Source organism: Protopterus annectens, chromosome 1.part0 (assembly GCF_019279795.1).
Source record: "Protopterus annectens isolate FY-2018-M chromosome 1.part0, PAN1.0, whole genome shotgun sequence".
In the NCBI taxonomy this organism is placed as follows: Eukaryota; Metazoa; Chordata; order Ceratodontiformes; family Protopteridae; genus Protopterus; species Protopterus annectens.
This window is the reverse complement of record NC_056725.1, coordinates 1015412470-1015484558: the sequence shown is the minus strand read 5'-3', so window position 1 is coordinate 1015484558 and position 72089 is coordinate 1015412470.

The window sequence follows — 72089 nt, the reverse complement described above, 5'->3', positions numbered from 1 at the left end:
CTATGGCTGCAGTGTCCAGACATACATGCCATAGACACCACACTGTCCTGTCCTATGCCATCACCCGCCAGCTGTCCCTCATCTATGGCCACTGGTGATGGGGTATGTATAGGCTATGTGACTGTGTGCGGGGATGGGGTGGATAACAGTGGGATGTCAAATGATGGCACAGCTTAAGCCCCTGACAACCCTGTCTGTGCCTCAACACACCTATCATCATTCTCAATGTCTGTATGGACACTAACATCAGTTTGCCTGCAGGAAGGACCCTGACCTACCTCGCCACCTATGAGGGGAAAACAAGAAACACACTTTAAGACCTGTACGTCATTGCTTAACTGTACAATCTCACACACACACACACACACACACACACACACACACACACACACACACACACACACACACACACACACACTTACAGGTGAGGTTGCACAAAGATATTACACACAGACCTCTCATTACCCATCTGTCAACATGCATGACATATGGCACTCAACAGCATGCAGTGCAGTTGCAGTCAATCCCAGTTACCAACATTATACATCTCTGTGATGCATGGGTTGTGTTAGTAGGTGATGCCCCTTCCCCTGGAACACAGTGCATGCATATACACAGTATTGCTGTGCACCTGTTCAGCACCCTGGCATGTACTGTGCACCATACCTCACAGGTGTACACACCATTGCTGAATATGTATATGTGTGTCAGTTATGTTTGCACTGCTGTTCACAGCCCCTATGTGTTTGTCCAACACATACCTGGGATGATATGTGGAATATGTCATTAATGAATGCCTGATGGTAATATGGAACGTTGTTGCTGGGCAGAACAGGGGCTGTTGGAGACAGAGTATTTAAGGCACTTTAAAGCAGTTGTAAGTGGGTTTGCACTGAGTTAAGCGATGCTTATGTGAGCTTAGCTTCATGTACACCTGCTTACGGCTGCTTAGATCCGTGCTAATTTCAAATAAAGAAAAGAAAAAAAGGGAGATAGGAAAGTGGTGAAATTGGGACAAACAAGAGGAGAAACAAGTACAGATGTGCAGGACGAGTATAGGAAAGGACTATAGCTCTGCATTTCTTTGGCAGCAACAGGTGCTTTCAGTGTGGCCAATTTAGAGTTTGGAGCCTCACACCCTACAGGGAGGTGTGTGGGCATCATACAATACAGATGATTGGTAGGGTTACATTGTGTGATGAGTACATGTCTCGGGGCAAAATGCAGAGCTCTGTATGGAACATGATTTTTTTGTGGGACAGATGCCTTTTTTTTTAAGTTGAGGATGGGATGTTAAGGAAGGATTATTGGTAAGTGTGGTGAGGGAGGTTTGGTAGCAGAGGTTGCATTTACAGACAAACAAGACAGACAAGACAGCAGACAGTGGCAGTATATGACACATGAGGGTAAACACCTTGACAGGGAGGGTGGTTGGGGATCTGAGGATCATGAGCCCCTCAGATGGTAGTAGTGGTACTGATGTCCCCACCCGATGGCAGTCACCACTACTCCTTCACAGCCCCGAAGGTGGCTGTGCTGGGGGCTGGGCTGGAGGGGCCACCTGCTCCTCTAGCTGTGACAGCCTGCCCTTCACAGGGGGCAGGCAGCCATCCAGCTCCATCTGGAGGACACTGAGCACCATGCCACAGACCTCATCCCGGTTGACAACATCCTCACCGTGCCCACTTGCTGGGAGGGACGAGCCCCATCCCCTGCAGTGGTTCCACCCAAGGGTGGTGCAGGACCAGCAGATGAAGGAGGTCTGGGTTGGGTCCCAGATGTGCTGGGACCTGATGCCTCAGTCAGGTGATATGGGAGAGGCGGATCCGCTGGGATCTGCCTTCCCATATATTCAATGGTATGGAAATTAACAATGAATATTGGTTAGTCATGCACAACACATTACAGCATTAGTCAAAATAGCATGCATGGATATTCCTATTTACCCAAAACAGTGCAATTATAACAGTGCCATAGCAAACAGAACCCATGCATATATGGAATGGCATTCAAGGTTGCAACAGCATGCCAGTTAGTGGTATGTCAGACAGAGAATAAGATGATTATTCAACAGGGAATATTAGTATGCACACAGCTTAAACAATTATAAACCAAATAGAACAATGGTCCCAACAGTAGAGGTTTGTTTAGAAACATACCCATATTGGTTTCAGTGTAATGGTTGGATCAGTTGAGTGGTGGGGAAAGGGAACAAATTCAATTTACAACTGCTATCAAGTATATTTGTCAGTATACTACTATTCACTACTCTACATTCTGACCACACTTGCACTCTACCTGGGCCATAGGGCTGCTACAGCACACCAACAGCTGTAGATATCAACAGAGCAATTGTACCCTTATTTTAGTTGTACACATCAGACCTGTTTCTATACCAATTTTTTTTACCTGTGGGCATGTGCAGATGAACTGTGTGCACATTACATTGCTGTTTCTACACATATTTCAGATTCACATATTAGTTGCAGGCATTGGAGTGTGTGCTGTGTCTTTCACATACATCTACTGTGACATTCTTTGTGTGCAGGTTTCTTGGCAACTGGGAAAACTATCCATGACAATGTGACACTTGAGGGGCTTGTCTGGGCCAGATTGCAGAGTGTGGATGTCTAGCTTGCATTTATTTGTAGGACTGGGGCTGATCAACACAGCAATTGTACACCTTTCATAGTTATGCACATCATAGTAGTATTTCTATTCAGATTTCTTTACCTGTGTGCCCTGTATGGAAAATGCATGTGTTGCAGTACATTATTTTTTCTATTCAGATTGCAGTTTAAAACTGTAGAACCAGACTGATATGTTAGTGGTGGTCCCTGGATTCGAACCATGCTGTGTGTGCAAAACTGAACTACAGGCCTAGTCTTTTTCAGACTGAGCTATGGGGGGAAGTGTTGTGTGCTGCTTGTGATATTTCTATCTAGTACATATTTTTGTGCACAGTACTTTTATTATGACAGGTTGCATTATTTGTTTCCCATTTTCAGTACAAATTATGCATACACAACAGACATTGGTGTCATTGTTTGTGAAACATGTGCACATTAGCTGGATTGCACATTTGACTGTTTTGCAACCACATACTGTAATTTAGATTCCTGAGTACACAGTGTAGGTTTTAGGTTTGCACATGTTAGCCTTATACATTTCTCAGTACATTCACAGCTACATACGTCTGAAATTGAAAGGTTAACACAGGACAATGCTGGCAGACAAACAAGTAAAACACATTCTGATGGGAATATATACTGTTGCTTTTTTCCAGTTATTTAACATGCCCATTCTAAAGTATGCAGACGAGCAGTGCTAAATCAGTTCACCTCAGTTAATGCATTCTGCAGGGCATACACATTTCTATTTATCAGGTACAAGTGAGATGATACACACTAGTGTTTGGGATCACCTTTATTAATTTTGACATACATATCTGTGTACATCTCAGAACTCCACAATTACTATTCCTGCATGATCTGCGCAGGGGAATGCTTTTCATTTCTAACTGTTACAGTAGCCCTGACATGGCACTTTCTTGGCAGGTTCACTCAGACACACTCATACACATTCTAATATTCCTCTCCTGCATATTGCACGTTGTTTACTACTGATATCTGTATTACACAGCAGTTGGGAATACTCCATTGTAACACTGGCAACCTGACACAGGCATTTATTCCTGACTTTTACAGCACAATTATATATACAGGCAGTGCTACCATTACTATAATTTTGATTTCTTACTGCTAATAGAAGGGGGTATTCTGTACTCACCATACTGCTGATGCAGCCAGGTCAGTTGCTGGGCATTAGCCTGCACATTCTGGGACCTCTCCACAGCAGCTGTATGGGGAGACATCACACATTAATCACACCTGCACAGTCACAAGTTGAACTTTTTCCATACTTAGTTAGAGATACATAAGACTGCATACTTACAGACAGATGGGACATCCTGTGCTGGGGCTTCTTGGATTCACTGGTCCAAGAGTGCACCCCTCCTCCACTTCAGGTCATTATGGTGATGATGTACCTGCTCACCAGTCTGGGATATGCCAGTGGCACTGGTGAGATCATGTGCAAGCTGGTCCCAGGCCTCTTCTTTGTACTGTGAGCCCTGGTGCCGGCCCTGCAGCAGCCTGCCATCATGTTTTTTTAACTAGGAGCCCAACCATGACCCTGGACTCCTGGATGCCCCAACATTGCACTCGGAAGCCCATACCTTCTCCATTGCCAGCCATTGTGGTCCTGCTGTGTGCAATCCCAAATAGTTATGGCCATATTCCCGCATGTGTGTTTTAAATAGGGCAATTTTTCTTGATTGGCCAGTTTTAATATGCTGCACTATGCTTAGCTCTGTGCAAATCCGCAGAGCAATGCTTACACCAGCTAAGCAGAGCTGAATGCACATAAGCAATACTTACAGTACAAAGCATTGCTTAAATCTAATTTTATCATTAAATTTATAAATTGTGTTTTAAATTTATATTTTACATATTCCCACCCCTACTGTGCTATATGTGAGCCATATGATGGAGATCTATCATTCACATTCCTTAAAAGTTTATTAAATAATTTGCCAGAGGGGGGATTCAAACTGAGCATGTTCTACATGCTATACTATGGCAGCACCACTATGCTGCAGCAGTTTGATGGACATTTTCTATCACAGTAGCACTTGTTTATCATTTTCAAGATTTCAGCCAGGCTATGCTTAGCAGCGCACCGCACAAACAAGCTGCACACCGCTTAAACTTCAGATTTATTTCATGAAAAACTTATTACTTTTTATCCCTTTCCTCTTACCCTACTGCTTCCATGCATGTAGGGCAAGAGTGCATACATTTGGGGGTGTGCACATGAAGGCTGCTGCCTTCTAGGTGTTTGTGGTATTTATTTATTTTTTCAGTGTCAGTGGACACTGAATTGTTAGCTATTTATATATCAGTGTCTGCGGACACTCGTTTACTAAATAATATTAGAGCCAGGCTCTAATATTATATAGTTTGACACTCATCTGTGTCAGAAAGTGCTGTATGGCACTTTCAGAGTGAAAGGGGTGTGTTTCAGGTGCTGGCACTACTGACACATGCCCCCTGTGCTCGTTCCTGGTTCGTGTCCGTTTAGTTTAGATAGCAGTGCACCTTCATGCATATGCAAGGCACGTTGCTATCCTACACGGACATGAACCACTCCGTGCAAGAATAGCCTTATTCTTGCAATGAGCTTCATGAATCCAGGGTCTGTGTTTATTACCAGAAGAACAAGAAGCAGAATTTCCTTTTGTTTCACAGCTTACTTTTTGTTGGACAGACATTCATATTTCCACCTTACTTCATCAAAAAATGATTTTGTCACTCCAGGGAGGAATACCTTGAAGATTGCTGGGTACAGCAGTTTGAATCTCACACCTGCATACTGACATTCCCTGAATAGTGGAATACATTTGCTCCTGTTCTGTCTGGTGTACAATGAGTAATTATTCTCCACAAACACTTTGCTGTCTCCCACTTTTAGTACTTTGTCCTTCTGCAACAGATTTGTCAGAATCAACTCCTTTGGTTGGTAGGATTGCATCTTTACTATTAAAAGTCTAGGTTGCTTTCTTATAGCCAGATTTGGAGCATATACATGATATGCCCCTTCAACTAACAACTCTTGCTGTGGAATACCAGCCCAGTTATATGTGCATTTATAAAATTTAATGCAGTCTGTTCCTTCCAGATTCTCTGGTATAGCTGAAAATCTCAGGTTTTCCCTTTCTGCTCTGTCCTCTAATTCTATTCTTTTTTAAACATCTCATCCTGAACAGTCTCATATTCAGATAGCCTTTTTCTTCATTTCAACCTCTGAGTTTTGCAGCTTTATCATCTCTTCCAAATATCTGTTTAAAGCTTCTTCTATTTTTTCCAGCCTTTTGTTGTTTGTGTCGATATACTCCATCAGTGTTTTGTTTATTTTAACCAGGTCTGTATGCAGTTCTCTTATATCTTCCTGTAGGTTATTAGAACCCATGTCTAAAGGTTGCATTGATTTTTTGATGAACAGCTGCAGAACTTTCCCCAGTTAATGTTTTTTCCTCACTTTTTGTAGCTGATTTTTCCCAGGTCTTCTGTATTTCTTTATTCCTGGCATCCAGGCAGTGAACTTACTAGCCAGTTACTGAAATCTATCCATAAACGCAAGTCCACTGGCCTTCTCTGCTGAGTTTCTGCTTTCACACTGGGAGAGCTAGAAATAAGCTGTTTTTTGCAGCCATCTCATCTTGAAAGTTCTTTTCTTTTTCGTTATTCTTATTTTAATTTTTGCAATTCATCCATAAATATCCAATTTTGTTACATTTATAACATTTCAATTCATATTTGCTTTGCATCATATCCCACTTCCGTACAAATGTAACATTTTCTTTTATCACAGTTACTTATCAAATGTCCTTCTTTTCCACAAAAAAATGTTTTGGTCTGTCCCCAGTATTTTATGACACCCCTGTTCCCCTGCACATTTATCAGACTTAGCATATGTATAATTTTTCTCTTGCTGTTTGTACACAATATTAAAATACCATCCACCAGTCCATAAACTCCTTTTATCATAAACCTTTGCAATGTCCAATACTTCTTTATATAACATTTTCAAATGTCCTTTCAAAGTCTGTTGTTCCACCTCTGTTCAAAATTGTAAATTAATTTTCTTTTTGTTTCATTGTTAAATGCTGTTATCATATAGTCTTCTTTATTTCATACTCTCCAAGAATATTTTCAATTGAAAAAACAACCTCAGCTATAATGTCACAAAATGTCTCTTTGTTAATAAGAATAAATGCCCTTACCTCATGTGCCTTTACAACCAAAGGAGCTATTAAATTGTCCCACACTTCATACCTGTCCATTTCTTTGACATCTTTACTTTGTTTGAATCCTTACCACATAATTCCTTTTTTTCATTTTCTTCTGCCTTTTTCACTTCTGCTACTCTCATTTTGCCTTCATTTTCTTACTCTGCACATGATTTCCTTTCTATATCACCACTATTCTTCACGATTGTCTCTGCATCTTCCTTTTGTATTTTCTCCATAATGTCCCCCAAGGATTCTGGCTCCCTCTGCCTCACCATTTCTTTAAACAAATCATCCCACAACCCTCCCAACTGGAAGGCTGTAATTATACATCCTTCTTTTGCCAATGCATCTCCCTTAAATAGATTTCTTTGAAACATCTTCTCAGCATACTGCATGCATTCTTCAGTCTTGATATTGGCTTTTCTTCTCCAGTTCACACCACTCCATTATTTTCTACTATTTCCAACTGCCTCCCTATTTCTCCAGGCTGCTTCTGCACCTGGAATGGAAAAGGAAGTGCTCATGCAAAATGGGCCCCACTCACAACAATGAAGAATAGGGGAAGTTCCCCTATGCCTTGGCCAGATTTTCCCTTTAGTATAAATTCCACCTCAGGTCTACCCTGAAAAGAGGCCACTAGCCTCTTCTACTGGAATTAACCTGGTCATCTAAGAATAAAATTAAAAAATATAGCAATCATCTCTTAAGTCTGTCTTTTGCTGATATAATTAAAACACCAAAGATGGAAACAAATGTCTTCTACTTTAAAAAAGTTTATCAGCTGCATTATTCAAACTTCCATCTGAAGTGTGTAAAAGAATTTTTTCCTTAAACCTTTGCATGTTTTTTTACCTAACTATAATATTCACAATGTTCATGTTTGAATATTCCTTTAAAAGAAACACTTCTGTTCTTATTTTCCCTTTCAACCACTATATCTGCTGTATTCCTATTTCTTTTATAGCAGTCATAAAGTCAGGTATCAGTTTTGTTTACTAAAATACAATATTTTAAGAAAATCTGACAATATTTGTTAGGAATGTCATAAAGCATATTTGTGTTAGGCATGTATTATTTTATCTAGTTATAAAGTTACAACAGAAGAGGTAGGTTATGGGAGGATTAAGACTGAACTCTTGACCATTATTTATCTGACATTCAATGATATGGTTCATAGGTTCATAGTTTGGTACTAGGCTATTGGCCCTAGGGCCTATACAAGAATAGCCATAACAATTCCCTGGTTATTTCTTCCCACACTATTTACTTCCTGGACCCCTGTCTAGCAGGGTGACTGACGTGATCCCCGGGGTGAATTTCCTTTTTCCCATCCTATCGTCAAGGTTCCTTTTGAAGAGGGCCAAAGAGGCACTCTACTTGACATGTATGAGCAGTCTATTCCAGTGTCTGGGGAGTCTCTGGGTCAGGAACCTGTCCCTCCAGCATGTTTTGTTTATTGTGATGACAAGGTTTAGATCCATGGAGCATGTGGCTCTGAGGGATTGAGATTTCTTTAAGTGTAGCATATCCAACAGCTCTGGGTTTGTCATGGCCTTGTATGTTAAGCAGAGATCGCCTCTGAGTAGACGATATGCAACAGAGTATAGCTGGAGATTTTTAAGGTGGTCAGCATAAGGCATCTGCTTTAGGCCTGTGATTCTTTTAGTGAGATATTTCTGCGGCCTTTCCAGTTGTTGAAGATGTCTTGAGAGGTACATACCAAATGGGGCATTGTATTCTATAATGGGTCTAATGAGGGATGAGGGATGAGTACAGTGGGATAATGACCTCCTTTTTTCTGGATGAAAAGCCCTTAGTGATGAGGTGTGCCACATAGAAGGATTTCCTGACTGTTGTGGTGATGTGGTTATCGAAGGTGAGACCACTGTCCACCTGTGTCCCTAAGTCTCTTATCACACTTTCAGTGTTTAGTATACTGCCACCTATGTGGTAATTCAAGGGTACATTTTTTTCCCAAAGGGAATAACTATACATTTCTTGACATTGAGCTTGAGTCCATGGTTCTGGCACCAAGCATCTGTTTCTGTAAGGCCCTTTTGTAGAGTATCCGCATCATTTGGAGATTCAATAATGGCTCCCAGTTTGCAGTCATCTGTGAACTTTGTTAGCCAGAGTACCTTAGTATTGGCCTGTACTTCAGAGAAGTAGATGTCAAACAAGAGTGGTCCCAAGACTAATCCCTGAGGTACTCCACTTGTCACTTGTCTGGAGCTGGATTTGGAGTCAGCAACTTTTACATTGTGGGTTCTGTCAGTAAGCCAGTTGGCAACCCATCGAGTGATGTAGGGATTAATGCCCAGCTTAGTAAGTTTATCTATGATTCCAGAGTGGGGGATGGTGTCAAAGGCCTTGGCGAGGTCCAGATAGGCTGTGTGGACCAGCTTACTGTCATCCACGGCTCTGGAGACTGATTCAAAGAAGTCAATCAGGTTCAGGAGACAAGAATGGCCCTTCACAAACCCAAACTGAGTGGGGTCCACTGTTTGAAGGTTGCCAATGTCTTTGTTTATAAGTTCCATGATAATACGTTCCATGGCCTTGAAGATCAGGCTTGTCAGACTGATGGGGTGGTAGTTCCCAGGATTCAAGGTGGATCCCCCCTTGTGGAGTGGGATAACTGTAGCTGTGCGCCACTCAGTGGGCATGAAGCCTGAGGTGAGGCTATGATTAAACATGACACTTAGGTGAGGTGCCAGTTCATTTTGTAGTTCATGTAGTACACAGCTCGGGATGTCATCTGGTCCCATGGATGCTGTATTCTTAGCTTTGGAGAGTGCATGTTTTACCTGTGAGGCTGTTATTACCGGAATTTGGCAATCTCCCGGTATTGAGATGGGCCATTTAGGGGGTGAGATGGGGGGTGAAGTAGGCACTGAATCGATCTGCCAGGATATTGGCAATATCCTTGGTATCAGTATGTTTAATGCCATTCTGTTGTAGCTCAGAGCAGATCTGAGCATTACCATTTAGATTCTTGACATAGTTATAGAATGCCTTGTGGTTGTCTTTGGAATCTTTGGCAATTTTATTTTCATAACTAGCTTTGGAGGATTTTATGAGGGATCTCAGCTTCTTACTGAGGCTGGTAAGGGAGTTTTTTGCATCCTGGGAATTTCCTCTTTTCTGCAATAGTTTCTTCCTTTTGTTGTAAAGTTTGTTTATGGCAGGGGACCACCAGATTGGCTTCGTTTTTTTTGGAGGGGAGCATCTTGGTTCTATTTGGGATGGCACAATTCATGCATGAGTGTATGTGCTCGTACAGTGCCTTAGTGTAGAGCTCAGCAGTTGAACTTTCAGTTCCCGTCTGCATGGGTGTCATGAAGTTTGTCACTTCTGACTTGAGTAGCATGAAGTTGGCTTTGGAGAAGTTTTTTATGGAGGTTTCCTTACTGGGTGGTGGGGCTGGGATGTGGATGTTAAAGGTGATTAGCTTATGGTCTGACCTGACCAACGAGGAGGTGACCATAGGTGTGGAGCATTGATTTCCCATGTTGGTAATGACCAGGTCTAGGATATTGGAGCCCCTGGTGGGACAATGGATTAGTTGATCCAGGGTGTTGGAATTCATGAATTCCAAGAACCGTTGGGCAAAGGTGTTGGTGCATGAGTAGCTTTCCCAGTTAATGGCAGTGTAGTTGAAGTCACCCAGTATTAGGGTGTTTGATTGCATCTTAATATTTTCCAGTATATTTAGAAAGGTGTAGTGAGAATCTTGGGACATGGTGGGGGATTTGTAGCAAGCTACAATTTGGATTGCAGTCTTACCTAGTGTTAGTTGCACATGGAGAATTTCAGACACATTGTGTTGGGCAACTAGCCTAGTGGTGTGAATATCCTTGGTGAATATGGACACTCCTCCACCTTTAGTGTTTCGATCCTAGTTTGGTGGCCGAAAAGTGTGGTAAGAGTTGTAGCCTGGTATTGCAGGTGTACTCTCTGGAGCCTTGAACCAGGTCTCAGTTAGTGCACAAATATCAATGTTATCCATGTTTAGGAGTGCCCCGAGAGAGTGCATTTTGAGGTTTAGACTTCTAGTCATACAGGAGGCTAGAGTTACAGATTATAATGGACCAGTTAGTCTTTGTTGGGTCCTTATTTAATACCTGTAGTTTACTTTTTTTTTTTTTTTTGAATAAAAGGATGGGGTGGGAGGCATTTTTTAGGTTGAGGAAGTTGATTATCAAGTGATGAGGTGTATTAGGAAATTATTTCCTGTGCAAAGGTTTGGTCTTGTTGGCTCATTTATTAGTTTGCTGAGTGAATGGGTTGTAAGGAGGTCCAAGGTCAGTGATTTTATGGGGTCTAGCAGATTGATATCAAAGTCTCTAGGATGATTATATGACCTATAGCACTGATTTTGGTTTTTAGCTCATCTACAAGGAATTTAAGATTGTCCCCAGGATTCAGCAAGCTCTGCACGGCGTGCAGGAATAGTGCAAGAGCTGCTGGAGGCAATATGGCTGCTGAGAGATCCAGGAACAAGCTCCCGTGACGTGCACAAGTGCTCCTGCACTATTCCTGCATGGATACAGCTCCTGTATGCTAATTACCCTATTTGCAGGTGAAAACCATGCAAATGAGGTGAATTAGTGATCCAGGAAGCTGGCAGCTGTCTGTGCAGGATTAGTGTAACCTGCAGAAATGTACTCGGTTAGTAACCGAGTACATTTCTGCAAACTACAAAACGGAGCCATGACAGCTCCAAATAAAGGGTGTATATAATGTGGAAGGCATGCCAATGGCCAAATATATGGCCATTGGCATAGAAAACAGTTTCAAAATAACAAAAAATAATTTTTTTTTTTTTTGGCCGATTTCGGCGGTTTAAGCATAGGGCAGTGGCGTGCAAATGGGATCAACCCAAAAATAAAACTAAAACCTTGAAAAAACATTTTTATGCAAAATAACAATTTTGCCATTTTAGTCAATGGCAGGCAGAAGACAACAAGGCCAGTGAATAGTGGTTGCTAAGGGGGAAGGCTCAGTGTCAGTCTTGTAACTAGGCATTAGCAGGCAATTCTATGCAAATGAGGAGAATGATACTGAATCACAGATTTCCCCTCATGGCTAGTCTGCACCCAACCGTGTAGGTGCAGGGAAACCATAGTGCAAGCCTAAGAGTTAGCTGACATCACAGAGGGGTGTGTCAGGCATACTGTAAGCTTATTGGAGCTCTGTGGCTTGGGTTTGCCCTTAGCTTAGCAGAGCTAAGGAAGGGGGTGTGTCTGAAGCTGCCAAGCATTCTTTACATTGCCTAAACAGGTGTGCATGCTGCGCACCAGGTTTTAAACAACAACAAAAAAAAAAGCACTAAACCAGGAAATAGCAGCTCCATTCACATCTGAGTACTGGGTTTGTGTGGGGCACCTAGGGTCTTAAACAAGAAGTCAATGGGAAGGGAAAACAAAGGAGAACTAGCATAGCTGGCAAGTGAAATGTATCAGAATCAGCCAATTACACAGGCAGCAGCCCAGCCCAGCACACTACTATAAACTATGCAAACACATTTCCCTCTGGTTTTTCCCACAAACTCTACACCACTGGTGTACACAAATGGGGAAATTTTACCTAACAAAAGCAACAAAATGATAGCGGCTGCATTCACTCTCATAAATCAACATGTGGAAGAGGCTGAGGGTGATGAGGATGAGAATGCTGATGACCAACCCACAGTGAGGAGAAAGAGAAGAGTGTACAGACCCAGGGTAACCTTCCAGGGGCTACATGAGCTGGAGATAGTGGAGTGCTATAGGGTGGACAGGGACCTCCTACAGCAAATTATTAAGCTGTGCTGGCCACGCCTCACACACAGAACCAACAGAGAGGAACCCATCCCAGTGGATACCAAGGTATGTGTAGGCTTAGGAATACTAGCTACAGGTACCTTCCAAAGGCAAACTGGGGATATCATGGGGATCTCACAGGCATCAGCATCCAGGGTACTCCACCAGTTCCTGGATGTCATGTCAGAACATGATGGTGAGCACATATATTTCCTCAACACCTGTGAGGAGTTGACCAGCAGTATGCGTCTCTTCCACCAAATAGCAGAATAGCCTGAGGTAGTGGGTGCTATAAACTGCATGCACATACACATCAAAGCACCACCCAGTGAGTGGGGTAGGGTCTACTTAAACCACAAGGGCTTCCCCTCCATCAACTGCCAGGTCATGTGCGATGCTTAGGGCATTATAATGAATGTGTGTGCTGGCAGCCCTGGAAGCTATCATGACTCCCACATCTGGCATATGACACAGCTGTACCAGAGATTTGCCAATGGGGACATCCCATATGGCCACCTAGTGGGGGATGCTGATTATGAACTGGAGCCATGGCTGATGACACCCATCAGAAATGCACACCCGGACAAGAACTCCATAATGAGGCACACACACAGACCAGAATCATAATAGAGCATGTGTTTGGGATACTCAAGTCATGGTTCCAGTGCCTGGACATCTCAGGTGGAGCCTTGCAGTACTCACCAGCTACATGTACCCAAATTGTCATTGTATGTGTCATGCTACACAATATGATCCTTTGGAAACAGCTGCAGCAGGAACAGCATGGGGCAAGGCCACACAGCCCCCCACCATTGCCAAGGCCTGCACAGGCACAGAGTGACTCGGAGGAGGAACAACCTGAACCTGCCCCAGTAGGCAGAAGGAGGCATGCCCAGGTCTTGGCAAAGAGGCAACGCATAGCACATACACTGACATGGTAGGAGCCCAGTGAATGACACCTCACTCTGACTTGGACATACAGTAAAAGGGATGCCAAACATGACACAATCTGTGCTTTACCATGTATAGGGAGTGTACTATGTGCATCTGACATAGTCAGCCCTCCAGCACCATCCTCAATACTGGCACAGCCACAAGGTAAGTCACACTCACTATCAACTGCTGAATGTAGTAGTATGTTCTGCTACCTGTATCTATGGTATAGATGTAAACATGTTAGGGAATCGGGTGGCTGAATGGGATGCCAGCAGATATTAGACACCTATATTGGAAGCATGAAATCCTTAACAAATACTGGTGTCAACATAGTAGGCAGTACTAGACAAGGTGACAAAACTCACTGCAGGACATGTGGTGGGCCAAATGTTTGTCCATAGGAAACACGCATGCATGTCAGTGAAGCTCACAGACCCAACAACAGTCTCAGCCAGCAGGACAGGTGTAGACAAACACAAAGAAAGGCTGTGCTAAGGCCTCTGATTGATGGCTATGGAGAACAGCCCCTCCAGACCTACACAGACAGACTACAACAGTTCAGGCAGTGGGATGTTAGTTCTGAAGGGTAAGAAGTCTGAAACTGAAATGTAGGTCAATAAAACCTAAGAACTCTAGTACACTGATATGCCTCTAGTCTGCATGATAGGTCAGAATACAGAATGAAATGGAGTACCTGGAATACCAGTACAGTCATAGCAAATGTGTACAGTTGTCAGGTGTGCTCCCACCCCACAATCCTATGTAGCAATGTAGTAACATATATGTGTAGGTAGGTATAATAACAGTGGAGCACAGATTACCTGAGCTGGCCATAGTAGCAGGATAGATTGTAGCACGTGTACAATATGCAGGGCTCTGTGTGTTAAGTTGTTCTGTGTTGCAGATTGTGTGAAAGTGGTCAGCATGTAGGTATGGAGGGTTGTGTCCCGGTGGCCAATGGCCAGTACTGTTGACAGGGCAAAGTTCTCACAACTGCAGTGCCAAACACAATGCATCCCAGCAAGACACAATCCAGCAGTAATCCATATTAATTGTTCGGATGTAATATATGTCACCATCTGAAAGATGGACATGTCATGAATGTGGGCCCAGACATACAAACAGTACACAGGTGGAAGTACCCTAGACAGAGAGTGTATAAAATGTTACTGTCAGATGGACACACCTTTGGAATTGTACATGCAGGTTAGCAGCACATTAGTTGGCTGTGTAGTATGAAATACTGATGTAGTCTGGCCAAACACTGGCAGACCACAAAAGGCACAGGTATGAAGTACTGAGAAACTGCTGATGTCCCTGTACAAGCCAATATTAGTGGAATGCCTCATGTATATCTGTGATTCAGCTGCAAGTAGCTTCCATAGCACACGTGCATCCAGCTCACCCCACCATCAGCCACAGGTACCTCACAGGTCTTATCCCTGCTGTTGGAAATGAGTACCATAAGACCCCCACCTCTGTATGGGAATAGCCACAGAATACAGCATGCTGAAGAGGTGTCCCATGCAGGTGTGTCCCTAGTTGTAAGCAGCACCCTGCCAGCATCCACACCAATGGATCAATAAGGACAGAACCTATTGACATTAACACCTTGCACACCCACCCTGTCACCACAGGGGAATATAGTGGCTTACAGCCTAGGACTGTAGGAGTGACACAATGCACTGGCCTGCTACAGATGGCCTGCATCACTACCAAATGCCCTACAGTCCTCTGTCAAGTCTAACCCGTTAACCCGTACTGCCAATGTATGTTATCTCATGGACTCCCAAATAACAACATAACACAGTCCACAGAACACAAATGTAAGGCCATGTTGACAAATCCCACTAGCATGTCCACCATGTCCTACTGCATGAACTGTGGACCAACCCCTAAATACTATTGGGATGAAGTGATAACTATAGGGATACTTATCAGATAACATTTGCATAATATTTGGAAGAGGATATAATAACGGAGGTAGAGCATGGGGCGCCATGGAGTGTGTGAAGTCTGAAGATGTGTGCGCATACTATCCCTGCCTGAAAATACAGGAAAGGGTGGCTACAAACCTGCTTGTAAACCACAATGTGAGGGGGTAATGACCAGAAATATGAGCCCTGCCTCTGGGTAACCTGTGTGAATCTGTACAGCTGTGAGTTATGGCCACAGCAGGATATGGCCATACTGTCACGTCAATGGATGTACAAGCATGGGATCCTCAGCCACCACAGTACCAAAATGCTGAACCATTTACACAGACCCATCAGCAAGTGTCTGCAGCTTCTCCTCCAGAATGGCATGATTATGCAAGAATATGTAGGCTGCAGACCACAATCCTGGACACAGCTTCATTCATCTTGAATTCCCAAGGAAATTACTGCAAGCAAATACATACACATGTCAGTAGTTGATGACATAATACATCACAGTGTAAAACAGTACATATGTCTGAATATCTTTGCTAACACCAAAACCATGTACCAGAAGCAGCACAGACACAATTAATTACAGTATCCCACTATCCTTTGCCCACTGTGACCCCATATTGTTAACTGATCTACAAATAGCCTGCAGAAACAGGTTGCTAGCTGTAGATGTAGAACGCAGAAACTTGCACTGGAGTACAACCTACCTGGAACCTACCTGGAATAGATTCACACATTTAATACAGAAGGTCATACTGGGCATGCTCCCATACTTAGAGAGACAAAGCCCATGTCTGACAACAAAATACTGCTAGGTCATACTGGACATGCTCCCACACTTACAGAAATGAAGCCCATGTCTGGTAACAACAGTGGACTATACATATCTGTCAGTCTCAGATGTTTGTGCACACACTCCACATTGCACACCAGTCATGCTTTGCACACACATCAGATAGGAATACACACATATATCCAAGGACAGCACACTATAATAGGCCAAACTTACACATACATAGATGTGTGGAAGAGAGTGACAGACAGTGACAGCTTCCCATCATGAGGCCTGTCCGACCTAGCACACATCCAATTGGCCAATACCACATGATGTGCAAATGTCAGTCACTGTAGACATTTGCATCTGGTATCCCTCAGCACTATAGTGTCTGTGGTGCTTGTGGTAACATGACTGTACAAGTCATTATTCATCTAGCAGTTGTATACACGTTCCTGTTAAATGTAAACCTGTGTGTGACTGAGTGTTGTGTGTGTGCTTCCAGATGAATGGTTTATGGCCCATTCACACACACTGCACTCCCCATTGCCCTACTTTGGCAAGCCTGCTGATACACCTTTGGGGAAAGAGTAACCCTGGCGTGTGCTAACATTGCATAATGCTAGTGTGATGTACTAATTAGGTAGTAGTTCAAATCTCAGACATGGCAACTGTGAGACATTGTGTGTGTGTCAGTGTGTGTGTGTGTGTGTGTGTGTAGGGCTCAATGCTTTTGAGGCCATTCACATTCACTACACTTTCCATTACCCTACTTTGGCAAGTCTGCTGATGTCATTCACCTTGAAATACACCTTTGAGGAAGAAGTAGCTCTATAAGCTCTGTGGCATGTGCTATAACTATGTGACACTATCGTGTGATGTACTAGCTACGTAGGAGTTCTAATCCCAAACATGGCAACTGTGATATTCTGTGTGTGCTTGTTTGTCTGTGTAGGGATCAATTCTCTTGAGGCCATTCACAGTCATTACACTTTCCATTGCCCTACTTTGGCAAGCCTGCTGAAGTCATTCACCTTGAAATACACCTTTGGGGAAGGAGTAGCCCTATAAGCTCCGTGGCGCATACTATAACTGCGTTATGCTGTAGTGTGATGTACTAGTTAGGTAGGAGTTCTAATCCTAGACATGGCAACTGCAAAACTCTGTGTGTTTGTTTGTCTGTGTAGGGATCAATGCTTTTGAGGCTGTTCACAGTCACTACACTTTCCTTTGCACTACTTTGGCAAGCCTGCTGATGTCATACTCCATGGCTCATGCGATAAATGCAGTACACTGTAGTAGCAATACATAGCTAGGTAGGGGTTTGAATCTCAACACTGTCAAGTGTGTGTGTGTGTGTGTGTGTGTGTGTGTGTGTGTGTGTGTGTGTGTGTGTGTTTTGGTCATCAGTATCCTGTGTGGAGTTAGCTGTGATTGTGTAATAACAGGACTCATTGTGGGGTGGGTTTTGCAAATTTCTTATATGGAGGACCTATTATATGCCACAATGTCCACCTTACAAGAACAACAGACGTCAAACAGCAGAGATGCTGGTGTAGACAATCCATACCCCTACATGTGACATTATGGATTGGGGAACAATATAGGCAACCCTTGTATTATCCAGAGAACACTCTCCACCCATGTCTCATACACAAACACACTTGGCTAGACAACAACCACTATGTTGGTAGTTCCCTGCATATTGCCCACAGATAGTAACCATGGTGTGATTGCAGTGGACTACAGGGGACATGGCATCCTGTTCCATCCCTACAATAGACAAATAATTGCTTACAGTGGTTTTTTGCTATGTTCCCCACTGGATGCCTGCAACAACTGCAGAGTCAGCAAATGTAATCCACAAAGGAAATACCATGTCTTATACACATGCCCTGTATGGACAGATGCCACTAACACCAGTGAATACCTGTATCATGCTGTCAATGTAGGTGCAGGATCAACCTCAGTTCCATAGCTAGTTCTCAATACATGAGGTCAGGGATACCACATCAGATGATAACAATCTATCCACACAACATGCCCCAGACACCCCAGGTACACTTCCACATGTCACAGAACATGCATGTGGGACATGTGCACATCCCAGGTACCATCCATGTTATGGAATATAGAACACATACATGGGAAGCATTGCACAGCACTGGCCACCCACAATAGTAACCCAGATGAGTGGATGGTGAATACTATACCCACCTGTGTGGGCCAATCCAGGGACTACACCCCTGAGCCACACTGCAGACCATTGTCATGTGGCCTGATGCCAAGGTATACCCTTTGCCTAAGCCTTGTACAGCCTTCTGGCACTATCAAACACTACACAGCTGTGAAGCAATGAACCCGTGCATGTCAGTACTGGAAAATCTGTGTCTGTGTGTGTGTGGAGATTAATGATTTGGAAGCCATTCACACTCACTGCACCTCTGTTAGAAAAATATGTATTTAAATATATGTGAAATGCTAGTTTAAAAGCAAGGTAGTTTATAATGCATTTTATTCTATTAATCATATAACAGAAGGGATAAAATTCATGTGTAAATGCAAGTAGCTTCTGAAACTGCAGTGTGCTTTGACCCCTGACCCTGGCAGCTGCCAGCTCAGCAAGCTTAATGTTATGCTTTTCATAAGTGATTATCTGCTGGGTCAGGAAATTAAAATGTGTAAATCTTCCGCTCCTTCCTGATAAGATAACGTGTCCTTGTAAATAATTAAATCTTCCTTTCCTGATGTAGTAACTTGTCCCTGAAAGATAAAAACACAGCTGGTGGGAAAGTGAAACAGTGCAGAAAGAGGTGAATTTAAAGTCTGAATCTGCTATTGTATTCGAACTGATATGAGACCTTTAAGAAGTAACTTTACAGAAAGACATTATGACTGGACAGCTGGATAGCAAGGCCATGTATCTAAAGGAAAAGTTTTTTAAATGTACTGCATCAGCATTATTAGATTAATAGAATACTGTTAGTAAAAGTGATGTAGATGCCTTGTGACTAACCACGTCAGTAAGGTGGGCATAACTTGAATGTAAACACTATAAAATATTCTGTACTTCCTGCATCATGTCAGACAAAATTCTGTACTTGTATGTTTTTTTGCCTCCTGGTGTACACTAGTAAACTTTTGAATCTGAACCTCCTGTGTATTGAATTCTGATTTTTTATTTAACAACCTCCCATTGCCCTACTGCAGCATGCCTTCTGATGTCAGTCACCTTGACATACCCTTTGCCCATGTATCAGCCTGATAACCTCTGTGGTGCATGTGATACCTGCATAATACTGTAGTGTAGCAAACTAGTTAGTTAGGAATTCTAATGCTGACCCTGCCAACTGTGATAATGTGTGTGAGTCCCTGAGAAAGTGTGGTTGTGTCGTCCTTGACACCTGTTTTTGTGGACAGGCACATGTACTACACCTACCTTATCCCTTTTATATCACAGTTGCTGATGTCACTCACCTTCAAATACACATTTGGACAGCTCTACAACATGTAAGCTCTGTGGCGTAGGCAATAACTGCATAAAAATGTAATAACAATGCATAGTCAGGCAAAGGTTTGAAACCCTGTACTGGTAAGTGTGTGATACAAACATGCTTAGCTCTTACTCTGCTACTCCCTTCCTTTCTTACTTTGTCTCTGTCTGTCTCTCTCACTCCCTCTCTGGTGGATGTGGAGAAGTACACCTGTTTTGCTTAGGCTGCAGCTTGTGTTTTGTAAGTGATGCTAATGATCAGCTGATGGCCTGTGCACAAATTGCAGTCCCCCACTAGCTGATTACATGTGGAACAGCTGGGGTAACATTCCCATAGACAATTGCATGGAAACACACTCCTGTAACTAGGAGCATCATGTGGTCGCTGGCCCTTTTCATTCACTGTGAGCAGGACTTCATGTCGGTGTTTGGCAAACATCATCACAGAGGGTGGTGAGATATACCTCTTACAACATACACTGTGGAGACAGGCCAACAAACAGGAGGGGGATTTTCCTAACATGAGCACAGAATGTAAGTCTTGCTCTTCTACATTTGAAGTAATTTTGGTTTAACAGGGTTTGTGTGGATATGGCTGGTCTACATGATTTAATACCTGTCACGACAGTGTTATGTGGTTGAGGAAACTCTGACCTGTAGGGCTATCTGCAGACTGGCCAGTGTTTGGAGTCTTACATGTGTAGTGTTACTCACAGATGACCTACTTTTAGAAATGCAGTAGCATAGTCTGAGTATTTCAATCAGTACATGATGACAGCCATGACAGGTACTGACATCATATCCCTCAGAAGACATATGTCACAACAAACCCTGTTACACTGGTAAATATATGACTTTATCACAGCAACATGTCAATATTGGCCCTGTGTTTGTGCCTCCAGTCACAACTCTTTCAACCTTTGTACATATGTCATTCAGTAAGAGGTGCATATGTTTAGTACACCATTATTTATTGACATCATACCTGATAACAAGCCAGTGAAATATCAGACTGCTAGACATGTTATGTATAGTAGGGCTTATATTTGCGGACAAAACCTGGACAGTCTGTTATAGTGTGTACAGTAGTGAGGCCTGTGTACTTATGGTGATTGTCAACAGAGTGTGCATTGTAAATATGTATCTTGGCCTGTGTACAGACTGTGGTAGATGTCATTGTTCTTGGTCTTGTTCTATGTGATGTTGCATGCTGCTGCAGTTTATGGTACCCTATCAGCGTACATGTTTGTGGGGCCAGACTGACACATGCCCCATACCACAGTCAGGCATCGGAATACACTGTGTGTTGGCCCAGTATATGTAGGGTTAGTGTGTGAGTGGCACATATGAGGATGGTGTTGATCAGACAGTCCATATACTGTAATATTAAGCATGCTTACCATATGTGGCTGTGGCTGTGTTCAGATTGGTTGTGGGTATGCGCTTTCACATAGGTGTCTGTTACTCCATGCTGTTACATGCCTGTAGAGCCTGCTATATTTGCAGGTACATGTGTATTCCCCCATAAGAAATGTAAGCCAGTGTTGTGGCAGTCTGCCTGTAGTTTGCACAGTGCTTTGTGACATGCCTAGCAGCTCAGTGTACTTACCCAGTGTGATGTTATGTCCAGATATTTGTCAGATGTACTGCTGCCGGGCCACCATAACTGTTGTGTATTTTCTGACAAAGCAGTGGGATGCAGTACAGATGTATGTCACTAACTAGTATGTGGGTTGTGACCTCTGCTCCTCTGGTTATTATGTGTCAGGGCAGACAGGAGTGTGTGAATGCATAAACTGTATGAGCATATCTATTCCAGTATTTACGTGATATCCCCATTTACATGGCTATTAACATCCACTTTGTCAGGCTTGGTCCACATGTCTTGCACTAAGGGGTTCTATGTATACCTCTGGACTGACCAGAATGCGTCAGACTGTCCACATTTATTGGTCATATTCCTGCTGTATTCTACAGGACCATTACTGTGATATCTGTGGTACTGTACTATGATGATCTTAGGATGTCTGTCAGTAACTGATGGTGTACATGTCAATATCAGATGCGACTCCCACACACAACATTTGTGTTAAGACAACCCCTGTTACAGTAGCAACAGTCTACATGTATACCTGCAATACTTACATGACATCCCCTTGCACTAAGAGGTTGCGACTATTGGTGCTGAGATATGACTCCACTACATGTTCTGGGCATATGTTAAACAAACACACACACACACACACACACACACACACACACACACACACACACACACACACACACACACACACACACACACACACACACACACACTCACACACACACACACACACACACACACACACACACATATATATATATATATATATATATATATATATATATATATATATATATATATATATGTATGTATATATGGGTCTACCTTAGAAGATCGACAGACCATTTCATCGACATTCATTTGGTCGACAGCTCATTTGGTCAACAACCAGTATTCATGGCAAAAACCTGGGGATTTGCCCCCCTCCCCAATGTCGTGTGACCCTGGAGTTGATATATCGTTAGGGGGTGTGGGGGGCACAGCCCCCCACCTATTTTTGTTTAAAACATGACAAATTCAACAAAAACTACACATTTTAAATGGAAATAGGTGGGGGGCTTCGCCCCACATTGTGGGGGCCTGTCCCTGTGTCTGTCTGTCCTCTGAACAGATATAGAGATGTCAGGTATCCATCCTGGCTACTTACAGGCAATCTATGCTTGACTGACACTGACATGTCTGCCCAGCTATGTTATGAATGCCACAGCTAGGAATCCACACCCTGTACGCAACACATGCCATGGATACCTCAACTACACTACCACAGTCAACAGAACATGCTTGGGTACAGGTCTCCAAGACAGATGCTGACCATGTTATGTAATACATGTTGCATATATGTCAACTGGAGCACCTCACTGGCCCTCTGCAAGAGGCAACCAGATGATTGGCTGTTGCCATGTAACTCTCACCCTGAGGATCACCCATGTGGTATCTGTTGATAGATGACCTGCTGGCACATGGCAGGTGGCATGATACCACTGTACACACATCCCCTACACTTCCCATCTCTCCATGGACAATAGCCTGGTACACACCTATGAACACCTGCACCGATGGACCCCAGTACTGGGAAATGTGTATGTGTGCATTATTGACAATAACAGTGTCTGTGTTTTTGTAGACCTGTAGTTGAGAATACCCTGCATCCCTTCACACCCACCGCACCCCCCATTGCCATAGTTAGATGTGGCTGCTGCTGTACCGGACATTACATGTACCTTGTTACACTCTTATCCCTAAGGGGTTCCTGGGGTTTGCAGTACCAGCACAACACTGTTGTACAAATGGGTAAATAGGTATGGGATACCCTCTGAGTTCTGGCAAGTGTGCGTATGTGTGCATGTGTGCATATTTGTAGGATACAGTATTCTGAGGCCACATTCTCCATGTATACTCTGCAAATAGTAGTAGATTCCTTCACATACACACACACACTCTTACTTGGCAACACTGAGACTAGAACCCCTACCTAGGTATGTAGTGCTACTGATGTGTGTGGCCTTATTTGCACACACCACACAGCTTTTAGGATGAAGTGTGTTCTGGGTTAAAAATAGTGGTAGATGTGTAAATGCCCTCTTCCCCACTGTATAGGTGTACAGTGATACTGGGGTTGGTATATAAAGCCGGGCATGGCTCTTGTGGACAGAGCCACCATCATTGCAGTTACTGTTGAGTGTATCCCTCTGCTTAGCTGGCCGTAATACTGTACAATTCATGTTAACAGGTTAAGTAGTTGTCTATCACACTATCCGTGGTTCTACAGCATCTCTCTCCCTCCAAAGGGTAGGGCTGTGCCACCCAAACCAGCACACCTATGTTTACTGAGTTGAGGATTGCACTACATTGGGGAAGGGGACATATACCCTGCCAGTACCATCATCGATGACATTAAACTAGCAGACTGCTTATTTCCCAATGTGTTGTTGTGCCTATTCTGTCTTGGTGGAATTGCATAGGCTAAAATGGGTTCCTTGCACATGTACATACATCCATGTGTGCAGTAGTAGTTGTGTATTGCATCAACACCAAAGACTCTGTGTGTGTTATACAAAAACATGTTGTGTGTGCCACCCAGTAAACTTACCATTGTCCACTGTAGAAGGGCTGATGACATCAGCCACCATGCACTCACCTGTATACACCACCTCCAGACCTATTGGCCATGTGGCACACGCAGTAACTGTTATACAGACCTGTGACATATGTTCACCTGTACCCAGGATATGACACAGCCAAGGTGTCACCACAGTGCCATACCCCTTGTAGGATACAGCAGCAGACCATCATCCTGCTGACACATGGATACCTACAACACAAACAGAATACATTATGGAGACCACAATCACTCAGTGTTAATAAAAGCTGCAATGCTTCATGGCTGGACAGCTACACTTCAAGAAATGTAAGCATTAAACTTTACTGCTGACAACATGTTACACAGCATTACATTGGTACACCATAGTACAGTCACCTTGTGCATCAGAACCATATTAGCCTGTCCCTGCATCGATGTTATGGATGATAGGGATGTGGTACAGGGATCATCATATGCATAGGGTATGTGCTTAGTTTGCCAGAGACCTGGGTTGAGCCATACCTTTGACACCATGTGTCTGAGTGAGGAGGTTTAATTATTAATTTGGCTGTGGTGATGTGGTGTGTGTGTAGGTATGGGGTTGCCCTAGCTTTGTTGGTATTGTGTGTGTGTATGCATGCACACAGTTCTGCCATATGGCTGCCCTATACAGGGGTTTGTTGGACAGCTGCAGATCATACCTGGCAGGGTGTGCAGTTCACCCTCTCTGGCCATGGACATGAGAACTGTGCCTGACAGGGGTTTGATGGGCACCACCAGGTACAAGCCACAATATGGTACTCTCCCCTGATTATGACATATGTCTGCTGGATCCGGGTCCTTCTTGGGACTGGCCAGGGCCATCTGCATGTGGCCTGCTGTGCTGTGGTGTGGACAGCGCCCCCCCTGCAGTGCTGGGGCTGGTACTGCCACTACAGGGGTGGCTCTGTGTTCTGGCATGTCCATGTTGACCTCCAGCTGTTGGTGTTGCTGGCCTACATCAACCTGACCGTCGCACCACTACCACCATATGCTCGAGCATGGATATTCCATGGTCGAGGATTCCCACCATCTCACTCAACCATCTATCCATGACCTCTGACAAATAACAGAGGGCACCTGCAAGATCATGGATGCTGTCAGTAATAGCTGAATGAGTAGCCCTCTGCAGCCTCAAAGCCTGTCTGGTGTACCATTCCATATGTGCCTGTGCCTCCATGGCAGCCTGAAACATGCGTCTGGTGGTACCAGATGTGGCACTTCTGCCAGGGGCACGATGACCAGCAGCCCTCCAATGAGCACCCTGTGCATCTGCCTATGTGGCACCCTGCCAGACATCCAGCTATGGCTGCTGTGTCGAAACACATGTGCTATAGATACCACACTGTCCTGTCCCATGCCACCAACTGCCAACAATCAATCAGCTATGGCCCTGGTGATGAGGTATGTATAGACATTGTGACTGTGTGTGGAGATGGGGTGGATAACAGTGGGATGTCAACGATGGCATGGCTTCAGCCCCTGACAACCTCACCTGTGCCGCAACACATCTATCATCATTTTCAGTGTCTGTATAGACACCAGCATCAGATTGCCTGCAGGAGGGACAATGACCCACCTCACCACCTGTGAGGGGAAAACAAGAAATGCACTTTAAGACCTGCACATCATTGCTTAACAGTACACACACACACACACACACACACACACACACACACACACACACACACACACACACACACACACACACACACACACACACACACACACACACACACACACACACACACACACACACACACATCCTGACATTCCACCATACTGCTTACCTGTCCCTGAGTTTACAGAATGTCCCTAGTTTTTTCTCTTAATTTCCCCATCCTGCATCACTCTTGAATAATTACAGTCAATAATACCAATCATTAATGCATCATTCTTTTAATTGCTCAGAAAAGTGATCACAAAACACGACCTTTTACTCCATTAGCTCTTTAACTTGATTGGAGTTATTTTTTCAAAGACTCCCTGATGTCATCCAGTGTTCACCCTGGTTTTGTCCAGACGTCTTGAGCATGGCCCCCATGTTATGGGCTACTACAGTGACTTAATAATGTCTCACACTGGAGTGTCATACTTAACTATTGTCCAGTAGATGCAAGAGTTGTTGCTCTATTAACTTTCTATGTGAACTACAGTAATATTTGGAAACACTCTCCGGTGTTGTCTAGTAATTCCCCAATGCATCTTTAGTGCTGCACACTTGGGTATTCTTTCACCTTTTTGCTGACTGCAATTAAAACAGTATCCCTGGTGTATAGTTTTCCCTCCCAATGCATCTTTCATGCTGCAAACTTTATTATACCATCAGCTGTCCTGAGATTACATGCCAGAAGAGTATTCCTTGTGACTAATGTGTCTACCCATGTCCATGTACTGCACAATTTCTAAGGGAAGTTGAGAGGTATGAACAACCCCACTCTCACACATGTGCATACATGGACACACAAACACACACACACATGCACACACACATTCTACATACATCAACCTCCCTCCACTTCACCAGATAGCACTTACAAACAAATTACCCCCCACACACACACACACTTACAGGTGAGGTTGCACAAAGATATTACACACAGACATCTCATTACCCATCTGTCAATATGCATGACATATGGCACTCAACAGCATGCAGTGCAGCTATAGTCAATCCCTGCTAGCAACATTATACATGTCTGGGATGCATGGGTTGTGTTAGTAGGTGATGCCCCTTTCCCTGGAACACACTGCACCCATGTACACAGTATTACTGTGCACCTGCTCGGCACCCTGGCATGTAATGTGCACCATACCTCACAGGTGTACACACCATTGCTGAATGTGTGTATGTGTGTCAGTTATGTTTGCTCTGCAGCTCACAACTCCTATGTGTTTGTCCGACACATACCTGAGTGATATGTGGACAGATGTCAGTTGTGAATGCCTGATGTCTGATTTACAGATCTCATCATCAGCGGTGCATGTATGGCCAATAAAATACAATTACACTGACAACCTTCAAACCTTACCATGGCTATGAGGAGTGTATACACCCTTATTGATATGGCGCCCTCTTCCCTGATATGCCATGGGGCCACATTACTGCATATGTTAACATTACACTAACCTGATATGTGATATATGACCTGTGCAATCAAATGCAGTATCAAACAAATGTGTTAATTGTGCAGATGCTGATTGAAATGCATACAATTTGTGAGTTCATATGTGTGCACACCCTTATCATGATGGTTTGTTGCACCTACTGTTATGTGTATTACAGCAGTCACTATTCCGGGAAGGGGTATACTAGCATGGGCTATCTGCATTTGCCAGTATTTGGTCATTCTGCCCTACAAATGTCCCCCAACTCTGCATGATTGCAAGGTCAACTCATGTGCACAGCCATTGGAGATCACACAATGCCATCACTATTGCTGTGGAGTCAGGGTTATGTCTGCCACAATTCATGACCTTGACTGTGTGCAGATACAGCCATTCTTAGTGAGCTTTGGATCTCTGCTTCAGTGCACTGTTGTGCTTCAGGATGACACCCCTCCCAACCCTCAGCCTTTCTGCAGATGCTTGACAACTATGGCCTACACATGTGTGTGATTTTGCAGTCTCCCAAACTCTGAACACCATGTGTACTGGCCTAGTCCTTGCTAATGAATGGAAAACATACAGGTGTACACTAGCACCAGCAAGGTATAGATGGGGATGGTGGGCCTGAGGTGGGGTGAGGTGTTGGTTGTACAGATACTGTCTGTAGGTTTCCAATGTGGTCTTGGTACACCGGTACACATTGCAATGCATACCTTTGGGGGACTTTTGCTGTTATGCATGTGCTACCTGTAAAGAGGCCAGGCTGATGTTTCCTGTGGAACAACTGTCCCATCTGATTATCCTAACCCATGGGCCACACTTATGCAGAGTCCAGGCAATTGCCGAAACAGGTACTGCACAGCCAGTACTTGCTAGACATTCCTGCAACTCCCTCAGTGTTGTGGCATGTTACTAGGAAGCCTGCATGATTATTTTGCAACATGTGTCATCATTTGTCTTGGATGGCCATCTGTTTATTTTCTACATCAATCCTGTCCCATACATCCTCACCACATACATGACTGTCTGCACTGTTTGCCATGGTATATGCAATGGGGAGGTAAGGCTACATGTCCAACTCCTGGGTGCTACCTGTTGGGTATGAGATCCATTCCATGGCTGGTAAGATGTGTGCAAGCCACAGCTTCCTCTGTTGCAGGTATGTGGGCACATTTTATGGCCAAATGTCTTGGACAGCAGACCATTTATTGGTGTGATATTGAGGACCTGTACTTGCTAGAAGGTCCATACTCATAAAGAATGCATGCTGTCAGTACCTCAAAAGCTGCTTCCACAGTATGTTATCTGGAGTGTATGCACACATATGATTCCAGTATTTGTGAAGGTATGTATTCCCCATATTTGCTGTCCTAACATAGGATTCCATATTGCACATTCATTGCTCATGTTAGGACCACATTACAGGTTGTAAGGGTTGTGGAATGCAGTATTGTGATATGATGTAGTGTAGATCTGTAACAGTTGCCATTGTAATAGTGGTATATACACTGTTGTAGCACTGTATAAGGGTGATGTTTCAGACATGTCCCTACTGTAGGCCATTTGTCCCACCATTATGTTCATCTCTGTGCACATATCTTGCAATGATAGGTTGTTAGTTATATTGCAGGACTCTTACATACCTTTCAGATATGCCACCATGGTGACCACTGTGATGCAGTGCAGTTAACAGCAACAATACATGAACAGGTACAGCATGCATTATGGGCAGGTGTGTTAAATGTGTGCATGGACTATACCATGACCATAACATGACCGGTGTACTGGCAAACCTGAACAAACACCATACTCACCAGCTACAGGCTGCTGCCCTCGAGGTATACCAGAGGGACCTACATAATTGTGTGAGAGATGTGATGTCAGTAGCCACACCTGTTGCATTGGTACAGGGTGGGAGCAGCATTACAGTACATCAACAGCACAAACCCACAATACTACAGATTATGCACATCTGTTTATTACTACAATGCAGCAACAAACTATATATATTTCATATCACATATGCATGATTAAACTCTACATATGCATATGGATACACAAGAGTGGTCTACTGATGTGCCCTGTGGCCTTACCTGCATGCTCCTCAGCCATTGTGTGGGTAGTACCCACCTGCACTATGCTCTCCACTGGGTCTTGTGTTTGTAGGCAGGCAGGTTCCCCGAGGCTGGCGAGGCAATCCTCAACATGTGTCAGGGGGGCTGGATAGCATGACCCCCCTGTTGCAAGCTGGTCCCCCATAACTGCAGCAGTATGTCGACGGGCATGGCGGAGTAGATCAGTACATCAATGTCGGTCCTGCTCATAACTGCTGTTATGCAGGCCAACATCGTTTACCCTGTGGAAACGATTGTTCCACAGGGCGGTCCACTCCTGCAGATTATGGGCTATAAGCCTGAACAGAGTGTGGTAGTGCTGCACCAGGTATGTGATGATGGCATCATTCTCCTGCGCTGTGTACATTGGAAGTCTCTCCCTGGGTATTTTGCCTGAAAGACATAAACAGGGAAACAGGTCTGAGGACATCATACTGCATGAATATCATAGTTGTTAATACACATCTCTGTCTCCCCCCACCATATCTGCAACAGCAATCTGATCACACAACTCAACAGGTATGTCTACAGAAGACCTACCATTGGGGCATATATCATATTATACAACAATTTGCACAATGTGTTTGTAGTCATGTTCCATGTTCAAACACTATCATTGGTGGCCTGTTACGAACAATGTCACCTGCATGCCATTGTAAGGGCCACTATGGTTCCATATATGCATGTGTTCTGTTTGCTATGTGACTGCTGCACATCTGTTGTTTTGTGTTAATGGGGAGATCTATGCATGCTGTTAGACATAATCCGGAAATGTGTGGACTATTACTACCCACATATGTTCTATAACAGTGACACAATAGCATGTTTGGGAAGACAGTTGCCAGCAGAACCACCTCTCCAACCTCATCTGGCCATGTTACCAGGCCACATCACATCTGGGACCCACCCTGGGACCTCATCATCTACTGGTCCTGCACTACCTTCAGGTGAAACCACCTCAGGGGATGGTGTTCGCCCCCCCCCCGGGAACACCCACAGACAGGATCCTGTCACCCGAAGTCAAGTCTAGGATCTGGTGCATAGGGAGCTCCACAGAGACTAGGGGGATGTACTACAGCACCTTGAGGCCATCAGTACACAATCACAGGGTCCACATGCTCCTCCTGCTCAGCCCACAGCCCAGGCACCTTCAGGGCCGTGAAGATGCTGTTGTGACTGGCCATGGGTGGGGACCTTGGTCCCATTGTTTCCATATGGGGGCTCATGGGCTTCCACATTCCAGACAACACTCCCCATCTAAGGTGTTTACCCACCACATGAGTCATATACCGCCAGTGTATGCTGTCATTTCTGTCTTCCAACCCAACCTACCTCCACAAATATACCTACTATCCTTCCCCAAAATTCCAGTCTCACCTTCCCAAACAAGGGCAATGTGTTCCCAACATGGAGTTCACACCAGACATAACTGTTCATTTTGCACCCACTTACTGCTGTATATATATATATGTGTGTGTATTGATATGTGTGATGTTCTCTCACACATATCGTGCGGTACTGTCATTTAACAGTAGGGGACATGTATTTATATAAATATGTGTGTGTTTGTATATATGTATTCACACACACACACACACACACACATATATATATATATATATATATATATATATATATATATATAAATAAATAAAACAGAATAACATTTTTAGACACCATGGTTGCAATTTGACAATTAAAGAAAGGGCTGCTTTAAAAGGCTTAATGGAAAACAAAGATTTAGTTATACTTAAGGCCGATAAGGGTGGATCATTGGTAATGTGTGACATCATTGGTTATACCAATGAGGTTAAAAAACAATTGGGAGATAGCAGATTTTATTTGAAACTGCTTTTAGATCCCACTGTTGACCTTAAATATAATATTGATAAGACCCTAAAAGATTACAAATCTAAGGGTTTTATTAATGATAACTTATTAAAGGAATTAATGGTTTATAACCCGGAATCCCAATTATTTTACATCCTGCCAAAAATGCATAAAAATGTTTTTCCTCCCCCAGGTAGGTCTATAGTGTCAGGGATTCTGTCCCTAACTGAGCCTATTTCAGCATATTTAGAAATACAGTTGATACCATTATTATCCCTTATTAGATCTAGGATTAAAGATACAAATGAGTTTTTGCAACTGATGGATGATATAATGTTACCTGATGATTGTTATATCTGTACACTTAATGTACAATCATTGTACACTAGTATTCCTCATCATGGGGGAATAGAAGCTGTCAAATATTGGTTGTCACAATTTGGACAATATTCTGTTGAACATTGTTTTTTCTTGATAAATTTGATAAAAATTGTGCTGGAGAATAATGTGTTCTTTTTTGGGAATGAATGTTATTTGCAGTTAAATGGAACTGCAATGGGTACTAAATTCGCACCAATATATGCAGATCTTTTCATGAGGTACCTGGAGTGTAGCTTGATTTATGAAGATAGTGTTCCATTTAAATCTAAATTAATAATGTGGCGTTGCTATCTTGATGATTGCTGGGCCATTTGGTCCGGCTCTTTGAATGAATGGAACACATTTGTAGACCATCTAAATTTCAATGTGTTTGATATAGTCTTTGTAGATAAGAAAGAAAAAATGGCTATTGATTTTTTGGATGTGCATGTAGTTAAAAACAGTAATGGTACTTTAAGTACAAGTTTGTTTAGAAAGCCATTCATGAAGAATTCATTATTGAGGGCGGATAGTTGCCATTCAAAACATGTTATATGAAATATACCTAAAAATCAGTTGCAAAGACTTAGATGTATATGTAGTAATGATGTGGAATTCCAGGAAGAAGTTAGACACATGGGAATAGATTTATACAAAGAGGTTATAACAAAAGAGTTATAGATCAGGAAATACTTAAGATATCCAACATGGAAAGAAGTTTAATTTCTGTATCTGAGCAACATGGTGAGAATATTGAGGGAGTAATTCCTTTAAGGTTTATTACTACATTTGGCACTAACACCTATAAATTTTGTTGTATAGTTAATAATTTTTGGCACATTTTGAAGCGGGATCAATTTTTTGATAGGTACCTTATGGAATATTGTAAATTTGGATACAGGAGAGGTAGAAATATAGGGGAATCACTCTCATGGTATAAGAAAATGGAGCATAAAAAAAAATCAAAATTGAGTACCGCAAGAGGGTGCAATCCTTGTGGTAGATGTACATATTGTAAAATTATTCCTAAAACAAAATCTTTTACATCTATTAATACATCTAGGGTTTATGATATCCAACAGTTAATAACCTGTAGGACAGAATGGATAATATGTATGGCAGTATTTCAGTGCGGGGCCTTTTATATAGGCCAAACATCAAGATCTTTTAAAAGTAGAGTGGCATTACATGTAAGTGACATTAAATGCCAGCGGGTATGAAGTGCCCTATGAAATGCAAAATTGATCATGTCACAGCACACTTTATATTTATAGGGATCGATACAATATGTAGTTTCAACATGAGGGAGACCAAAAAACATTTATTGTTGGACAAAAAGGACAGAATGTGGATTTTGAATTTGGGAGCCTTATATAAACCTGGTCTAAATGAGTTTCTTTAAAAAGTTAGCTACTGGTTTTTGGGGGTGAATAAAATATGAATTTTACAAGTTACTAAAAATTAATATATATATATATATATATATATATATGTGTGTGTGTGTGTGTGTGTGTGTGTGTGTGTGTGTGTGTGTGTGTGTGTGTGTGTATTTCTGATATGTTTATTTAGATTAAACTAGATAAGAACTGCATTAAAGATAGGATTTTTCTATTTTTGTATTTTTCTGTATTTTTTGTATATACACTGGTGCTTATATAGAATATGGGAAATGTCTCTTTAAGGGGGACATATTTAATTATTTTCATGATGAGGCACTAGGTATAATCCACTGATGATGCCTAAGAGGTGAAACCAGTATGGAGTTTGTATTTCTACTATCTGCGAGCTATTAAAGTTATTTTGCTCTTCCTGATGCCTACGAAGCTTATTTATGGTTGATGGTGTTGTGGTGCTGTGCTGGAATTACTTTGTTGATTTGTTGTGGAATTTGGACTTTCCGTGCACACGTTTCACGTTATAAGTACACAGGCAATGGATTTGGAGATTATTTATATATATATATATATATATATATATATATATATATATACATACACACACATGTATGTCTAAAGATATACAGACACACACACACACACACACACACACACACACACACACACACACACACACACACATATATATATATATATATATATATATATATATATATATATATATATATATATATATACACAGTGCATTCAAACATGAGGTCTACACTCTCTAACTCTCCTTCCTGCACAGCTGGACTGTTCTGCCTTGCTACAAGACAGACAGATGTCACATGTGGACACAGCCTAAGATATATAGGGACAGATTGCAGGTAAGCTTATTACACACCTATGGTGTTTGTGCATGCTACATTACATGTTAACATGCCTGTCCTGCAAGTGTTGGGCTCTGAAACCCACGTGTCCATCATAATGGTATTACTTCCACCACTAGCTATTGGCCACACTAATATACATGTCTTGTGGTACACAACACACACTATGATGGCTTACATCTTGTCATTCAGTGCTGATCTGCACAGTTGACAGGTATGGCCCACTGCCCACAGGGACAGACACTATTGTCCATAGCAGTTGTTCAGCAGGACATCATTACAACAACAACACCTGATGGCACATATAAATCATTCCACATCATCCATCCCATTATTATAGACCACGTACTACATTGAATTACATGCATATATGCTTCACATACCTGTTGTGGGATTGTTGTCTCTTCTGGATACAGTTTGCTGTGTCCCCTTGGTTAACTTGGGATGTCTGTAGGTTCAGTTGTTAAACAACTTTATATTTACTGGATGTTTGTTTTCTCTCTTTCTCTCTCTCTCTCTGTCTCTCTCTCCACTAAATGGATTGAACTTCTTTGAATAGATTGCAGCATGGATTTTGTAAGAGATGCACATGATTAGATGATGGCCTCTGCACCAATCAGTGTCCACCACTTGCTACCTGCATGCAGCCTGCTGTGTAGTACTTCCAATTACCACTGTCATGGCAACCCACTACTATAAATTACTAAATCATGTGGATATGGTCCCTTTACCTTTCCTGTATGGAGGACATCTTTCCTGTGTGTGGGTAGCAGTGTTACAGACAGCAGGTAGCAATACCTCTTATAAGAGGACTTGCAGACACAGGCCAATTACATATTTGTATAAGGTTCCAGACCTCCAGACAGTGTGAATAGTGTTGTTATATGCATTGTATACCACTAGTTTTACAGGGTTTGTGTGTACATACTAATTTAGCATGGAATGCAGTCTGTCTGCATAGCTCTCAACTGTGGGCCTATCCACATGATGGCCAGAGGATTGGCTGTTATGTTTTGTCTGTCCACCACACAGGTCTTGTTTCAGATATATCACTGGCATTCTGTCTGTTGAGTGCTATCAGTACATGGCTACATACATTTGTGTTTCTGACTTCATATTTCTGAATGAAGGTATGTTGCAACCAATCCTGTAACACCAGCAACTTTTTCAGTGTATAACAACAATATTGCAAATATGGCCCTGTGTTCCGGCCTCTGTCCTCCACCTATATACCAGGCTTTGTCCATGTGTCATGCAGTAAGAGGTTGTTAAGTGGTGGCCTATGATTATGTCATGCTGCCATTCCTGCCATCATTCAAGTGATGCTGTGGTCCCCACACATATTGTGGGGTAGGGTCCATATATATGTGGGCTACAGCTGGACAAAACGTGCGTGTCCCTGTGCAGTCCAGAGGTCAGTGTATGTAACACTGTTATATACCCCTGTAAGTCATCCTATGAGGGAGGGGTATGCACCATATATAATCTTGGCTGTTACAACATGTGAGGGATATCAGTAGTAAGACACCTTAAGGTATATGGCTGTAAATTTTTATACATTTCACCTTGGGAACATTGGTGGGCTAGTGCTTACTGTCTTACAGACTGTTCTCAGTGTGATAGTGATGTTTTAAGTTAAGCATTGTTATGTAACAGATACATCTTCATTGTGACAACTTAATTCTTTTCCCCTAGGGGTTGAGTGCAGAGTGTAATTGGAGGCTGAGGAACTACATCTGTATTAATTAGTGTTGATTGATTCTTATCTTCCAGGCCAGTGTTTCTTTACTGTTGTACTACTTGAAGGCCCTGGCCTGGACAGCAACATATGTTATGCTTTCAAATTACTGTATAAAATGTTTTGCTTGAGAGTTGCAGTACTCAGTCAGTATGTATTTAAAACACCTAACAGCTATATGATATGCCATATACAACTGTAATAGTAGACAGATAAACATTTCTTATGTATGAAGCTTGTGTGTGGTGTCATATCTTTTGACTTCTCTGTGGGTATATGTTTCCTGCAATAATTGTCTTTTGTATGACAGAATCAAACACTGTCCATTTTAAAAGGTGGCAACTGTAGGAATACTGGCTGTTCAATATGCTGTGCACCCTCTAAATATGTATCTTCCTATACATATCTATATGTAGTAATATATGTATATGTGTGTGTATGTTTATATACATATATATGTATATATATATATATATATATATATATATATATATATATATATATATATATATATATATATATATATGTGTATATGTCTGTGTATGTGTATGTATCATTGGAATGTTTACTGCTTCCATATTGTACATTCCCTATGGTAGACAGACTGTTCTGCATATCTTATTGATACCATGCTGACATCGCACAGGTGGGATTGATTACTGTTAACTTCTTGTGGCTATGCTGTGTAGGGTCCTGGGTATAAGACTTGCAAGTGTTGGCATTGTGTTGCAAGGCAGATCTGTTTGTCTGTGGAGGAGGGGATGATATCAATAATTACAAGAGGTACTTAAATTGGGCCCCCTCACCCCCATTAACGGTGCCTTTGGTCATATATGTATTTGTTGTGTTCTCTTATATATATATATATATATATATATATATATATATATATATATATAGTAGATACATATATATCTGTTTACATATATATGTTGCTATCTATCTATCTATATATATATATATATATATATATATATATATATATATATATATATATATATATATATATATAGACATATATATGTAGACATATATATCTATAGATGTGCATGTATATATACATCTACATATATAAATATATTTCCTCTACTGTTGAATGACTGTGCTGGATGATATGTTTGAGAAAACATCAGAGCTATATGTCTCTGACATGGCTTATTGGTAAATCACTTTGGCTATGGTGTGCAGGGCCCTGGGATTGAGACTTGCAAAGGCTGTTTATTTTGTTGCTGGGCAGAACAAGGGCTGTTGGATATAGAGTGATTAAGGCACTTTTAAGCAGTTGTAAGCGGGTTTGCATGGGTTTGCATGATGGTAAGCAATGCTAACTTCCAGTTAAATATGCTTATAGAGAGTTAGCTTCAACATTGCTTAATCTGTGTGTGCATTGCTTATCCCCACTCAAACAGGATTAAACCCACTTACTGCTGCTTAAAAGTGCTTTCTCCCACTTACCCCCACACTAATTTCTTTAAAAGAAAAGAAAAAGGGTTGGTAGCAAAGTGGTGAAATAGGGGGACAAAGAGGGAAAGGCAGTAGGGAAAATAGCTAGGAATGTGCAGGATGGGTCTAGGGAAGGTCCATAACTGCCCATTTCTTCTACAACAACAGCATATACACTGATTTGGAGGTAGATTTGGACACTCAAACCCCTGAGAGAGGGGTTAGGACAACAATAATATGTTGTAAAGCTGATTACACCAGATTACGTGTCCAGTGGACATGTGTGTGAAATGGACAGCTATGTATGGGGCAGGATTGTTTTTTGGGAACAGATTGCCCTTTTTTTTAAGGTGAGAGTGGGATGTTGGGGAGGGATAGCAGGTATATTTGTGGTGGTAGGTTGGGTAGGATGACAGACAAGACAGCATACAGGGGTGGTATATGACAGATGTCGGGGGTAATCACCTTGGATGGGGAGGGGTGTTTGGAAATCAGAAGCCCATGAGCCCCCAAATGGAAACAGTGGGACTGAGGTCTCCACCCATGGGCAGTCACTGCTGCACCTTCACAGCCCCAAAGGTGGCTGTGCGGGGGCTGGGTAGAAGGGAAAGGCTGACCCTCTAGATGCGCCACACAGCCCTCAAGCTGGCGTAGCTGATCTCTGAACTCACTGCAGAGCTTGCTATGCACCAGGCCCCAGACCTGACTATGGGTGACAGTTTCCTGTCAGCGCCCACTCCTGGGGGGGTGAGCCTCATCCCCTTAGGCAGTTCCACCTGAAGGTGGTCCAGGACCAGCAGATGAGGAGGTCCTGGGGTGGGTCCCAGATGTGCTGGTACCCAGTGCCATGGCCAGATGAGGTGGGAGAGGTTTGTTCGCTGGTACCGGCCTTCCCAAACATGCTATGGTGTTTCAATTTTAAAACATATGTGGGTTAGTAATAGTCAACACATTCCAGGATTAGGTATAACAGCATGCATAGATATTCCCATTAACCTAAAACACCAGATATGGAACAGTTGCATAGCAAATAGAACACATGAGTATATGGAACCACAGTGGCCATTACACCAGCATGCAGGTGCATTGATGGCAGCATGCCACCAATGTGGGAGTATTTCAACATGGCACATGCATAGAAACAAATTTCAATATTTATCAAACAATAGGACATATGTCCCAACAGTAGATTTAATTGTACACATACCCATTGAGTTGTGTAGTTAGATTATTGTTGCAGATATGGTAGGGGGGGAGAGAGATGTCAATTAACAACTTGTATATCCCTGTAGTTCTCAATACTTTCTTAGTCAGTGCCGTAATCTGTACCTTACATGTATTATTACACTGCCGTATGGCCTTAGTTTGGACAGTAGTATGCTTGTAGACAACTATATACGTGGACTGTGTTTTACCTGCGGTATACATGTCTTACCTGGTATACCTGTAGGGGTATTGTTTGTTAGCACTACCTGACTGTTTATATGCATATTCCCGGATTCCAGGTCGATGTTATGCACATACCTCTCAATCTCTTATTGCACACACTCTGGGCAAGGCTTGACAACATGCAGGTGAAACTGGGACATATTTTGACAATTGCCCTCATAAACCTTTGGTGAGTTGCTACAATGACAGGTTTGTTTTCATATACATTTTCTGAATATTTACAGGTCTGACAGTCAGTTATATGTCATTAAATGTTGCCTAAATGTCAGAGATCGTCACAATGATTTGCCAGGGGGACAGGGTAACAGGCAGTGGATATGGGCCAATTATCTGGACATTCTGAACAAATCTGTAGAGTAGAGGGGTATGATTCTGCATACAGCTAACTACCACTCCCAGGATTTGAACCATGGCTGTGTCTGCTAAAAATAAAACAGTGCACGTCACAGTTGAGTGTGATATTTAGATATACTGCTGTGTATCTCTTCACCGATTTTTGTCTATAAGTCTCCGATGGTTTTACAATTTGACCGTGTAATTACAACACTCTTATACAGAAATTCCTAGACAGTTTTATTATGTAGCACAGTGTGGATGACAGTGATGAGTAATACATTATTATTCAGAGAAACTGCAACACTAACAATACCATACAATACCGGACTAAACAGTACCAGTCCAGGATTTCAATCTTTTATTTCCAGTCACAGCTTTCTTATCTGACAGACCTGTGGAGGGAAGGTTTGTTAACACTACCTGAATGTTGCCACACATATTACCAGATTCCACATTATTAATATGCACATATGTCTCACTCTGTTACTGCATACACTCTAGTCATAGCTTCACAACATGGGGGTAGAGATGGGACATACTTTGCATTTTACTCTCATAACATTTTGGAGAGCTGCCAGAGTGACAGGTTTGTTCTTATAGATATATTTCTGATGGTTATGATGTCTGACAATCAGTTGTATGTCATTATTTTCTGCCTAAACTTCTGGGATAATCCCACTGATTTGCCAGGGGGACAGAGTGACAGGCAGGAAATGCAAGCCAATTATCTGAACTTTCTGACAAAATCTGTACAGTTGATGGGTATGATTCTGCATAAAGCTTACTACCACTCACAGGATTCGAACCATGGCTGTGTGTGCTAAAAATACAACAGTTTACATCTCAGTTGAGTGTGCTATTTGGATTTTGTTGTGTATCTTTTCACTGTTTTCTGTCTCCCTCAGTTGTACAATATGACTTTGTGATTATAACAGTCATATACAGACATTCATACACATTTTATTTATGTAGCACAGTGTGGGTAACAGTGCTTAATACAACAGTACTATTAAGAGAATGCAACACTACATTACCATATGATACCAGAGTAAAGACAAGCAATCCAGGAGTTAGACCTTTATTGCCAGGCTGTTATCCTTTTATTTACATACAACCTATATGAGACTCTTCCTGCCATATTGTCTGGTTTATTCAGTACATCCCATACACAATACAGATTTTATACTGGCAATTAACTTTCTACTACTTTTAGATTTATTTCTTATCTCAGTACATGCAAGATTATTACTAATCTGCCTCGCGATGCAGCCTCTGCAGCCTACAGGCATGGGCTTCCTGATTCACGGCCCACTCTGCTGCAGCTGTCAAAGACATAGGAGGAATATTTAGCCATACCTGTCCATAATATACATGAGCTGGTAATTATTAAACAGGTAGTAGGATGACTACTTACACACTGCTGGGACACCACCCTGCCTAGCTTTTTGGATCCACTGATCCAAGAGCTCCCTCTTCCTCCATTTCAGGTCGGCATAATGACACCTGACCTGCTCACCAGTTTGAGGGATGCCAGTGGCACTGGTGAGGTCACGGGCAAGACGGTCCCAGGCTTCCACTTTATATTGGGAACCCTGGTACTGGCCCTGCAGCAGTCTCTCTTCATGATCTTTTACCAGGAGTCCTGCCATGACCTTGGACTCCTGGATACCCCAGCGCTGCACTTGGAAGCGCTATCCTTTTCTGACACCAGACATTGTGCCTACAGGAGGAAGCTGCAACCAGTTATGAGATGTATTCCTGCCTGTGGGGCTTAAATAGGGCTGATTTCCCACAATTTTCTGTGATTGGATGGTTTTGAAAATGCTAAGCTATGGGCAAACCTGATTATCTAAGGTTGGCATTGCTTAAAGGGGTATACCAATGGGCAAATTGATTTAGCTGGGCTACGCATTGCTTACACCTAGTGTTGCTTATTTTTAAATCTGCACACAATTTGCTGTTTGGCATTGATTTATCATTCATTACATGTTATATGTTTGTTTAGTATCCGTGATTCATGTGTACGTACACTGTATGGGGTACTTGTGTTTATTGGGGGATTTCACCACTTTATTACAATGGCACCTCACATCTGGACTTAATGCAGTACTCCAGTTCACATATATATGTTATATAGTAGGTTATACAACATAAAACTGTTTATAGATTCCTTTCACATGTAAACTGTGATTTTGCTATAGTGAGAATCTGTTTGGGTATACCTCAATTTTATGTACAGCTGTGATGGCTTACTGGTTAACTGCTGTGACTATAGTGTACAGTGTCCTGGGTTCAAGACCTGCAATGGCTGTTTATTTTGTTGCTGGGCAGAACAGGGGCTGTTGGATACAGAGTGATTAAAGCATTTTTAAGCAGTTGTAAGTGGGTTTGTGCGACAGTAAGCAATGCTAACCTCTGGTTAAATATGCTTACAGAGAGTTAGCTTCAAAATTGCTTAACCTGTGTGTGCATTGTTTACCCCCACACAAACAGGATTAAACCCACTTACTACTGTTTAAAAGTGTTTACTACTGCTTACCCCCACACTAATTGAGAAAGAAATAAAACATGGGTCTTGGGAAAGTGGTAGATTTGGACACTTTATACATATTTTACACTATTTGCTGTATGGCATGGATTTATCATTCATTACACATTATAACTTTGTTTAGTATCCCAGATTCATGTGTACATATACTGTATGGGGCACTTGTGTTTATCTGTGGATTTTGCCACACTATTACAATGAGACCTCACATCTGCATTTAATGCAGGACTCCAGTTCACAAATATATGTTATTTAGTAGGTTATATAACAAAAAAAAAATGTTCATAAATTGCTTTCACATGGAGAATGGAATTTACTACAGTGAGGATCGAACGGGGAATGACTGCTCGTAAAGCGAACGCTCTGACCAGTATGCTATTGCAGTACTGCTTCAACTGAATGTATCTTGCTATTTATCTTTTTGTGCTATTTAAGCTATAGTATGCATAGCTAAGCAATGGGCAGACCCGTGCAGCTATGGTTAAATTTAATCTGTTTGATAAAAAAAAAAAAATTAGTGTTATTTTCTCTAGGATGGGACAGGTTTCAGTTATTGCTGTGGATTTCTGTGTGCATCTGCACAACTGATAGACATCCAGGCAACCCCCCATACCACTCAACCTCTTCATGCAGAATAGCTGGACAAAGCTTGACAAAATCAGGTACAACTAGGGGCATATTTTAAATATTGCTCTTATAAACTTAAGTAAGTTGCTAGAGTAACATGATTTGTTTTAATATAACTTTTCTGAATAATTTGGTGTCTGAAACTCAAATGTATGCCATTATTTAATGACTTCAATCCTGAGATCATCCCAGTGATTTGCCAGGACAAATGAGGTACAGGCCAAAAGTATGAGTGACAAATCTGGACATTCTGCGAAGTTCTGTACAGTTGAGAGGTATGCAACACCCTATGAGTGTTCTCACTCATTGTAATTGCCGAATGGCAATTCTTGATTGCAGGGGCATGTATATTGTGAGAGCTCTGCTCTGAGACACACCCCTGCACTTGTCCAAGCTCCGTGTCTGTTTAGGAGCAGAGGCAGCGCACCTTCATAACTATGCATGGCGTGCTGCCGTGCTGCTCTTAAATGGTCGTTTCCGTGCAGGAATAAGCTATTCCTGCATGGAACCTTACTGAATCCCGGGGTCTGTGTGTTACTAGGAGGGGTTGTAAGCTAGGGCTGTTCTAAGGGAGTGAAGTCTGGAATGGTGTAACTTTAGCATAAGCCATTGAGGTTCGGCATCTGACCTAGGAATACATTGCGCAATAAGGAAGGTTTGGAGGTTAATCTTGGTTAAGGTTAGCATCCTACTCCATTTTCTTTTTTCCAGAGTGGGCAGCAAATGTGCACTGGTAGCCAGGGAAATGATGGCTATGACTGGGTATGTCAATTATAGCTTCATAGGTAAATATTAGGTAATCAGTCTGCAGACTATTACATGCCTGGCTACAAACCAGGAAGTGACCAAAGGTGAGAATCAAACCCTGTATCTCATGTGTTTGAGGTAAACACCATAACCATTATGCCAATTCCAGCTGATTCCGAAAACAAAGTCTGGGTCATAGGTTGAGAAAAAAAGCATGAAGTTGTGCTAGCTTGTTTCTTCTATTTGGGGAGTGTATAATGTGTTATGACTGTTTTTGTTGTCCCAGATAATTTATGGATTTAGTTGAGCACAAGGAATTGTGGGATTGCTGTTGAACTGCTGAATGTAATTGTGATGCAGTGCACCAAGATGTGATTTAGTATTGCCCCACAACAGTAGTATCATGATTACATGTGTGAGTTTCTATAGAACTTTTGGTAAATGTTCCCGTTGGAATTTATGTTTTGTAGAGTGTGGAATTGAAAGAAGGTTAGAAGATATTAAAATATTAGAAAAGACATGGTATGTTGTGAGTGAGTTGATGGGAGGATGAAATGTTAGTAATTGTTTCAACTGGAGTATATGTTTTGTAGAGTATGAAATTAAGAAAATGTTAAAAGATATTAAAGTATTAAGAGTAGCTGTAGTATTTTGCAAGTGAGTTGATGGAAGGATGAAAGTTTTGTGATTGAATGAGTGTCATACCTCTCAACTGTCCAGATTTTCACAAAATGTCCAGATTTTTGCCACATATTTTTGGTATGTCCCTCATAAAATGTGTGGTTTTCTGGCAAATCATTGAAGATTGAAGTCACTATATGATGACATACATTTGAGTTTCAGACTTCAAGTCCTTCAGAAAGTGCACGCTAACACAAATGTTGTTATTCTAGCAACTTTCTAAGTTTTTAAGAACAATATTTAAAATCTGTCCCTATTTTGGGCCTTTGTCCCCCCATTATCTTAGGCTTTGTCCTGATTTCTTGTGCTAAGAGGTTGAAGAGGTATGCTGAGCATGGAGTAGAAATGTGGGAGACATAGTAGTATTATGATAGTAATGTAGATCAGGAGGACTGTAGGGTTTAAGTTGGGGAAGGTTGTTTGGGGTGGGGGCTAATACTGAGAGAAGCAGACATAAAGGTGGAGCATGGTTAAATTCAAGGTATGTTGTGGTGTAAAATGTATGTTTTTGATGCATTTGTAAATAGTTGAAATGTGGAACTAAAATTGTTGAGTTGGTGCTGAGCATGAAATAGCTGTGCAGATATGGAGAAGGGTGGTATAATGGGTGGCTTTGTTGGAGTGTTTCCTTAAGGGGTAGTGATTTAATATGGAAAAGAGTATGGGGAGAGAAGAGAATTAATTGTAGGAGGCAGGAGTGGCTGGGGAATTGGGTGTAGGAGTGAAACAACATAGGCTACAGCCTTCTGTTGCTTCAGGAGTCTGCACATGGGCAGTGAGCTTGATTGCCTGGTAATTAGCAACGAATGTAAAATCTGCTATAAGCAGGAATGGAGAAACAGATAAAGCATTTGCTTTCCCACTCCAATGCAGTTGATGGTATTGTTCTGTGTCCATCATGAAGTGATGCAGCTGATAGCAGCACTCCTAATGGAAAAGTCCCTCACATCTCAGAGTACATAGTTACACAAAATGGAACTAGGATTGAAGATGTGGGTGGAAGCTGCCAGTAGTGCACCATAATAGAAGAGAATTACAAGAATCCCTTTAAAAATACTTGTTGGCAGAAGTGTAATCACATACATATGTCACTAATAAAAAGAAAATAACATATTTCCAAAAGCCAGCCTGGAACAAGCACTGCAGGGAGTGGATGTCACAGCTGTAATGCAGCACAGCTGAAATGTTTCTTTAGTAGAGAAGGCTGTGTTCAGGCTTACAGCACTAACTAAAATGATATGTCTATTAACAAATCCCTGTTCTACACTTCTGCACTAGTTCATTTGGATGTCTTCTAGCTATAAACTTGGTTGTTTCTGCTGCTGAATCAAAAACCTTGGTATCACTAATGTTTGTCTGTGATTATGCAAATTGTCCCTTAGGAATTATATGGTGGTAATTGTTAAATGTCTATGTCTGTCAACAGATTTACATTATAAACTATTATAAACAGACAAACAGACCCCACTTCCTGAAAATCTACAGCATCCAATAAGGGGATACAATGTGTACTGTATCCAGATTTCAAGCTTAGATTCACTGTATTAAGGTTCATCTAATCAATGAAGGACTGTAAGCAGTACACCATGTCCCTACAAATAAAAAGCATTTTGTCAATAACGTGCTTGTAGAAAACGCAGTGAGTCTTACATAAATCCATAAATCATTCTTGAGGATGTTAGAAGGAATTCCTGGCCTGCTATCAGCTAATAACTTTCAGCTCACAGCTGCTTGCAGGTGTTTAAAGCTTTCATTATTCTGGTGAGAAACTTAAGTAAACTTCATTTTGCATTAATAGTAAATAGATTATGCTATCCTCAAACACAATACTAAATGGATAAACCCATATATCAGACTTTTTACACAGGATTCAAAGAACATCATGGTCCAAGCCCGGTGTGATGGTCATTTCTGCAGCACCTGTTTTTAAGAAGCAATAATTTTGGAAGTAAGACACAGAATATGGCTCTGCAACCTTGCAATGGAACAGTGACTGACATTAAAAATGCTGTCTCTATTTTTTCAGTTTCACTAAGCAGCATTTGTAGGATACTAAGATCTTTTGTGACCAATGAATCATGACAGTTCGTAATTGTGCTACTTTATTCTAAACCCTCTATTTTTATTTCCTTTTTGTCTCTTCTGTCTTTGTGGGAAGCTTAGTTGGGGGGGGTTGTGGCTGAGGGCTTTTATGTTTTCTAGTTAGAGTTTTCCCTTTTTATAACTTCTGTGAAGTTATTTTTGGATGGGCTTACTTGCTTTAGCATGACTGACCTTTATACATGATTTTATTGAAACATATGGTGCTGAAATGCAGTGTTGAAATTTCTCTGGCAGCCATTCAGAAAATTTTACATGGTAGGGGTAAGCCTCATTGGTTGCATATAGGGGTGTCTAAAAACATGTCATTCTTGTCCCTTCAGCCATATTAGTGTCTTTCTCTAGTTTTTGGGGTGGGAATGATATAGTGGTTGTCACTGACTGGGAATGCAATCATGGAGTGGGTGGAGCACTTAATTTTCCACGGTTGTGGGTTATCCCTTTTCATCTGCAGCTGGTAAAAGGCTGGCAGTAAAGTGATACTTAGGGCTGTACATGGGAATGAATAGCTTTTACCTAACCCCCCCCCCCTTTTATCCCTTGCAGGCTAACTTTAGTTGAGTAGTTGAGCTACAAGGCCACACTTTTTGTAAACAGTTTGTAAACAGTTTTCGGGGGGGGGGTTACAGTCTGATGGTTTGATTTATGTGGGTTTTTATCATATACAGGAATATTAATAACTAAAGGTTTTGCACAATGGATGATTGATAGTAATCAATATGGCAGCTGCAGCTTCTGATGATTTATTGGCTATACAGCAATGGAGGTAGTATTTCTTTGTTCCCTTAGATTGTAATGTTAGGTGCAGCCCTATTAATAATAACAGGCCATTTCAACACCTTTCAGTCATGAGGATGCCCTCTTTACTATTGCATCATGTTATTTAGTTTCTGAGTTTAACAGCTGAGAGTCTTACTAGATTTTAAACAATTGTAAAGATGCTCTAACTTGGGTAAATGCCTTCAGCATGCTAACAAACATTTGGTACAGAGGGGGAGTGCTCAGAAAGGGCTGACTTATTTTAGACTAGGTCATAAATGGCATGGTTAACCAACTTGGCTCAATTGATGTGGGCTCTCTAGAATTCAAACTCAAATACAAGTTCAGATTTAAAAGTCTACAGACTAAACACCATTGCAAGGCATAAAACAAGCATATGCAAGCAGATAACAATAGTAAATGATGTATACTGCAGAAGAAGCCCTGATTAATAAGTATAAAAGATAAGTTTACTATGAGCATTTGAAATACTTAAAACCATCAGGAGTTGGAATCAGCCTAAGCCCCCACGGCAGGAGGTAACAAAGATGTGGGCCTTGGTGCTCAAAGAAATGATCCTTGAAATATCAAGTAATCCAAAAGTGGGAAAATGCAGAAAATGAATGGACTAATACTAGTTGATATGTTCTCTAAGAAAACAAGCAATGAAGTTGTGAATGGCAAGATATATCAGGACAAGAACTTTATAGGCTGTACAAATCTAAGTAGGAAACAAGTTCTGCAGCACCCAATGTGATATGATAGTGTCTGGATGCCCCAGTAATTAACCAGGCACCAGAACTCTGGACTTCACCAGTTGTAGTCAGCTGAGTTTCAAAATCATTATTAATGTTAATTTCATGAAATTAAATGGGCTATTCAGCAATTCATTCCATTCAGCTTGAAACGTAGGTTTGCCAACACCTCAAGAATTTGTTTTCATTAGTCTTAAACTCCTTGGTGCCATTTGATGCATTATACATATGGTGGAAACAGTTTCTATCATGGCTGACTAAATCCAACCATGAACCCCCCCCCCCCAAAAAAAAAGCAAAAATAAAAAATGATTTTCATTAAATCTTAATGTTCTGTGCTATATAAACACATCAGAATCATGGAATGTTGTTATTTCCATAAAGGGGGTTTAATTTATGAATGGGCAAAATGATTTAAAGGAAGAATATGTATCCTGCCAGTAAAAATAATGCAGGTGAAAAAAGTGTGCCTGAAGATAACAACATGCAATATGTTCAGCGATTAAAGATACCAGTAAATATAACAACATGCAATATGTTCAGTGATTCATGATACCAGTAGATATAACACCATGCAATATGTTCAGTGATTCATGATACCAGTAGATATAACAACATGCAATATGTTCAGTGATTAATGATACCAGTAGATATAACAACATGCAATATGTTCAGTGATTCATGATACCAGTAGATATAACAACATGCAATATGTTCAGTGATTCATGATACCAGTAGATATAACAACATGCAATATGTTCAGTGATTAATGATACCAGTAGATATAACAACATGCAATATGTTCAGGAATTTATGATACCAGTAGATATAACAACATGCAGTATGTTCAGTGATTCATGATACCAGTAGATATAACAACATGCAATATGTTCAGTGATTCATGATACCAGTAGATATAACAACATGCAATATGTTCAGTGATTCATGATACCAGTAGATATAACAACATGCAATATGTTCAGTGATTAATGATACCAGTAGATATAACAACATGCAATATGTTCAGGGATTCATGATACCAGTAGATATAACAACATGCAATATGTTCAATGATTAATGATACCAGTAGATATAACAACATGCAATATGTTCAGGGATTCATGATACCAGTAGATATAACAACATGCAATATGTTCAGGGATTCATGATACCAGTAGATGTGTCTTATCTCTGCAGTGATCTTGAAGAAAGTGAAAATAATAATAGCTACAGTGTGTATGTTAATGCGCTGCTGTCAATCAGTGCCATACTACTCCATTACTACAATGGCCACAGTAATGTATTTCAGGGTTTATCTACAAGTTAAAACTATAGGAAGCTGCAAAGTTGGTAGTAAGTAGTTGCTCCGTTTTATCAGTTTTATGCCACATACAGACTCCAAAAGTGCTTCACATCTGACCGCAAATGCAAACATGCCATACTGTCATTATTTTTGAACTGATAATGCCCTGCACACAGATTGGGATCTATTGAGCAAGCTTCCTAACATTTTTCACCTAGGGTGGCTGCCCTGTTCAACTCACCCTAGTTACATATCTGCTGACAAGAAGTGAAAATGTGATTTCACAAACTGCTGCATCTCAAAATAAAGCAGTACATATAGAGGTCTCACTGCTTATGCTAGCATTTCCCCGAGGATGTCCCTCAGCAGGATGGCAAAAAGTGCACAAAGAAGTACATAAAACTCTATAATAGTACAGTACCTGTAGATGTATAAAAAGCAAGGAAAGGGTTTATATGAAAATAGGAAAATTGGGAAGGTAGCAAAGAGAAAAACATACAGAGGAACAATATGTATTTTTGCGCATGATGGGGAGTGGCAGGCCAACTCGTTTTGTAGGAACAGGTCTCATTTAATCTTTATATAATGAGAGAGGAGAAGAGGGGAAGGGTGGAAGGAAACGAAGAGAAAAATAGTGGGTAGGTCAGTGAGCAGGCGCAGACATACACACAAATAACAACACAGATAAATAGGGGTGGATGTTCTCACATCAGGATGGGGAAACATGGGATGGACACATACAAACAGATGGCATACAAATGGTGGTGGGGATAATGCACAGGGTATGGGGGCATGGCACAAGAAAAGGGGTTGCATGAGGCCGGGGATATGGTGGGTATTTGTAGTAATATAACATCTACCATCCTAATCCAGAGAGACATTTCTTACCTGATGATGGTTCAGGGTGGTCAGTGATATGAGCTACATTTTTCTCTGGGTGCTGAATGTTCAAGGGCCAGTCAAGTGACTAACTTTATAATTTCCTCTAGGAGGCTGCCCATTTGAACCTAATATCTGTCCATTGCTCTCTCCACCGCAATCTCCACCACCTGTTGCAGCTGTGGCTATGCCTCTTTGGACAATGGTGCTGGGATATCTACAAGTAAGGGGTTGGGACCCCCTCTGGTGAAGCATTCCCAGCCTCTACACCCTCATTTTCTTCAGCTATGGCTCATTAGGTGCAGGTTGCAGATGAGCTGCTTGCTAAGTTATCTATTATTTGGACCTGCAGAGAGAAAATATTATAGAAAGTTTTCCATGTGATTTCATCCTGACACTGGACTGAATATATTTAAATGATTTAAATATTTGTCAACTGAACTAACCCTATCTAGCCACTAGCTTATCCTGCATACTGTGATGGGTGACATTATTTAATTCCTCTTCTACTTGTGATAAAAGAGAAATCGTCAAATTAGACAACTAGGACAGATGTAAAATATGACGTTAAAAGCACACTGAGAATGTGGACATATTATTGGACAGAATTTTGTAGACAAAATTGGATCATGTGTTAAAAATACAGGTTGTTTATTGGAAAGGTTAACAAACCTAATAGGACAGGAGGAATATTTGTCATTGAATTTCGATATGAAGGATCTTCATTATCCAGTATGTATCTGGGATGAAAGCTGCAGCATATTATTTAAGTGAAGGGCCTTTTTCTTTTTTTTTCTTCTTTTTTGTCACTGCTTTTTTTTTTGTTTGTCTCATATATTTTTATTTATGATTTAAAAAAAAATCTTTTTCATAAATGAGGGACAGCAGTGGAGGCACCTTTCACTCCAGCATATGCAAACATGTTTATGGTGGTCTATGAAAGAATGTTTACATTTGGAAAAGAATTTATGAACAATCAGGTGACATATATTTAAGACAAATAGATGACCTACTTCTCTGACGGGTAGTGAGTGAGAAGCAAGCAATTTTGTTCACATGCTAAATGAAAACTTTTGGGGGCATAAAATCTAAGCCAGTGGTTAGAGGCACTGAAGTTAAATTTTTAGATATTTCAATAAAAAGGAATCTAGATAACATTCAAAATGGATTGTACACATCCTCCCACATTTTAGCAAAAATCTGCCTTTGGATGAATTTATTAGATTAAAACATAATGCTACAGATGAAGAAGTATGGGTGGATTCAGCAGATGAAATTTAAAAAAGCATATATTAAGGAAGACTATACATAAAGTTTTTCAGTAAAGACAAACTGTTGTGGGAAATGGTTGTGGGGTAGAACAGTCTCTAAGCATGCTCCTTCTGCCTTTCACCGTACTACCTTCTGTTCCTATCATTGCCTCTGTTTCTTTCACCCGACCTGTCATAGGAAGTCAGACATCTGACAAACCAGCCTCCTCAAAAATCTGTTGTACTAATCCATTCTGTTGCCGGTATTTTACTTACGTGCGACTTTATGCTGCCTACTTTCAAACAGCAGATCTTTACATTATCTTCTATCATTTTTTTAACATTTTTTAACATTCGTTCTGTTTCCAAACACTAACGTTTATCAAGTAACACTGTCTTTTCTTCACGGAAATTCTCTTCTTCTTGCCCACTGTCAGCAGTTAATGACAACATCTCATATCTATTTCTCGTTGAAACTGTACATTCAACACTGGTGTCCCTTTCTTCATCCTCCTTCCACTGCACTCTGTGTATATACAATAACAGCGTGGAATGGTGACTTCTTATTATCTGTGTCTCATCCTTTTCTATCCCACTATCTGATTCTTCTGTATTTAATACTTCTTCCTCAGTTTGTGATATTTTCTTCCCACCCTTCTCATCAAAACTGCAATAAATTCAAAATGTTCCTGACTCCTACATTGTCTACATGTAGCTTTGGAATCCTCTGTTTCTTACATCTCCATATTTCACATTCCTATGTTAAATACTTCACTTTACCACAGAGGTAACAGGTTTAGATTGCATAGAATAATGTAAAGTACCTTTGAAATTAAAAACACGCATTATTTTTTTCTAAATGGATCACCTGATTATTTTCAGTTTTCCTCAATTTATAGTTCTTTGGCCAAATTAGCTGCTCCCAGAAATAGCCATGAAGGAGATAGAGCATTAACTTGCTCTCCTTTACAGATCATGCAGGCAGTCCCTGTTAGAAACTTGCACATGTAGCCACTGCTGTACAAATATGTTAAAAAAATGGAGGCAAATTCCAGAGGGGTAGAATGGTAGCTGTGAATCATGTATGAGATGTTTTCTAAACAGCAAGTAGTACAGCGTGCAGCCTGGCAATAATATGATATGTATACTCACAATGTCTCCTGCATGACTGTGTGGGCACAGAATGCCAGGAGAGAGCCAAAACACTAAGCTGCAATGAAATAAAATGATTTAAAGACATTTATGATACCTGGCTTAATTTGCATATATACCATGCAAACAAGTATAAAGTGATGCAGTTAGAGAAAGCACCACTATTTTCTAAGCCAATTTATGTATATTTGGAAAATTATTTTGAAGACATATACAGCAGTATTTGGGAAGATGTCGGCACTTTCTGCACTTATAGGCAGCTCTGAGGAAATATAGTGTTGTACAAGTATGTGGTAAGCTGCCTTTGTCTACCAGTCTAACACGCACCCTTGATCGAACATTTAGTTTTTATCAAAATGTGCACCTGTATGTGTCATGTATGTATATATAGTGCTGGGAACAAGATAGTCTGTGATATTGGGACAATCTTTCCCAGCACATGCTTGTCATTTCTATTGGAGATGTTGACCCTTTCTTGAATGTTTGGTGAAGTATGGCACTGGCTGTGGCATTTTATACCTATACATGTGTATCCTTTGCATTGTAGTACAGTAGAGCGATGTCACTTGTATTTCCTTATGTGTCCCCAATACTGGCACCAGGGATGATAGTCTTTTTATAAACATACCTGTTAGTCTTAGCAAAGAGGAAGGTCTTTAGGAAGTCCATATGTGCCAGCATAGGTTCATAGGTGTGCACTAGGCTAATGACCACAAGGACCTTTTTAAGCCTAGCCATGCAGCCCAAATCTCTGACAAGTTCTGATACCCTTGATAAGTGTAAGCAGGGGCTTGATAAGTGAAACATTTTCAACCAGGGGCCTGGGAGAAGAACCATTTACAGACTGCCTGAGTCCATTAGAAATAGATGCCAAACCAGGGATGAATTTCCTGTTCTCCCATCCAATTTTCCAAGTTACACTTGAATTGGTTTAGGAAGTAAACATTTACAGTCTCAGCAGTATACAATCTATAATCGTCTGGTGTATCCACAGGTGTTAGCATGTCTGGAAATCAAGACAGAGGACAGAATCTGAATAATTTCAGTTCTGCTGAACATACTGTCCCATTGCAGATACTCGTGACCCACTTACAGCACCTAATGGAGAGAGGGGGTAATGAGCAGTCTATAAAGAAACAGGAGAGGGCAACACTACTCTATAACATAAGTGCTGTGGGGTGCAATCACACACACTTTAGCAATGCCTTAAACATGTCTCTGATATGTTTTGCTGTGCCAAGGCAAAGGCATGTTTTACAGCTACATTATATTAATAAACTTTTTTTTTCAGCTTTCTAGAGGAAGAAGCATAATAAATACCTAATGCAACATCTGTTGGTCTCTGAAAGGTCCCTGCTATACATATCTTGTTCTCCACAAAGACAGGAAAGCCACACATTCTTGTAGATTCCTGTGGATGACAACATATCAAACAAGCTCCATTTTATGTCCCAGTCTGCATGGACCTGATCAATAATCTTTTGGCCAGTAAAGTTATTGAAAGTGATCCCCTGCTGGCATTGTTTTAATGGTTTACTATCAAAAATTCGAAGCGAACTCGGTCGACTCCACTTCTGTCGAGAATCGGAATGTTGAACTCGGCAATGTCGAATATTGCCGAACTACAAACCTTACCCCTATCTCAACCCATGTTAAAACCCGTCCGTAGGTCGAATTTGGTTTGTGATTCAGCAATCTCGGTGTTCGACAATGAGAGTTTCGAATTCTTTTGTTTGACCATATGTGGGTCGACTGAGTTTGCTTCGACTTTTTGATAGTAAACCATTTTAACTTGCAATGGATCCCTCATCTCACATACCAGTAGGAAGAGGCAACACTAACGGCTACAAATTGTTGCTGCATGTCTACTGCTGTAATCCTGAGTATGTGTTCCTGTCTGTAGCTCTAATAAACTCAGCTTGCTTTACCCATTTATAATCTGGCACACTTTACCTGTAATTCTCCCTTATGATTATGATTATGAGCTGTGACTTTTTCTATCTTGCATATATCTGCATATCATAAGGTCTCATTTCCCTACCCACTTTCATCTTAATGATACTAGGTTGTCATTTGTGTATATTTTCTGCAGCACTCTTCTGCCCATTTTCACTATAACAGTCTGATGTTTATCATTCTTGCACTGTCCCAGTTCTTCTGTTTTTTTTTCTTGAACAAGAGATAAGGCCAAATGTGTTTTTTCTTGAATATCTTAACTATTTCCACAAAAATTGGCAATCAGTGCATCTGATTTAGTTTTATTTTTGCTGATCTGAAGTGCACAGTTATCAAATATTGTACTTGATTTTTTCAGCCCATTGTCTATTGCCTGCCTTAAATAGATAGCTTTAAGTACACATGAACCCCATATTTGTGTTGCTGAAACCCAGGATCCCTCCATAGGATACACAACACTCAGATATCCAAATTACAGTCTTCAGAAGGGAAAGCTTTCAAAGACATGATAATCTGAACTGTAGTATTCTAAATAGTCTGACCATCATTCGGTCCTTCTACCTTTTCTAAGGTTAGCTGTATTACTGTCTGCTTTATTCTTGCTGTTTATCATCTGGCTTTGCCATTATGAGTTGCAGTCTGTTACCTACTTTCAAAACAAATTATTTTCAGTCCCGGGTGACCCCCCTCCATTAAACAATAATTTTACTACTAACTCTAAGGACAACATCCAAATCACTCCTACTACCCACACTAAACTGTTAAGTGTTGAGATAGAGAATGACCTAAAATTTGGCATTCATATAGCTCAAACCATCAAGAAAGTAATCAAAAAGCTAGGGCTCCCCTATAGGAATAAACAGTTTATGACCAAGCAAACCAAAGCAACCATCGCTAGGACACATCTCTTATCCATCCTTCTCTATGCCTCCACTGTCCTTACAAATCTCCACCAAAATGATCTAAGCAAAATGGAATCTTGTTACAATAAGATTGCCAAGTTTGCTACTGAAGCCTCTTACAGATCACACCACTGTCTTGCCCTTAAGCAGCTCAACTAGCTTGAACTGCCTCAATTACTTCTACTCAATCAACTCTCAATAGCCCACAAACTCTACTACCTTCCAAAAAATACCCTAGTACTCTAGCATCTAATCCAGCCTCACACTTCAGTGAGAGCCTTGCGATCCAGTAGCCAAAACCTCAAAATGTCATTAAACATAAAAATGACACTGGTAAAGCTCTTTTTGCTAGCAATATTGCCAGGACCTGGAACTCACTACCAAACCAAATAACCGTGACCTCATCTAATACTCAATTCAAAAAGCTCCTGAAAACCCACTACATGAATAACTGGCTTTGCTCATGCTACTCCTCTGGTTAACTCTCACCAATACACTCTTCTGATAATATAACTTAGCTTATAACACCTTAAATAGTCCCTGGAAATTCTGATAAACATTTCCTGAATAGCTAAATATTAGATAATTAACCATTACAAAAAAAAAAAAGTTTTTGCTCTCTTAATGGCTAATATTATGTTCTTTATTTTTCTTAATAACTTGTAAAACTGCACATTACGGTATAGAAAGTTGGACATTGCTATTGTATTGTCTAGATATCTAGAGATGTTTATGTAGCAGTCTAGAGCTGTCCTTGTATGTAAGATTCTTGGAGCTTTACTCCATGGGCCTCCACTTGCTATGTGTTTATTAGATGTCTAGAGCTGTTTATGTATGTAAAATTTCCCTGTATGTAGTGTTCTTGGAGCTTTTCTCCCCGGACCTCCGCTGAAAATGGATGTGTCCAGTCGGACTTTCCCGGTTAACAAATGTAAAATAAAATAAAATAAAATAAATAAAATTTTCAAGCCTTTTGCTTGTTAGTGTCCACTAAACTTGAGATCTTATGGTACATATTGTGGCCAAGTAATACACTTATTTTAGAATGTTGAAGTGTTTTGTTGGGTTTTTAACAATTCCCTTTTGTATTGTAGCACATGCTGCCACTTATTTCATAATTCATTTTCCCACCCAGTATTCCTAAATCATGTGGTGACTCTGTAATAACAATCTTTGTAAACTTCTGTTTTTAGCTTAACTTATGCCATTGAGAGTTTCAGTGAACCCTACCCTTGGTTATGTCATTTTAGGGATTGTGTGGCTATGCGCCATTGATTTTAATGGATGCACCATTGTGCATGCCTAAGACTACTCTATTGATGTATGTGGACACTTGCTTATGCTAACCCTAAGGTGATGTCACTGAGGAATAAAGAAAAGGTATGTGAGGATGTTTACAATAAAAAGCTATGAAGCTATAAGACACAGACTACATAAATTATAAATTAGGAATACTGGTGGTGGAGATGTACCACTACACTTAAGCTATCAAGTGCTACAATACACATAAAAACTCAAAGTAACACTTTAAGATAATGATCATTTCAGTGTTTAGTTTTTCTCATCTTTGAAGATATCTATCTGATTCTCAGTAAAAAATACATATTTAAGTGTAGTTTAAAATGAATGCAGACTGTTTCATGGTAGAGGTCATACATCTATATATATTGGAAATAGGTACTGACAACTAGATACATACATAACTCCAGTATGCACCCAAGACATATCTACAAAGGTGTAGTGAAAAGTCGTTTTTTAAGAGCTAGCAGGCTTAATACTACTGAAGAAGGTTTTATGGCAGAGATTGATACTATGATGCAGGATTTTGAAGGCAGGGGTTATAATAAAGGTTTGCTAGTTGATAATGCTGAGTATGTAAGGTCAGAATGTGTAAATATAGGAAAACCATACTTATATAGAAACAACTGCATAGAACAGAATGCTGGTATATCCATGGCTACTGAAACACAGAAGATGGGTTATATTATGAAGTATAATAAGCATTCTCAGCGGGTTCAATCTATTATTAAAAGGAATAGGACTATTCTAAGCTCTGATAGCAATGTTAAAAATATAGTAGGGAGTAGGCCCTATTTTATTTATAAGAAGGAGAAGAATTTAAAACAGCTCCTCTGTTATAAGGATTTTAAGACACATGATGAGAAATTTCGTCTTAATGCTAAGAATACAGTCCCCTGTTATAACTGTGCCTACTGTAAGTATATTAATATTGAGACAGAGTTTCTACATCCTATTACACATACTAAGTTTATTTTTATAAGTTTTGGTACATGTAACAGTGAAAATATAGTGTATCTAGCTAACTGTGAGAAATGCCTTTGTTTCTACATCGACAAAACTAATTGTAAATTCAAAGAAAGAATAGCGTCACATTTATCAGAGATACACAGAGGAATTGAAACTAATGCACTTAGTGAACATATTATACAGCAAGGTAGTGAACATGTATTCAAGTTTAGGGTGTTCAGAGGGTATTTAAGAATAAGAGGGGAGGAGATATTGTTAACATGACAGAGAGAGCAGAGTATAAATGGATACATTTTTTAGGTCAGATGTTTATCCAGGGTTGAACAAAATGAATAGCATCAAACCTATTTTAAAGTTTAAGCAGTCATATGTTAGCTAACAATTATTATGTATTATACATGTTTTTAGATTGCTACTTTTATTGATTGACAGTATTTTTTTAGGTTTGAATAAAGTCAATAGTAGCATATTTATTTTAATGCTTGAATAGTTAAAGGTTTAGCTAACAACCAGTATATATTATATATATATATATATATATATATATATATATATATATATATATATATATTCAGATTCTTGGAAGTGGTCATTTTACTGAAGCAGTGTCATATTGAATGGGATAATGATATGTGTTTTTTGATTGGCTGGTGTTGACTATTTATTTTTTGGTTTTAATGAAGTGTTTTATTCTTGAAAAAGAGCTTTGGATCAAAAGCTTGGATATAATAAACCTGTCTATATGTGAATGGTCGTGTTGTGCCTTTTTTGCTGCTGTTACTGACATTTTTCATTTTCACTAAGGACGGGACGGAAGACACAAATGACTAATGTGGACAACTTACAGAATGCCCTTCATGCTGCAAAACTATAATAAATTAAATACAATTAATGCATCTAGGACAGTCTCAACACCACTCAGTTACAAATGCTGCTTGTATGGATGTTGTATGAAACTGTTTGTTAAAGCAAAGCACACACTCCTGTTTAGATGGCAGCATTCTTTGTCACACTTCTGATCTGTGTCCATCTTTCATGAAAGGCTACAAGACTCTTAAAATGTATCACTTCATGCCTCTCTGCAGAGAATTTAAAGTTTTCATACATCTGTTAACCACCCTTCAAATGCTTCTCTTCTTGAGAAAGGGTTGGAGATCAAAAGTGTCTTCAGAGCTAGATTCCTAGTGGCCCATTGTTTGAAGCTCTAGAATGCTTTCCTTATAATGGCCATTTCCCTAATTTTATGTAATCACATTTCTCATAACTGCATTATTTATACTGAAATAGGATGAATGTGTTGAATTCAGATGATAACACATATCAAATTATGTCAATGACACTTTTGCATTCAGTTCATGGCTTTCATGTTTTTCACATCCTTTGAACCAATAAAAGGTTACTGCTGATATAAATGCATCATGCAGGTTATGGATGTGAAGATTAATTAAGTATTTTTTTTCTGTATAGGTGATAGGTGTTATGTTTTTGTAAGTGATGCATTTTTTCTGGTTTGTACTGAGTAGCATCTAATATCTTACCCTTCCTTTGTATAATATAAATCAGAAATACTACATGAATAATAGCTAGTAAACTAGAGCTGTGATTAACTGTAATTTAGTTCTTAAAACACAGCACTCTAAGTAATCATATTATTATTGTTATTTTATAATATTGCGAAACTGACAATTGTTTTTCTTAAACCTTTAATTTTCTGTACTGAACTACAAAGGAATTTAGGTGAGGTTGAAAATTATTTGAAATGTGTTATTATGAATTACAAAGCTTAATAGGAGTTTATGTAATAAATGTGAATCCACACCTTTGGCTGTGTTATTATTTCTATATCATTTTTGTTGTTTTTCCTCTTTATGTTATTAGGCTGCCTGGATAATTACTATAGTAAACATTTGCCATAGTAATTATATCAGCTTGGATGATTACTATAGTAAATATTTACTATAATTAACTTTTCAAATCTCGTCTTGGAGCAGAGAATTAATATTAAAGTAAAAGACACTATGGAGAGAAACAACATCTCTCCCAGGAGAACTACAAGTTAAAAATGTGGTTGTCATTAAAGATGGAGCAGCAACAGTTAATAGTAAAGACAGATCAGCAACAGTTTATAGTGAACTAGGCATATTCTCTGCATTGACTCACCAAAATCAAGGTAAATAGGACATTAATTTATTTATTTTATGTTGAATGATACGTGTTTGATATGGAATAATATTTGTGCCTTGAGGCTCCACAAAAATAACAAACAATCTGCCTTGAATGCATAAAGTTTTGATTGCAAGGTTGCAAATAGACACTTCTCTAAAATTAATGTTTTGTGTTGGAGAAAACTTTCTAGCAGATGCCATGCGAAGGTTGCATGCTACACCTGCAACTTATTATAAGTACCTTGAAGGTTCCTATTACTCAGAAAAGGGCAGACTCCCATTCATTACACACACACACACACACACACACACACACACACACACACACACACACAAAAGTCAAGCACTGAACTTCTCCTTCCTTAAGCAAATTAAAAAAAAAAGATTCCATTTTCAAAATACAGTGTTCAAATTTCTCTGGTTTGAACACTTGTATTTCACAAGAGGAATAGATTCTCTTATACTGTTATATGGCCCTTCTGGATGATAACTACTTAAAGAAAATTAAAACAACATGGAATGCATATGTATATACATGAATACATACATACATTCATACATGCATACATGCATGTACATCATATATGCATACATATAGACATATGTATGCACATGCATAAATACAGGAGATCTGTAGCACATGGCTAAGCCTTATTTATCTGAAGGGGTGGGAAGCATGATGCGTCTAAATTAAGGTGGGCAGCAACATAAGTTCTTACTGAACTCCTTAAGGTGCTCTGGATTCTTGACATATCCATGAAGGTAAAAGGGAACCAAAGCTTGAAATGCAGAGAACAAATTTACATTGGTGTCGCTCAGTTAACATGTCAGTATAATGCTGAAAATACTTTGGATGCTGTTATTGAGTCATGCGAACATGATTTAGGAGAAGAAAATACCATTATGATTTGCTTAATTGAACCAATGCAGGTCACTGGGAAATTATCTGCAATCCCAGTTTTATATTCCTGTTTTGTCCCACTCAAGGTCACTGGGAAATTATCTGCAATCCCAGCTTTATATTCCTATGTTGCCCCACTCAAGGTCACTGGGAAAGTATCTGCAATCCCAGTTTTATATTCCTGTGTTGTCCCACTTATCTTAGTTATGCAACCATTGAAAAAAATGGTCATTGTCATGGTCACTTTTTCTTTTGTGAGATGCCATTAAGTATTATAATTATGGAATTTCTTTTCAGGTAGAACCAGGCTTGGATTTCAAGCATAGTAGTTGAACATGGCATACTGTGAGAAAGTGAATTCTGGTAGCTCTAGGTGAAAATATCAAAAGTACAAAAAATATTGTGAAAGTTAAGAGATGTTACTCACTAAATTAAATATGAGCTTTCAGTTTTTTTGTGCTCAATTTGCACCTATTGCCTGATAATCAGCAGCCTCCTTTCAGCCGATTGACCCATTTGTTCCATCATCACTGTAGGTATGAGTCAGCCTAGAGGGACAATCTGGTAGGCAATCATTAAAGATGGTTCAATTTTTTTTCTGTTTCTGCTGTCCTACATCTCTGAAAGGGAAGGTGGCATGCTGTGGGCTGTTGTGCTGGTCATTCCTTGTTTCCTTGAGTGATGTTACTGGCAAACAGCCTTTCCCACCCACCCTGAAGCACAGGAGTTGGTTTACTCAGTCTGCACTGAAGAAAAAGCAACATCCCAGAGTGCCCCAGGCATATGCACCCATCACCCATCTCCCTGGAGAAGTGAGTGGGAAAAGTCTTTTCACTCCTCTCCCTCCCTGCCTAGTTCTTGCAATGCCAATGTGGGTGGCAGTCACGTTTCCATCCCTATCCACCATGGAGTCAGGCTATGGCTTGGATTACTGGGAGTAGAGTGCGAGTGCAGTGATAGAAACAAACAGCATCTGAGGTAGATCTTAAGAGGGATAGATTCTAGAAGTAAAAACAGGGACAGAATGTTTACACTTTATGCAGCCCTGCTTAGAGCACTCCTTGTATTTTTTCAAGTTCTAGAAGCCAGACAGGGAAAAACTATAGAAAAAGGCTGTGGAATGACTGTAGGCCCGATGAAATTGAACTCTTTATATGTATAACCAGAAAGGGGGGAGGATCATGATATTAGTACACAAGGTCTTACCAGGAGATGTGAAGGTGTCATTCTGAAAAAAGAAGGAGGAGAGGACACGGACAGCAGATTGTAGGGATGAACTATTCTGTGGATTTCTAAAAATGCTTTTTCACAGAGATGGTTTTGAACACATGGAATAGAAGTGGCTGGTGGACAGGAAGTGCCATTCAAGAGGGCATGAGAATTCAAAAAAGCATGAAAAAGGTGTAAAAAACATAAAAAAATAATGCAGGGATGGAGGTAAGTTACAATGTTAAAACACTTTAAACAACAGACTATATACAGATGTACTAATTCTTTCTACCATAAATCAAATGTAATGTAATGTAAGGAAATTCAAGAATGTGTGCACAAGAATACTTGCGCGCGCACACACACACACACACACACACACACACACACACACACACACACACACACACACACACATACTTGCACCATTACACTGAAACTGATACACAGTTCCACACATGCACGCAAGACAGACTGTACAGAAAAACAATAAAAAAGCAGAATGGTGAACTGGCACTTCAATAGCTTAATATGGTAATGACAGTTAATTAATGAGAATACATTATATTAACCAAAAAAAAAAAAACAGATTGTCTGAATGGCTTAAGACTGACTCAAGAAATGATGATATTTATGGAAACTCTAGAAGGAGGTTCCTTAAATAGTTGATTCTACAGAAATGCAGCACAATGTGCAGAAGAAAGTTTCCTGATATTTTAAGGTGGGCTCTCGGAAGAAGTAGCAGTCCCTCAATTGACAATCTGAGAGGACTGACAAGGGAATAGGACACCAGGAGCTCTTTGAAAAAGGATGTGAAGTAATGGAAAACACTGTCATCTGTGTTAGCATGTCTGGCAGGAGATTTATGCATATTTTTAGATTAACTTCTGTTGTATGCCAGCATGACTAATTGCGAAAATGAAAATAAGTTTTGAAATGTTGAGTGTTTTCCTGTTAAAACAGAATGTTTAAAGAATCTGTCACTGCTTTGATAGAGTTCGAACTGTGCATGTTTGAGAGGGACATTCTAAAGTACAAGCTTGGAGAGTCAGCTGAGCAGTGAGTGATGCCACTGAAATTTTTCTAGTTGCTAAGAAACTATTTACACAGCTGACTGTTATAATTTTGAAATTAGACAGTTGAGATAGCAGTTTGTCAAGTACTAAGCAGTTTGTCAAGTACTGAGCAGTCAGTAGACACCAAGAAAAGAGAACTCACCAAAGAAACTGTAAGTTTGCCTTGGCCTTACAATTATATCATAGAGTAGAGTAGATCAGGGACAGTATTTCTTTAGTTAGAGCAGGAAAGCTTAGTTAGCAATATTGAGTTTTTCTTGGATAATGCATTCCTATACTTCAGTTTGATTTACATTTTTGGTGATTGAATTTTAATGTTTTTTGAAAGTTATTGATTTGCCATCTTGTAATCATTTTACTTATTATTAAATGTTTTTCATTACTTAACATTGTGACTGGAAACCAATGTCTTCCTATAGAGATTAGAGAATGCTTCTACCTGTTTGGTACTCCCCAGGCCACCTGGATGTTCTGGTCATAGCGATCATTTATTTTGAAAATTAATTTTCATAATTGGACACCCCTTTAGAAGGGCATGAAGACCCTCTGATTGGTGGCAGCATTATTGTATTATTTTTGGAAAGAGACACAGCTGGAGATCTGTGTCAGGCTTTCTCAGAAGTGTTTGGATGTGTGAGAGTTAAATTTACTTTGAGTGTGATTGTATCAGAGGTCTTAAACTAGGACACTTTGCTCTGAAGTGTGTAATAAGAAAATACATTTGGGAGGACAGAGTTATATAGTCCAGCCCCAGGAAAATATAGTGTGTCCCTTTTGTGCTCTTAGTGAAAAATTGTGAAATATAACATCTATTTAAGTGACAGTCTCATACTGGAGTCAGTAGTGAGGATTGAAGCTCATTAGTTACTGACCCAGGATAGTAAGGAACATTATGGGATATTAGCCCGAGGTGAGAAAGGAAGTACCCAGATCATGTAGGGCTCAGAAGGTCAGCTCACCTTCGATAATCACGTCGCCACAACAGTCAGAAAATCCTTCTATGTGGCACACCTCATCACTAAGGACTTTTCATCCAGAAAAAAGGAGGTCATTGTCCCACTGTACTCATCCCTCATTAGACCCATTATATAAAACAACACCCAATTTGATATGTACCTCTCAAGACATCTTAATAACTGGAAAGGCCACAGAAATACCTCACCGAAAGAATCACAGGCCTAAAGCAGATGCCGTATGCTCACCATTTAAAAAAACTCCACCTATATTCTGTCATATATTGTCTACTCAGAGGCAATCTCTGCTTAACATACAAGACCATGTCAAACCTAGAGCTGTTGGACATGCTACACTTAAAGAAATCCCAATCCCTCAGAGACACATGCTCCAGGGATCTAAACATTGACATCACAATGAACAAAATATGCTGGAGGGATAGGTTCCTGACTCAGAGACGCCACAGACTCTGGAATAGACTGCCCATACATGTCAAGCAGAGCGCCACTTTGGCCCTCTTCAAAAGGAACCTTGATGATTGGATGGGAGATAGGAAATTCACCCCGGGGATCACGTCAGTCGTCCTGCTAGACAGGGGTCCAGGGGAAGTAAATACTGTGGGAAGAAATAGCCAGGGAATTGTTATGGCTAGGCTTGTATAGGCCCTAGGGCTGATAGCCTAGTACCAACCTATGAACCTATGAGTATTAGACTCTTTAATACAGTCCTGGCAGCACCCAGTGCAAATCATGCAGCCTGAGGACTTATATAGCTGCAATGGAAAGTACAATACAGCAGAAGTCTTGTTCCAGCTGACCAATGCCTCCTTCCACAAGCCCAACGTACGTAGCATTAAGATAATCAGGATGGGAGGATGCTAAAGCATGAGTCCTGATTGCTAGTGATGAATTCATGTTTTAATCTGAGCAATGTATTTTAGATGGAAAAAGATACCTTGCCAGTGACTGATATCTGATCCCTAAATATCAGCCTGTCATCCAGAGTCACACCCATATCTTGTATGCTAGAAGCAAATTCCAATTTGTTCCACGTAGGACACATGGGGAAGAGAGAAGAAATGAATGGTGGTATGGTCCAGCATCTGCACTGTCTCCACTGTTTTGAGTTTTAGATAACTATGAGCCATCTTCTGAAAGACGGAGTCCAGACCATCTTCAATTTTTTTCTAAAATCTGCCATCACCTCCTAAAATAGTAGAGGTATATAGCTGGGTGTCATTAACACAGAAAATATAGCAAATATCTATACCTTGGATGATCTACGTAAGAGGCAGCATTTACTTTGTGAAAAGAAGTGCCAAGATCATATCCTGAGTAACACCACAAATAAAGATATTCTACTCGGGGCACTAACCACTGAGAACACTCACTAAATACACTGCAAGAGGTAACAGTCTGCAGTGGGACCTACAACACTGAATCAAGGTGCTATGATCTATGGTGTTAATAGCCACTGAAAGATCAGAGAAGACCAGGATTCAGTGCAACCATTAATTTCCCACAATAAATAGACCACTAATGACATACATAAAGGCTGTCTCACTGACGTCCTTTGTTAAAAAAACAAATTCATGTGGATACAGGAGGTGACAGTACACTTAATAGGTTCATAGGTTCATAGGTTCATACTAGGCTATCTGCCCAAGGGCATTTATAAGCCTAGCCCATAGTTATGTGGCTTTCGCCACCCCTTTAGTTTGAATAAAAACTATGCCTATCATTTTGCTGTGCCTCTGTCAAGCAGTGACACTGAAGTAATCCCTGGGGTATATCTGCAATCTCCCATCCATTGGTCAAGATTCCTCTTGAACAAGGCCAGAGAGGTGCTCTGCCTCACATGTACCGGGATTTTGTTCCACAGCATAGGGAGTCTCTTGGTGATGAATCTGTCCCTCCAGCACGTTCTATTTATAACCGTGTCAAGGTTTAAGTCCCCCACCCTTGTGGTTCTGAGGGATCTAGATTTTTTGAGGTGAAGCATATTCATCAAATCTGGGTTTGACATGGCCTTATATGTCAGGCACAGGTCACCTCTGAGCAAGCGGTATGAGACTGAATAGAGCTGGAGTTCTTTCAGTCGGGCAGCATAAGACATATTTTTGAGACCCTTTATCCTTTTGGTGAGGAACTTTTGGGGCCTTTCAAGCTGCAGCAGGTGTCTGGTCAGATACATTCGAACGGGCATTGTACTCAATCATAGGTCTAATGAGTGATGAGTACAGGGGATGATGACCTCCCTTGATCTAGATGTGAATCCCTTCATGATCAGGTGGGCGATATAGAAGGTTTTCCTAACTACTTTAGCAACATGAGTGTCAAACGAAGGCTACTGTCAACCTGGGTCCCCAGATCCCTGATGACTTTTTCTGTGCTCAGTGGATTGCCACCTATATGGTAGCTAGGGGTAACCTTGTTTTTCCCGAAGGGTATGACTATGCATTTTTGGCGTTTAACTTCAGGCCATGGCTCTGGCACCAGTTATCCGTTTCTGTGAGGCCCTTCTGGAGGATATCTGTGTCAGATGTGTTTTCGACTATGGCGCCAGTTTGCAGTCATCTGCAAACTTTGTCAGCCATAACCCTCCTGTGTTTGCTTGTACTTCAGAAAAGTAGATGCTGAACAAGAGTGGACCCAGGACTGAGCCCTGTGGGACACCACTTGTGACAGGCTTTGAGTCTGACATGGCTCCAGCAACTCTGACCCTGTGGGTTCTGTCACTTAGCCAGTTTGCAACCCATCTTGTGATGTATGGGTTTACATTCAAGCTGATGAGTTTTTCGATGATACCTGAGTGGGGTATTGTGTCAAGGCCTTTGCCAGGTCGAGGTAGGCTGTATGGACTGCCTTTCCTCATCAATGGCCTTGGTGACTGTCTCGAAAAAGTCAACCAAGTTTAAGAGGCAGGATCTGCCTTTGACAAAGCCAAACTGGGTTGGATCCAAAGTCTGCAAGTTCCCTATGTCTTTATTTATGAGTTCCATTATGATCCTCTCCATGGCTTTGCAGATAAGGCTTGTCAAGCTAATGGGGCGGTAATTTCCAGGGTCTGTGGAGGCACTGCCCTTATGAAGTGGGACCACAGTCGCCGTGCGCCACTCCTTGGGTACGATCCTGAGGTGAGGCTAAGATTAAACAGCTGTCCTAACTGTGGGTTTAATTCCTCGTTGAGTTCGTGAAGCACACAGCCGGGGACACCATCCGGTCCCATGGATGCTGTGTTTTGTGCCTTAGTGAGGGCAGTTCTCACCTGGGCGTTGGAGATGTTTGGGGGCTACAATCCTCTGGAATAGATATCTCTCCTTTGGGGAGGGGAGAAGTTTGCACTGAACCTGTCAGCCAGTATGTTGGCAATGTGTGTAGGTTCAGTAATTTTCACATCATTTTGAACTAATTCTGAGCATATCTGGGAGTTTCCTCCTAGGTTTCTAACATAGCTAAAGAAGGCCTTATGATTCTCTTTAGAGTCCTTGGCGATTTTTCTCTCAAAATTTGCCTTGGATGATTTTATGAGAGCTCTTAGTTTTTACTTATAATGATCAAAGGTGTCTTACCTTTCAAGGATTTTGCTCTATCTTGTAGTAGCTTCCTCCTTTTGTTGTAGAGCTTGTTTATGGCTGGGGTCCACCAGACTGGACGCTTGCCTTTGGTACAGAGAGTCTTGGTTTTGTTTGGGATTGCCTGATCCATGCAGTCCTGTAGGTGCTGGTAGAAGGCATTTGTAAGTGATTCAGTGGTTTGAGTAATGTTTACCACTGGCTCAGGGGCCTTAAAGGAGACCACACTAGTTTTTAGAAGTGTGAAATCGGCTTTTGAGAAGTTTTTCACTGTGGTCTTTGTTTCAGGTGGGGCGGGATGAGGACCTCCAGCGAGATTAGTTTATGATCTGATCTCACCAGTGAGGGGTATACTTCCGGTGTTGAACATTTTGATCCCATGTTCGTGATGATGAGATCAAGTATGTTTTCTCCTCTTGTGGGGATGGTGACTAGTTGTTCCATGGCATTTGAGTTTATGAACTCCAGGAATCTTTGGGTTAGAGTGTTCGGGCTTGAGTAGTGTTCCCAGTCTATATTAGGGTAGTTGAAGTCACCTAGTATGATGGTGTTTGGAGATACATTTATCCCTCCAATGTTTTCAGGAAGGCCATGTGAGGTTCCTGAGTTTGAGAGGGTGGCCTGTGACATGCTACAAATTGCAGAGCAGTCTTGCCTATGGTTAATTGCACCTGGATGGTCTCAGATGCATCGTGCGTTGCCACCAACCTTGAGGTGTGGGTGTCCTTTATGAATATGGACACCCCCTCTCCTTTCTTGGTGTTGTCCGGATTTTGGGGCCAGAACGCATGATATGAGGTGAAACCTGTTAGTGCTGGGGTGCTCTCAGGAGCCTTGAACCAGGTTTCTGTCACAGCACAGACATCGATGTTCTCCATATTGAGAAGGGCCTCGAGTGCGTGCATCTTGAGATTGAGACTTCTGGCATTGAGCAGCATTACCCTTAGTTTTTTTCCTTTTTGGTGTTCTAGGGTGGTAGGTTTAGAATTTGAGCCTTGCCTAAAAAAGGCACTATGGGGGTGGCAGCAGCGTGGCTTGTCCAGCATGTCATCCCAGGCAGACAGACATTGGATCCCCTTTGAATGACACCAGAATTTAAGCCAATTATTAAAGCTGATCATCTTATCACTGTATTGTGGCATCATTCTAGGTGAAGGTAGGATACTGCTCAAGGTCAGGGTCATACCTGCCTGGGCTACATAATCAGAGAGCTCCTCGATGTCCCTTTTCATGTAGTCCAAGGAGGTACGTCTCAGGTCGTTGACACCAGCGTGGACAATCACTGAGGCGCACTTGTACCTGCTGTTGAGAGACCTGAGTGCTTGCGTTATGTGGCGGATTCTAGCTCCCGACAGGCAGCTTACTGTGACCTTCTCTTTACTCAGTCTGGTGAGCGGGACGTCAGTGTGTCTGACTATGGAATCACCAATGACAAGTGTGTCTGGCATTTTGTTTGGCCTTAAGGGCTGTGACTGTTTGACACTCTGACTGTGTGGTCTATGTGTTGCATGTGTTGGGTCGTGAGGTGGTAGTTGTTTGGGTGTCTGCTTTGGTGGCCTCTGCTGTTTTGGTAAATTTTTGATCAGAGCCTCCGAGTATGTCTTTGTGTGAGTATGTGTATGATTTGAAGTTGTGATGGTACCATGTGTGACTGGGTATGTACTGTGTGTGGTTACCTTCTCCTCCTGTCTGGTCTTGCCAGTCCTATGTTGAGAGAGCTCAGCCTCCAGTTTGGCCGTATAGTTGCATCTCTCGCATGTATTTGTGTTTTGTGGGAGAAGGAGAGGATTGTCTGTGTAGATGAGGCAATTGTAACATTGCCTCAATATTCCCAGGTTCACCAGTTGAGCTGGAGAGGACACTAGCAACTGATCCCTCGACATACTAGAAGTAGTAGATAAAGAGACTTTCAAAGGACTCCGGGGAAGTGGGTTTTAGGCTGGTGGGGTACTATCTATAATAAGAGTGCTTTATCAAGGTGCAAGTACTGTAGGAGTAAGTGCTAGGCTTTACAGATAGAGAATAGTCTACTTGGGAATCAAGTAGAGATGAACTTTTCAGTTATAGGATATGCTGGTTAGATCAGCAGTACAGCTCGAGGAAGGTAGTTCTAAGGGAAAATTGGAAGAGTGGAATTTAGATGGCCCAAATAGTTTAACCTTGTTTAACCGCCGCTGCTCTTGTGTGCAACAGTGGTAACTCAGCGCTAAATTGCGCTTATGCGCGTTTAGCGTGTTTTATAGCAGGGGGCTGAAGGGAGCTAGGAATTGGCCCAAAACGACCAATGGACTACTAGTTTCTGGCTGAAACTTCACCAAATTGGACAAAAAGGCCGCTCAGTGCTTCCCACTCCCACTGGTAAGCAACAAAACTTCCCTCCTTCCTAATAAGGCAATGGATCAGTAACAGGAACTAAAAACAAAGCCCAGGGATCAGCAACTCTGAAACAGGACTACTCTAGTTCAGTAAGGTGGGAAAACAAGAGATTTTTTTGTTTTATTACAGAGACAAGGAAAAAAACAGACAGTAAATGCTATAAATGCTGTAAATCGGCTAGCGCACTTTAGTGTGTAGCCTACAGAAACAATTTGCAACAATTAGTAACTTAAAGTGCAATAAACAGTGTAAAATGCAGAAATCACTTAAAGTAGCAGTAAAACAGGCGAAATGCAGTCGCTAGCTTAAATAATAGTGGGAAAGCCACAAAAAATACTTATATCTGGTAGAAAGTCACTCTTTTAGCTCTCTGCTGCTTGGATCACTCGGCAGGCCACCACGAGGATCTGTGCTGAGTTGGTACAAGCTGGAAAACGCGTGTTTAGTGTGTTTTATAGCAGGGGGCTGAAAGGAGCTAGGAATTGGCCCAAAACGACCAATGGACTACTAGTTTCTGGCTGAAACTTCACCAAATCGGACAGAAAGGCTGCTCAGTGCTTCCCACTCCCACTGGTAAGCAAAGAAACTTCCCTCCTCCCTAATAAGGCAATGGATCAGTAACAGGAACTAAAAACAAAGCCCAGGGATCAGCAACTCTGAAACTGGACTACTCTAGTTCAGTAAGGCGGGAAAACAAAAGATTTTTTTGTTTTATTACAGAGACAAGGAAAAAAACAGACAGTAAATGCTATAAATGCTGTAAATCGGCTAGCACACTTTAGTGTGTAGCCTACAAAAACAATTTGCAACAATTAGTAACTTAAAGTGCAATAAACAGTGTAAAATGCAGAAATCACTTAAAGTGCAGAAATCACTTAAAGTGCAGAAATCACTTAAAGTGGAATTAATCTGTATGTAAACCTCTTTCTCTGTCACCTTGGTTATGAAAAGAAGGTTAGAGATAGGGTGGCAGTTCTGCAGACTGCTGCATGTATTTTCTGCTTACCCTCATGTCTTGACTATGGCATATTTAATGGTTGATTAGACAGAAGAATGGCTCCTGTACCTTTGCTAAGACTGAAAACACATAAACTCTTGCTTTTATACCTGATCACTTAGTCAATACTGCCAAAGGGCATTGTTTTCTTATATTGCAGACAGGTTTCAGCTCAGTTCTCTGCATGATATTTTTCACTTAATTCTCTTTCTTGTCTATTTCTTATTTGATTATTGGTCAGACAGAAGAACAACTCCTGCACATTTGCTAAGATTGAAAAGCAAAAAAAAAAAAAAATCACCCCTGCTTTTATGTCTGATATCTTGGTTAATAGTACCAAAGGACACTCTTTTCCTATATTACAGGCAGGTTAATGTTTTTTAGCAACTATATAAATAATTCTTTTGACACAGTTGTAGCCTGACATTGGTCAGTTTGCATTTTTCATGTATTTCTCACTGTGGTATTTTTAAGTAATTATTTGGGAAGAACATGTAGGTGACTGCCTAACTCTTCCCCACTTTTTTCTATTGCTGTTTTTACTTGGTTCCTTGCAATGTCTTATGGTTATGTTTTTAAAGCATTACCATCTCTTGTGTTTTTTTACATAGTTTGCTGCTAGTTGCATGTACTGCATAGCAATTGCAAAATAAGATTTTTTACCTGGTTTGGAAGGCTTCCTGCTGTCCTGTTGGTGCTGAGTCTTCTGTGCATTTGCAAATTAATTGACTCACACGCCAGTGTGTGCTTCTGCTCCACTTCACTCCCCTCCTACCCCCAATTCCTCAGCCACCTCCCAAATTCACACATTTATTCCATTTAATCTCTTCACATTTTTGCTTACATCATAATTGCAGCTTAAAGTAGCAAAGGGGTGGGGCAAGATGGATAACTGCTCCAGGTGTAAAGTGTTGGTAGAGCATGATCAGCTGATCCTGATTTTTATTTAATGCAATACTGTCTTTTAAAAACCATTGTATTCAAACCTTAGCTCTGTACTGGTCTGTGTGTAGTTTAAATTGTAGCAAAATAATGACATGCTACATTGTAGAAAGCAGATTGCTACAGAAATAAAATTATTTTTTAACTATAGCCTGAGCACTGTAGCACCCTGTGTACACAGGTGTAAGTTGTAGCAACTGCTTGCTATATTTGTAGCACACAGTTTGCTACTGTTTATAAAGAATATTTTAAAACTAAAATATGAGTGTAGGGCTCCTTTCAAGCAGGGTATAAACTACAGCAACTGTTTGCTACAGTTTAAAAGATTAAATAATGTTTTAATAAAATATGTTGAAGGATGGTTAGGGGCGGGCCACAGAAACTGGACCTGAATGGCTAAGGCAGGATGTAGGGAGTGACGGCCATGTCATTCATCTGGCCACCTGGTTGGTGTGCCAGTAGAATGTTTTTTTTTTTTTGCTCTAAAATGGATGAGCTGAGGGAAGGTGGCATAGATCTAATTGACTGCTTATAATGTAGTAAGTGACTTATTGCAGCATTACAATGAAGTGTTTTTTTTTTTTTTGCTCTTCATAATACTGGCCCAGGGTGTTCATTGAACAGCATACAGCCGCACAAACAAACATACATATCCCCTTTACCCCACCTCTCAATCTTTTCAGACTCATCTACTTGTTTCCCCAAACACCCTTCAATGGGAGAGATAAGGAGATTCGTCTTTTTTGAAATGCCTTCCCCTGTTTTCATCTCAATTTGCATTCTTCTACTGCTCTTGTCTTACTCTTCCTCCCACAGCAATAAGGATTTTTCCCTACTGAGTGGAAATAAATCTCTCATACATGTCTTAAAAATCCTTATTTCTCACACCTTAATAATTTCCATTTAACTTCCCCTAGTCATGCACCCAAGTATGCACACCCCCAACCTTATCCCTTCCCTTATATACTTTTCATTGCATGTCAAATCACCTCTCACTTGCTTATACTATCAACCCATCCCTTACAAGACACTCCCTTAAACTAACCAGATACCTCTGTAAGTACAACCCTGTAATTCTCTTCCTGCTCCTATGCAGCAACATTGAACTTAAGCCTGGCCCATCTATTTCATTTGTGTCTTAATTAATGCCCATAGTATTAAGAGCAAAACAGACCAGCTAAACAGCTTTTTCACCCTACACCACCCTGATCTCAAAGCTACAAAGAGAATCTTGGCCCAAATACACTGATCTTTCTATCCACCACTTCTTCCCTAGGTACAATCTTTATGTGAGACATGGTTCTAG